Source organism: Pimephales promelas, chromosome 21, assembly GCF_988280905.1.
Source record: "Pimephales promelas chromosome 21, fPimPro1.hap1.1, whole genome shotgun sequence".
NCBI classification, from domain to species: Eukaryota; Metazoa; Chordata; class Actinopteri; order Cypriniformes; family Leuciscidae; genus Pimephales; species Pimephales promelas.
The window spans coordinates 8,042,088-8,114,176 of NC_142789.1; the positions used below are offsets into that span (position 1 = coordinate 8,042,088).

The 72,089-nt window shown below is 39.7% G+C and overlaps 2 protein-coding genes, 1 long non-coding RNA gene and 1 pseudogene across 5 annotated transcripts; 2 read left to right on the forward strand and 2 right to left on the reverse strand.

Annotated features, from left to right (window-relative positions):
• Nucleotides 1-15,108: 15,108 nt before the first annotated feature.
• LOC148970110 (uncharacterized) lies at nt 15,109-27,777 on the reverse strand. Of its 3 annotated transcripts, none has more exons than XR_016148502.1 (7): nt 27,671-27,777; nt 25,308-25,375; nt 25,129-25,197; nt 21,666-21,732; nt 19,746-19,843; nt 16,970-17,014; nt 15,109-15,125 (listed from the first exon to the last, which is right to left on the reverse strand). It is a non-coding gene; the product is annotated as an uncharacterized LOC148970110 (long non-coding RNA). The 3 variants fall into 3 exon arrangements; XR_016148501.1 differs by lacking the exon at nt 15,109-15,125 and adding an exon at nt 16,173-16,879; XR_016148500.1 differs by lacking the exon at nt 15,109-15,125 and having other exon boundaries at nt 16,173-17,014.
• A 3,889-nt stretch (nt 27,778-31,666) lies between these two features.
• LOC148970111 (uncharacterized) lies at nt 31,667-44,844 on the forward strand. Its single transcript, XM_089125352.1, has 16 exons — nt 31,667-31,772; nt 34,415-34,571; nt 35,489-35,675; nt 36,360-36,455; nt 36,746-36,841; nt 37,458-37,553; nt 38,038-38,133; nt 38,714-38,809; nt 39,242-39,337; nt 40,068-40,163; nt 41,468-41,563; nt 42,281-42,376; nt 43,032-43,127; nt 43,560-43,655; nt 44,524-44,619; nt 44,839-44,844. The coding sequence occupies exons 1-16, from the start codon at nt 31,667-31,669 to the stop codon at nt 44,842-44,844; spliced, it is 1,608 nt and encodes a 535-aa protein (XP_088981478.1).
• Nucleotides 44,845-44,913: 69 nt separating this feature from the next.
• On the forward strand, nt 44,914-56,055 carry LOC148970112 (uncharacterized). Its single transcript, XM_089125156.1, has 7 exons — nt 44,914-45,005; nt 46,802-46,873; nt 47,052-47,216; nt 47,294-49,283; nt 53,994-54,044; nt 55,249-55,332; nt 55,573-56,055. The coding sequence occupies exons 1-7, from the start codon at nt 44,937-44,939 to the stop codon at nt 55,788-55,790; spliced, it is 2,649 nt and encodes an 882-aa protein (XP_088981282.1). The 5' UTR covers nt 44,914-44,936; the 3' UTR covers nt 55,791-56,055.
• A 6,340-nt stretch (nt 56,056-62,395) lies between these two features.
• LOC148970113 (uncharacterized) lies at nt 62,396-65,103 on the reverse strand (annotated as a pseudogene).
• Nucleotides 65,104-72,089: the final 6,986 nt, after the last annotated feature.

Consider the following 72,089-nt stretch of genomic DNA (forward strand, 5'->3'; position numbering starts at 1 on the left):
GGAGTGCTCGTGCACCCAAACACTTGGGTGTTTTTTCTCTTCTCCATAAAAAAATCTTTTAGCAGAGCTTCGGCAAGCGTTTTTTTCTGTGGTGGAAATACATTAGCTACTAAAACTTCTTTGTCATTGTGGAGAGCCCAGTGCATGGTTGTATAGCAACGACAGCCATGGGAAAATCGGTCCGAATTTTACTATTAATAATAAAAGATAAGCTACTGTGCATTATAAATGTCAGGATCTTTATTGTTTTATGTATCTTTATTGACTCATTCTTTTTATAGAGATGATTGAATGCTGAAATATGAGGTATATATTTTTATAAAATCTCTTTTTGTGTTAACCTTTTTTAAGTTTAGTAGGTAAGATAAAAGACACTCCTTTAAAACAAATATTTAATGTTATTAACTTGGTGAATTGATTGTGTATTAGGCTTTTTGTGTATGTGATCATGTTGGTCATGAAATGAAAATAATTTACATAATGATCAACTTTGTGTTTTTACAGTAGCCTATATGCAAAGTACAATTTTCTATTTTCTAACATTCTAACATTTTAAGAGTGACATAGGGCTACAAAAGCTATTTTAGGTCTATAACAGTTTGGATAGTGTTTAATATGAGAGCTGTTCAAAATTATTTAAGAGATAAGAGATAAGTATTGTGTTACTAAATAAGTATCTCTCAGACCCTTTTACTTTTAAAAACTCCATTTCGTGACAAATATTGTTTAACAAGCCATAACTAAAAGTGTGCCATGCATATAATTTAAGGCAATAACCAATGCGCTAATGGTTACTTCCTCTCTTTAAAGTTAGATTAATCTAGCAAAATAACTGGATTCTATTAACTGTGTTTTTCAAATGAACGGTATGTGATTTTAGGGGGTCTCGCCCTGGGTGTAATTCAGAGTAGAACCGCCACTGGCCCTGTACACTACAACGGTGATAGAATGAAGAGAGCGTCCGAATGAAGACGGTGCGCGAGCCGCAAAAGACCATGCAACTGATAGAAAAGAGCGCTCCGCTTGATTTAAAAAAAAAAAAAAACAGAAATTAGCACTAGATCTCTTATTTCTTATCTCGAAATAAATGCATTATCTGCTATTTAACTGGAGATGTTTTATTTATGTTTTGTATTAGCTGTACAACTTTCACCCCAACTTTCATAGATAGCATAAATAATTTGCAAGCTGATAAAATAAAGCATACAAAACATCAGCTAAAATGATCCATAGACTATATGATTATAATCAGAGCATGAGCATGTTTGTCAGTGATTTATTCATATTAGGTTATTACAGCATTTAAAGAGAACAGACCTACACAAAGGAGGTGCATGTGAAACGGCCTGTAAGAAATACTTTCCTTTTGAGGAAAAGTATTGAAAAAGTATCGAAATCGCGATTCTAGACTTCGGTATCGAAACAATAATTTTGGTATCGTGACAACACTAATGATTAGATTTGTTTTCTTAATTTCCATATAATATTTTGTGTGATGGGATCAAATCACCTGGATATTTAGAGTGAGAACATACCTACAAACTTTGGCATACAGTGCTAATTTAGAATGCAATATTTTTTATTTTATTTTTTTTTTACAAGATGGGAAAAGTTGTATTAATTCTTGTTTACTTGTGTTCATTTAATTTATTTTTATTTTAGAGCACTTAAAGTGCTTCTTAATGATATTTTATTTATGACACACAAGTTAATTTATTTATTTTTGTAACCCATCAGCCCTCTGTGTCTAAATAAAAAAGTAAAGTCCCAGAGTTAAAAAAATGTGTAAAACTAGCCTGTGTGCGACTTGGTATGACTTGACCAAGTTGCGACTTGACTTGATTTGACAGAGTATGACTTGACTTTACCCTTACAAAAAAATGACTTGACTTGACTTTGACTTGCAATGTTTAGACTTGGACTTGACTTGAGACTTGCATTTAGTGACTTACTCCCACCTCTACTTTAGTTAGCTACTCACTATAGTATTCTTACATTCTGCTAAGAACCAATCACATGCCATTTACATACGATCCTTGTGTTCTTATTGGCCGTGTTACATTTCAGTAAAATGATGTAAAATAGCTCTGGAGAGATCAGTGTGCATCTTGCTAGTAAAAGAGTTAGCGCTCATGTTTGCATGTATGATCAGAGTTAATAAATCCTCATATTAAAAATAAAACATAATAAAACGAAGTTGGCGTGCACCCAGAGCCTCCTTGAATACTTAATCATATTAAGAGCAAAAGTATAACACTCACAAACAGTGCATTTTTACATTGCTACTGTGATGACGTTATCGGATCCTAACCCTACCCCAGACCTAAACCTACCCCTAAACCTAACCGACGTTAAAGGTAAAGCGTCAGTTGTATGACGGCCCAGGATTGTCATTTAACTGACGTTTACGGTTAAGGTTTGCATATAGCGTTCTATATGACATTAAAGGATGAGAATTCGTTGTAACTTACTACAAGGTTTCATTTGGTTCTTGTCTAGGGTACTAGGCTTTTTCCAATAAAGTCCCTAGGGTCTGAATGTAATCCTCTGCACCTGCTAATGGAAATGATGATGTCTCTCAACGTTGCTAGCTGTGAAGCCTAGTGGTTAAAGATTTGAGGTTCAACTTTGTATCACCATTGTGCCACATTGCTCTATGAGAGTCTGTTCTTCTAATAAGTGCAGTGTAATTCGCTTTTGATAGCTACATTTTATATCAGCTACCAAATTAATGCTAACTTTTTGGTCTGTAAGTTGCTTCTTGTTTATGTTTGGGCATTTTTTTTTTTACCAGTTGGGTCCAGTCTTGCTCCTGGAGGCCAACCTTCCCATAGACATAATAAATATATAGACGCTCTATTGGCTGCTGGAGCGCTCGTCAATGGCGCCGCCATATTGGGGAGAGCAATACCTCTCATACCAGGAATTGAGAAAAATGACTGTTTTGTGCGCTGCTTGGGGCTGTACAAATCACGACACAACTGACAAAAGCGTTCGAGGAAGTACCTTTCACAAGCAAGACTGAACCTTTGTTTTTGGTCGTATTTGGTCATGATTTAATTAGTAATAGTAACGTTTAGAGCAGTGGCGGCTGGTGAAAAATATTGGAGGGGGGGCTGAATAACAGGGGGGTCTGGGGTTCCCCCCTCAGAAAATTTTGAATTTAGTAGATGTGATTTCCTGCATTCTGGTGCATTTTAGGCCTTAGGCCATGCCCTTACCTATACCAATAAAATAACTTAAACCAGTCAATAACAATGGTCAAATAATACAATAATAATAATAACAGTTTGACAGTTAATGATAATGAACAAGTTGCATGTTTATTATGCTCTGTGTGCTGACAGAAAAAGTGCAAACGCTTAATATTGATAAATTATAATATAGGTAATACAAAAAATAATAGGTAATACAACAATCTAGTTTAATCAGTCCCCAGCTGTAGACTACATATTTTTGACAAATTGACAATTGGATAATGGATAACAATGTGTTGATACTAGAGAAAGAGAGAGAGAAAAGGCTCTGAAAGAGAGGGTGGGACAACATTCTTGAGGGTAACACCCAAGTATGAGAAGAAAGTTGATTTTAACTAGTATGAAACACAGTAATCTAACTCAGAACTTAAAAACATCAAAAAACAAAGCAAACACACAGGTATTAATATTCCTATAACTATTTTAATATCAAACGTGTGTGAAACAGTGTTTATGTGCAGACAGGTCAATTCCCACGACTAACTTTACATTATTTCCACTCGACGTCACTGGCGCTGCCATTCTGCTCTCATCTGAGGTAAAAAAATGTCCCGTGGTGCGCGTGCACGGTGCACTCCCCTAATCTGATACTGTGGGCGATATTTTCAGCGCCCCCAAACCATACAATTTGACGACGCTGATTGGCGAAATATAAACTTTTTTGCATAGCAACCGGGGAACCATTGGCTTAAATTCCAGCACTGTGGGGCTGAGCGAACTGGCGCCCTGAGAAGACAGCCTATTGGCTATACTACTACACCAACATGATAAAAGTAACGAAAGTGAACGCAAATATCATTCTGGTGAGTTCAAAACACTTTTCAAAGTAAAACCATTATTAGCATATAATTAACACAGATTATTTTTCAAAATGATAAATTATAATATATATTAAAAAAACAGACAGACAAGTCGGAGGGAGGGCGGCGCCCCAGCGCCCTCTATGGGCGAGCCGCCCCTGGTTTAGAGGTTAAATACTACTGTTATTGTGTCACAAAATGTAGTTTTAATAGTTTTTCAGTTGACAATGTAGTTGTTTAAAGCTCAAATATGTGGTCTGTTTATAAAGATAGCGCCTATTTAAAAATTTGATCTGAAGTTTTCGGACTTGTAAGCTGCGCCCAGCGCTCGTCTACCCCGCCTGGAACAGCCGTACCTCGGCCAGCTTCTGACAGTTGCCGCTGGCTCAGATGTCAAGTCAAGTCAAGTCACATTTATTTATATAGCGCTTTTCACAATACAGATTGTATCAAAGCAGCTTCACAGTGATAACATGTAAGTAGCACAACACAGATCAACAACATTGCTAAACACTAAATAAATAACCCCAACTGAGCAAGCTCAAAGCAAGCCAAAAGCAAGGCGACAGTGGCAAGGAACCAAACTCCATCAGATTGGATGGAGAAAAAACCTTGGGAGAACCCAGGCTCAGTCGGGGGCCAGTTCTCCTCTGGCTTACATTCATATTGTTTAAATATAAATATTAAATATAAATATTGTTTATGATTCAAACGGCGCCATAACATATCGCAGGCGTTGAGTCGTCTCATCACAGGCGTTGAGTCGTCTCATCACAGGCGTTGGGGCATCCGAAATCCCCGTGAGAGGCTGGACACAAAACTGGACCTGACGAACGCCATTTTTCTCGGGACAAGCGTCCCGAGATAACAGCAGAAAGGCAGATGGGAAATAATTAGCATAGCTGATGTTCATAATAATTTCCGTTATAACTCACAAACTCTCCGTAACCCGAACTCTCCGCAACCCAACCATACGCGCCGACCCGTTTGTCTAAGAGGCTGTCGAGCCCCACTGGTGCGTTAAGCAGTTTCAGTGGCAAACGGTTCCGTATGGCATAACAGAGGACTAGAAGGTAAGCATTATGTGAATGCTTGACTAAAGAGATGCGTCTTTAATCTAGTTTTAAACTGTGTCAGCGAGTCAGAGGCTCGGACCGTATCGGGAAGGCCATTCCAGAGTTTTGGAGCTAAATGCGAGAACGCCCTCCCTCCTTTACTGGACTTCGATATCCTAGGAATGACCAGAAGCCTTGAATTTAGTGATCTTAAGGAACGCGGTGGATTGTAGGGCGAAAGAAGGTCCGTTAAGTACATAGGTGCTAAACCATTTAGGGCTTTATAGGTCAGTAGTAGTATTTTGTAGTTGATGCGGAACTTAATAGGTAACCAGTGTAGAGATGATAAAATCGGTGTTATATGATCATATTTTCTTGACCTAGTAAGAACTCTAGCAGCTGCATTTTGTACTAACTGTAGCTTGTTTATTGAGGATGCAGGACAACCGGCTAATAAAGCATTACAGTAATCTAGTCTCGAGGTCATGAATGCGTGAACTAATTTTTCTGCATCAGAAATAGATAGCATGTTACGTAGCTTAGCAATGTTTCTAAGGTGGAAAAAGGCTGTTCTTGTAACATATGAAATATGATTTTCGAACGACAAGTTGCGGTCTAGTATAACACCCAGGTCTTTTACTGTTGTGGATAAAGTAACAGGACATCCGTCTATATTAAAGTTGTATTGTGAGAGGTTTTGTGAGTAGTTTTTTGGACCAATAAGTAATACCTCCGTTTTATCTGAATTTAATAGCAGGAAATTACGCGTCATCCAGCATTTTATATCTTTGAGACACTCTGTCATTTTAGATGAGTTAGTGTTTTCATCTGGTCGTGATGAAATATATAATTGAGTGTCGTCAGCGTAACAGTGGAAATTAATTCCATGTTTTCTTATAATATTACCAAGTGGCAGCATATATATTGAGAATAGCAGAGGGCCTAAAACTGATCCTTGCGGTACTCCATAGTCTACTGACGTTATCTTTGATTTTTTCCCATTTAAACAGACAAAATGAGAACGGTCCGATAAGTACGATCTAAACCAGCTTAATGCCTGTCCCTGGACACCGGTGAAGTTTTGTAGTCGATCCAAGAGTATTATATGATCTATAGTGTCGAACGCAGCGCTAAGATCAAGTAGGACTAGTATTGAGATACAGCCTTGGTCAGAAGCTAAAAGTAAATCATTTGTAATTTTAACTAGCGCAGTTTCTGTACTATGATGCGGTCTGAATCCTGACTGGAATTTTTCATAGATATCATTTTCTTGCAAAAAAGAGCACAATTGAGCGGACACTACTTTTTCAAGTATTTTGGACATAAATGGAAGATTTGAAATGGGTCTGTAATTTGCCAAGTTATTTGGATCTAATTGCGGTTTCTTAATGAGCGGTTTTATTACAGCCAGCTTGTATATTTTTGGGACATGACCTAAAGATAAAGACGAGTTAATAATATTGAGGAGAGGCTCTTCCACTACAGGTAATAGTTCTTTCAGTAGTTTAGTGGGTATTGGATCTAATAAACAAGTTGTTGGTTTAGATGCAATGATAAGTTTATTTAGCTCCTCCTGTCCTATCGTTGTAAAGCGGTTTAGTTGTTCTAGAGGGTCCATAATTGAAGCTGAATCATAAGACACCATAGCGGATTGTACATTTATAATTTTGTTTCGGATGCTTTCTATTTTCGCATTGAAGTAATTCATAAAATCATTACTACTAAACTGTAAAGGTATATTTTGCTCTGGTGATGTCTGTTTATTTGTTAGCCTAGCCACGGTGTTAAATAAAAACCTTGGATTATTTTGGTTATTTTCGATTAGTTTGCGGAGATGCTCAGCCCTGGCTGTTTTTAGTGTCTTTTTATAACGTGACATACTGTCTTTCCACGCGATTCTAAAGACCTCTAAATTAGTTTGTTTCCATTTACGCTCTAAGTTGCGAGTTTCTCTCTTGATAGCATGCGTAGCACTGTTGTACCACGGTGCTTTAATTTTCTCTCGAACCTTTTTTAATTTAATTGGCGCAACAATATCTAATGTACTAGTAAGAATGGTGCTTAAACTGCTAGTCATTTCCTCTAATTCATCTGTTTGTTTGGGTTCACTTAGCAGCTTAGATAGATCAGGTAAGCTATTTGAAAATCCATCTATAGTGGTTGGAAGGATTGTTCTGCCTGGTCTATAACGTGGCGCAACATGACATATTTCAGCAGTACGTATTATGCAAGTCACCATGTAATGATCAGTGACATCATCGCTTTGCGGTATAATATCTATATCAGTTGGATCGGTTCCATATGATATAATTAAATCTAGTGTATGATTTAGACGATGAGTGGGACCACTGACGTTTTGTTTGACCCCAAAGGAGTTTAATAAATCTGTAAACGCAGCCCCTAAAGCATCATTTGTATTATCTACGTGTATGTTAAAATCTCCAGCAATTATTGCTTTATCGACATTTACCAATAGATCCGAGAGAAAGTCTGCGAACTCTTTTAGGAATTCAGCATATGGGCCTGGAGGTCTATATACAGTAGCCAGGGCTAGAGATAATATAGATTTCCTTTTTACATCTAAGAGCGTAACATTTAGCACAAGTACTTCAAATGAATTAAACCTGTGACCTGTTTTCTGAGTAATATTAAAAATATCTTTATAGATTGTTGCAACACCGCCGCCACGACCGATCAGACGAGGCTCATGTTTATAACAGTATCCTGGCGGAGTAGATTCGTTTAGACCGAAATACTCATTTGGTTTAAGCCAGGTTTCAGTAAGGCACAGAACATCGAAGTTATTGTCTGTGACCATTTCATTTACGATAACCGCCTTAGGTGTGAGCGATCTAATGTTTAGGAGACCTAGCTTTAGAAATTGTTTTTGTTGACTGATATTTAGATTTTCTGGTTTAATTACAATAAGATTTTTGCTAGATCCTACACTAGATTTATTGTTTGGCTTCACTAAACGAGGAATAGACACAGTTTCTATATAATGTTCCACACTATGCTTATTAGTTAAGTTTGGACCGCAAAGGCTGTAATTTGGACTTTGACTCATTAGTCATCTGGTGCGTAATGTCTTGGAAATGTTGTCCGATAGCACAGCCGCTCCGATTCGGCTGGGATGGAGACCATCTGTGCTGTACAGTCTCGGTCTTTCCCAAAACAGATGCCAGTTATTTACAAAGTGCAGCCCCTGTTCATTACACAATGACATTAACCATTCATTTAATGCAAAAAGTCTACTGAACCTTTCCTGTCCTTGTCTGTACGTGGGAAGCGGTCCAGACACGATGATCGCTGCTTTAGGCGCTGTGCTGCGTACCGTCTCGATCAGGCTCCTGTAGTCCTTCTTCAGAACCTCCGTCTGCCGCAGCCTGATGTCGTTCGCTCCCGCGTGCAGCACAACAGCTCCGACGCGCTCGTCCCCGTTCAGGATCTCGGGAACCTGTGCAGCAACATCAAGAACACGAGCACCAGGAAAGCAGTGAGTGCGCACTTTACCTTTATCCGAATTAGCGCGGACATGGCGGACTATGGATGTGCCGATGATCACGGCGTCATCGCGTTCCGGCTCGCGAAGAGGGGAGAAGCGGTTCCGGGTGGAGATCTCGAAGACCGGGAGGGGCGGAGAGGCAGCTCTGGTCCTGGCTCGAGTCTTCCGCTGTGTGATCCATGGTCCATGTTGTTTCGGTGCCGGAGTGAATGAAGCCTTAGATGATCGCATCTTCCTCGGCAGAGTAACGTACGGCGTAGATGAACTCGGAGTCAAAGAGTGATTTGATTTGTTAGCGTCGGCGCGTGATGCTTCAAGCGTTGAGCGCCGATCCAGCAGCTCGGCTTGCTTCACCAGCAGACCGCGGATCTGTTTCTCGACGTATTCCAGCTCCTGCTTCACCGTGAAGAGCTCGAATGTGTCTTCATCTGCACTCAAAGGTAATGTTAGACACGCATCTGATATGTTCGCCATTATAACGGATGATCAGTAAATTAGTAGTGATACTACAACTATCACTACTAATTTAGGATTGAAATGTCGGAAATAACCAGGATTCAGTGAAACGGGTGTAAAATGAGACGATCAAATAGGCGAGAGGGCACGCGTGGAATGCTAGCGGGCTAAAGGCTAGTAGCCAGGATTTAGGGAGGTTGGATATAAGTAGCGATATCAAAGCAATCCAATTGTTTTTTATAAGGAATACTATCGAGGATAAGTTCACATAATATAAAAATAGAAAGTGCTTGTTTATAAATAAGTGGTAAAGAAGAAAATCAAGGATTTGTGAAGAAATTCTCCGGAGCTACAAACACAAACAACCGATCGCTCGCGCAGATGTCTCTAGTCTAGAGGTTAAACATGAGATATAATTCGTATAATTTGTGTTTTTCTTTGGTCTCATTAATCTATAAATGGTTCCCTGGTAAATAGTTTTGGCTGAGGGCAATGTAAAGTTTCATAACTTTATATTTAGGCTACTTTAACGTTGTATCCTTCTGTGTGTTTGACTGAAGCTACTTCTGTTATAATGGCTAGCCTATTGCTGATCAATAAAACTGAAACTTAACAAAAATAGCTAAATATTAAATATGTCACTGTTTAACGTATTTTTTGTGTGTATATTCTGTAGTTGAAATGTCTCATTCTATTATCAATATTTTTATATAATTATACTAGTATTCATTACCATTTTACTTGCTGTATACTATTTGTTTATTTTATTGACTAAACTATTTACTATTACTTCTCACTTTATGTTATAATTACTATTTGCATTGCACTGTATGCCCAGTTGTACCATAACATGTATTATCATAAAGGATCCACCAGTTATCAATGTTATTGCTAAAATCTGGTCAATCACATAAAATGCTTGTTCCACAATGAGCAAACTTAAATATCTCAGTGTAGGGGTCTTCACCATTCTTATACAAGAATGTTTTTATCCAGAAAAAAAAAAAAAACGCAGCTCACCCGTTTACTTACATTTAATTACAGTGCAGTCCTGACCTCCGCAAAATGGCGGACCCGTTGACGTATCGCAGCAACGCTCCAAAGCGGCCAATATGGCGTCTATCCCTGCGTCCCATTTCGCTTACTTATACTACGCCCTAAATGTATGTACTCTTTTTGTGAGGAAAAAGTACATACTTTTGAGTGTGTAGCAAAAGAGTAGGCAAGCTTTGGGACATACTATCACGTCATCTTTAACGGACAGCTCTGTCGCGTGCTGTGCGCATCCTGCGGCATCCTGTCACCGTAAACTGCCCTGTCAATCATCTTGTCACAGTTAAAATCCATCATTCTATCTAATTTTATTTCCTACCGTTTCGGAGAGCACGTTCATCTGCCAGTTGTGGGTCTTTCATGCTCTCCTTGTGTTTGCAATTTGAATATAATGATGCATTTAAAATGTAATGGCTAAACGTGTCTTTACAAAAGTTCACAATGCTGCTGCAAATGCAATATAATGTGGACAACATTGAATAAATTCATTTTCGTCAGGTTAGATACTGATAATCAATCACTCAAAGCTCTTTATCTAAACCTCTCTACACAACCGCGGGGACTCGCGAGTCCTCCGTATCGACTACGTGTCTGTAGTTTTTTAACACTTTTTACTCGTGTTTGTAGTTCTAACCGAATCCTCGTCCAGCGCGCAATGGTTTGTGGGCAATATCAGCCGTTAGAGTGTGCATCAAGCTACACTTTGGAAAAAAGTAACACACCGGAAAAAGTAGATCATCCGGGTATCTTTGAAACACTCATTTCAATATACTACGATTTGGGATGTACTAATTCTATTTTCGAATACTATTTAGGACGGATAGTATGCGACTTGGGACGCAGCATATGTATATATTATGTCTTTGAACCTTCCTGTAGAGTCTAGCTCCAGTCTGCTCCACACCTGCTACTTTTGAAGCCCTTGATTAGCAGGTTCAGCTGTGTATAATTAGGGTTGCAGCAAAACTCTCCAGGAAGGTGGCTTGCCAGGAGCAGGATTTTACACCCTGTATATAGACTTTAAATGGCCTCTCCTGGGTACTTCTTTCCTACTCTGTTCCTGGAGTTCCCCCAACACTACACATTTAGTATGTCTCCCGACTCAAATACACCAGGTTCAACTCATCAGTTCATTAGTAGAGACTCCAAGCCATGAAGTAGATGTGTCAGATAAGGCAGACATCCAAAATGTGTATTATTGAGACTCATCCAGGACAAGGGTTACAAATAATTGCTCCAGGGAATAGGTATTAGTAAAGATTGTACCTGAACATTTTTTACAGATCTCTTTAAAGCTTCTCACATGCTTTCATCTTTGAGAAGCCAGGTTACTATGACAAGAATATCAAATCTCTGTACCATCATACATCTCTGGTCGTTTTTTTTTTGTTTGTTTTGTTTTGTTGTTTTTTTTTAGACCTTGATGACCAGATGACCTGACGTTAACTGAGGCAGCTGATGTTGAACAATGACCTTGAGAATCTTCTAAGATAGACATGCACTATTTAGTATAGTACACATCAGGTTATAGTGGGCGCTCTGGGGCGTTCAATGTGAGGTGATCGTCAGTTTTAGGAAGAAGTGCATTCAGAATATTGACTGTAGTGGAGGTCACAAATACTGTGCAACTGTCTTGAATTGATTCTAGAGGATTACCGAGCTGAACAAATCTTTCTTTGAGCCCGCCGACTATTCAGTCTATGGCATTGCAAATGGCTCATTCTCAAAATATTTCCTCTCAAAAAAATTTCTTTTAAAACTTAGGTCATGAAACAGATTTCAAAATAAACTGCTTGAGACTATAATTATGACAGAAGTTTCATCTATTTGAATAAATAACTAAAACATTTTAAATAATTATTGCCCTGACAGTGTAATTATTTTCCATCAGTTTTATAAAGTGATTAAAAAATGGAACTGACACCACAGATCCTCATCTTTGCATTATTTCTGTCTGTGGTATTATGTGCCAGGTTGTATATTTACTGCAGTAGAGAGCTGATGGATGGGTGATGATGAATGTTCTGGGGTGAGCAGAATAAGTTGGTTCATCACCAGCTCTGGGCATATCTGCACTCCTGCAGGCTGAAACCAGCTGCACAGCTAGCTTCTAATGTGGACTCATTAGCAGTAGCACTAAGTGCCCTTCACAAATTAGAGCTCAATTCCATTTGCTCTTCCGTAGCATCCCATTTGTGCCATTCTAGTGCAACAATACCAAAAGCTCAGTGGTGAATTCTTCACTTGAATTTACTCTTAATGTCTGAGCCAGTCTGCCAGCAAGAACATGAAATGTGCATTTGTTAACCAGATCATGATGAAAGGTTGTCTGTAGTGAAAAGTGAATGGTTCTTTGATTTTCAGATGAAATTTGTAACAGTTTCGCATCAAATTGATGTTTTTTTTTCCCTGTGTGTGTGTGTATGAATGCACAGGCAAATCCCGTCAGTACATTCAGTCTTTTCGTTTTAAATTAGCTTTCAAAGATGGTGCCAAGAAATCTCCACAAACTCAAAAGTCTTTCAAAATAGCCTTTTCAAATATTGGTAAAGTCTGTTGAATAGCATTTCTACTACAAAATGGCAGCTATTAAAGGCTGTACATATCAAGCTGTGGGTTCAGGGCTTTTGCTTGTGTGCTTTATTCTTGTCAAACCAAATTCGCTGACCTGCAATTCACAGGGGTACAGCTTTCCAAATGTCTCACAGAATGCCATCGTGAATGAGGTAGAAAATATTTAAACGTTTCATCAAATTAATTTTAGACATTTCAGAATTCATTTAAGCTTTCGCTTACATTGAAATTTCAACGTTAAAATCAAAATGTGACACTGGAAAACAGAACAAGAGAGGTCTGTCAAAACAAACTAGCAGGCATCAGCACAAAATTTAAAGCCTGCCTCTAGAAATTTGGTAGTTTTTAAACTCGGTATAAATGATGTCTCCATATATCCACATAGACACAACCCTCTTCTAAATTCTCCGTCAATGTTTGTGGCTCAGTCCCATTGCTTGCTGATTTTAGGATTCTTCCATAATGATGTTAAGAGTAATTTATTTATCGATTGATTGTACATGTTTTATTGTTTGTTTTGTCCTATTTCCTTTGTCATCTTGACTCAATATAACCGAGCTATTACTGCTATATCATTGTTGTCTTTTTTTAAGAGGTATCGCTCAGCTTAACAGTGTCAGTTATTTTTTTCACCCTTTTGTTTCACTAATACAAACATTATCACAACCATCTCATAACAACAATGCTAGAGATATCTGCCTGCCAGACAGCGGCCTACATGCGGAGCTGCTTTCTAAAGACTCAATAATCATGGGATTTGATTGCCTGTCCCTCAACCTCAATAATTGATGACTCCAATATTTACCCCATTACCTGTGTGTTGTAAACATTCATTATGGTAGTGTGTTTGAGAGAGGTGTGTGGCAGCGAGCACAAGGGAGCCTGGCCTGAGGGGAACTCCTGTCAGTTTGACTAATGACAGAAATGAAAAAATATCTCCTAATTACTTTAGAAAAAGGTACTGTACTGCGTTCCTTATCTGCGCAATATGCATTTTAAAACTTTGTGCAGGTTTATTACATTTAGCTCTTTCCACCATGGCACTGGCATTAGAGACAAAGCAAGTTCTCAAATTTCAAATCAAATTTTAACTCCATGAAGGGCTAATACCATTTACAACATTATTGTATTTCTATTGACATTAGCATTTTTTACATCCTACTGAATCTTACAGGGTTTTCTATATTCATTATTTTAAGTAGGTTTAATTTTTTTCTCCATTTTTATTCACCATTAACCTTTACCTATTTTAACTGTCTTGCAAATACTTTGCCATGTCTTCAGTGTGTGCATCTTCTGTTTATCAAATGATTTTTAAGTATAGTTTTCATAGTTTTACCCTTACAATATGAACATGTATTATAAAAATATTAAATATTTAAATATTAAATGTATTATAAAAATATTTTATAAAAATATTATAAAATATATAACTAGGTTAACAAAGTGACATCAGTCCTTAATGAACATGTGTTGTGAAGAGTGTGCTTGATATGTAATATGAGACATTTGATTTGTGAAGACAATAATGGAAAATCAAGGTAATATTGCTGGTGAACAACAGAATGAATTATTGTATGCCATTTCCAATCAAGTTGCAGTTTTACTCAGAAGTGTGAAAATAATACTTGTGTTTATTTAGGAATCATAAAATGCTAGTTACACTGTAAAAAGTGGTAATTTATACCCTATTTAATGCATAAAGATTACCTTTGTTATTATAAATAAATGCTTTTAAGATGGGTTCAGTTATGTTGAGTAAAATTTTGGGGTTAAATAAAATCACTTATTTTGATGTTTTTCTCTTTGCATTAATAAGTCATAGCAAGACAAAAGAGTCATCCAATCCACAAATGACATAAAAAAGTTAGTAATTACGTTCAACATTTATTTAATGTATATAAATATTATTAAATAATCTAGCGAAACTGTGAGGAAAATGATTTTTTTGAAAGTCCACAATGCTAAAGCCTATAGTTTTAGAAATTCATTCCATCTCAGTAATTTGATTTTAGAACACACATGAGAGTAAAGACTAAATCATATTACAAGCTCTCTTCACCCAGTGTAACAGGCCTAGAATACTGCAGAGTATTGTTATTCTCCTTACAACAGAGGAAAAGTTGATGCATCTTTTTCTGTTCCTGAGCTTTAGAACGATTCCACGTGATTAGTGCAATCAAATCCCTGATGTCTTTTGCTCATTGAGTTTGCGGCAAAAAATATTATGGGATATTTGTGTTTTATAGAAGGAGACCGTTTATCACGGCCATTTTTCATGCTGTCAAGTTAATTACCAGAGAGCGGAATACGATTACACACACACACACACACACACACACACACACACACATACTTGTTTTTGTGGTATAGAAGGTCGCACCGGTGTGGTGGTGGTATATAGGGACACACCTTTCCCAATGCCCTACAGTGATGATACAACTATCAAAAATTTTGTTTTGATCTGCAGATCACAAATCTGACTTTAAATGTTCTATACACACAACAGAACAGAAAATATAAAAATGGTGGTATACAAGGACATTCCCGCCCCCTCCTAAAATGTTCCCGCCTATGACATAATTGTGATTTATGGGGCCCGACCTGATTATGAGGACACTCATTTTACAATACACAAAATATGTCATTTGGGTGGATTACAGGGACCTATGTGTTTTACTGGTACATGCCCACACACACACACAAACCTGACGAGATGGTGTATTACCAAGACTAAGGTGATTTAAGAGTACTGGATCTTAAACACAATACACAACTGCACAATCCAACATTATAAGGACGAGTGTGTTTACTGGTACATGGCCACACACACACACACACACCTGATAACATAGTGTATTACCAAGACTAGAGTGATTTAAGAGTACTGGATCTTAAACACAATACACAACTGCACAATCCAACATTATACGGACGAGTGTGTTTTACTGGTACATGCCCACACACACACACAAACCTGACGAGATGGTGTATTACCAAGACTAGGGTGATTTAAGAGTACTGGATCTCCAATACAATACACAAAAAAACTTGCAACATTACAGGGACAGAAGTGTTTTACAAGTGCTTTAATTATGACTTCAATAATATCATCATAAACATTGAGGTTTTTTTTCAGTTTTACCATGTAATTCCATCATGTCATGCCATTTTAAGTGTAAAGTCACATCCACAAACTTAAAAACATGGTCAATGATTGACAAAACAGCCCTTTGAAGCAGACACATTTTAAAGATGTCATTAAACAGGCTTTGAAATGTATAAAATTAACTCACTCAACATACAATAGATGCTGCTTAGTGCTGCACAGTATTGAAGAAAAAAGCGATATGCGTTAACTCATTAAATAATGCGATATTCGATACAGTAATGTTTAAAGTGTGTAAAACAAACTTAAATTATCTATTATTTAACCTTACATACATGTTTCACATTCTTTTTGTGACAAGAAAACATCAGCTTCTGAAAGTGAACATCAGTGTTTTACTGTACACTGATATTAAAATAACACTTCTTATGCTAAAGCACAGGGTTCAGATTATCCTACATTAGGATTATTTAACAACAGAAACTGAATAATCAAATGTGAAAATAAAACACTGCTTAGTTTTCACTGTATTATTTACATATATACAGTTATTCAGCAAACAGCAGTGAGTGATTTTCTTTTGTTCATGACCCCAGCTATTGCAAGCCGTCGCGATATGCATATCGCGATATATACATTTGCAAAACAAACCAAATTACAACGGACGGTTTACCTCTGTTATTTCCAGAAAATATAAACAGAATTGTCAAGTCAAGTTTCAAAGCAGATTTACAGGAAAATTATTTAACAAAGTTTGCTTGGGTTGTACATCAGCTCTAGAAGCGTCTAGTGTTAATATAACTATCATTGTAAGTACATGAGCTCCCGTGTGTTTAGAGCTTACTAAAGCATGTATTCTTCTGCGCTGAGAATGAGAGTGAGGTAGAGATTGAAACTCCACGGAAAGGGTCTTCAGTGGTCTTACACTTCTGCCATTCAGTCAGTGTGGCCAGTTTTCCTTTGGTTATATGTGCCTTAACATGTTTAATTGCAGCTGTAACTTCAGCATTTGATCAGCACACTTTTTGTCCTTTCCACAAGGTTTTCAATTTCTTCCTCACTGTCATTCTCTGTACAGAATACAACATGCTTTGTAAGTACATGAGCTCTCATAGATAAAGCTTACTAGATGGTCATATTCTGATTTAAACCTCGGGTACCTTGAGGCACGTCAGTGGTTTTCTCGATGGGCATCTTCTGAACACCTGGAAGAAATCAGTTATATACTGATCAGAAACTCAGATGTAACTCAAACCTGTATCTAGAGCTTAAAACTGGTTTTACATCTGATATCTAAAAAATACATTTCAAATGATATTCAGATGAAATGTTGTGTTAAACAGATGCTTTTAAAGTTTTAGACCAACATGAACATCATCAACGTATTGGTATCGGCCAGAATTACAATGTTGGTGCAACACTGACTCCATTAATGTTCTTCTAGAAAAGGTGCACACTATAGTGCAAATATCTGATTATTGATAACTGATTATTGACTGATTATTACAATTAATGACAAAAGAAATGTTAAGAAATGTAATCTGATATTACCTACTGAAACACTATAGCATTATATATATATACACACACACACACTGAACAATTGTAAACGCAACACATTTGTTTTTGCCCCCATTTTTCATGAGCTGAACTCAAAGATTTAAGACTTTTTCTATGTACACAAAAGGCCATTTCTCTCAAATATTGTTCACATATCGTTTAAATCAGTGTTAGTGAGCACTTCTCCTTTGCCGAGATAATCCATCCACCTCACAGGTGTGGCGTATCAAGATGCTGATTAGACTATGTGATTATTGCACAGGTGTGCCTCAGGCTGGCCACATTAAAATGTGCAGTTCTACTGTATTGGGGGGTCAAAAAACCCTCAGTCAGTCTCTGGTGTGAGCACCATTTGCCTCACGCAGTGCAACACATCTCTTTCGCATAGAGTTGATCAGGTTGTTGATTGTGGAGTGTGTAATGTTGGTCCAGTGTTGGTCCACTTGCTGGATATTGGCAGAACCTGGAACACACCGTCTTAAACGCCGATCCAGAGCATCCCAAACATGCTCAATGGGTCACATATCCGGTGAGTATGCAACATGATATTGTTGCATACTATATATGCAACTATATATGCTGCAACATGACACAACAATGGGCCTCAGGATCTCGTCACGGTCTCTCTGTGCATTCAAAATGCCATCAATAAAATGCACCTGTGTTCATTGTCCATAACATACGCCTGCCCATTCCATAACCCTCCCGCCACCATGGGCCACTCGATCCACAACGTTGACATCAGCAAACCGCTCATCCACACGACGGCATACACGGTGTCTGCCATCTGTCCTGTACAGTGAAAACCGGGATTCATCCGTGGAGAGAACAGCTCTCTAAAGTGCCAGACGGCATCGAATGTGAGAATTAGTCCACTCAAGTCGGTTACAAGGATGAACTGTAGTCCAGCCGAGACCCCGATGAGGAGGACGAGCATGCGGATGAGCTTCCCTGAGACACTTTCTGACAGCTATGCAAACTGGTTGTTGCAGCAGCAGTCTGGTTGGCTGGTCTCAGTCTTGTAGGAGAAGAGGCTGGATGTGGAGGTCCTGGGCTGATGTGGTTACACGTGGTGTGCGGTTGTGAGGCCGGCTGGATGTGCTGGAAAATTCTCTGAAACACCTTTGGAAACGGCTAATGGTAGAGAAATTAACATTCAATTCATGGGCAACAGCTCTGGTGGACATTCCTGCAGTCGGCATGCCAATCGCACGCTCCCTCAAAACTTCGACATCTGAGGCATTGTGCTGTGTGATAAAACTGCACATTATAGAGCGGCCTTTTATTGTGGCCAGCCTAAAACACACCTGTGAGGTGGATGGATTATCTCGGCAAAGAAGAAGTGCTCACTAACACATATTTATGAACAATATTTGAGAGAAATGGCCTTTTGTGTACATAGAAAAAGTCTCAGATCTTTGAGTTCAGCTCATGAAAAATGGGGGCAAAAACAAAAGTGTTGCGTTTATAATTGTTTTCAGTCTATACAACTGGCTTAAAACAATTAAGCCAGTTATATACGCAACACAGTATAATTTTAATTTGACCATTGGGTGCGGATACTTAAGTCAGAGAGCATTATTAGGGCGTGTGGATGATGTGTGTTTGGCTGTGGATTCGGGTGACATTGGAGCTCATCTTACTCTAAAGCAGTGAATCTGCACGCAATAACAGCTCGGGTGCACACGGCTAACACGGTTTATCAAGTTAGTGGTATTACATCCTGCATAATCTGTGTGCGTGACATGAGCGCACACAGCGCGTGTCTTCTCCAGGTCTTACCGGGTTGTTCATAAAAGCCAAATGTGGCCAGATGTAGGCTTTTAAAGTAGTTGGAGCATTTTTATTGACTCGCACTCGGGGGGACTCGCCTCCCTCTGCCAGTGTATGCTACCGCAACAAAGCACATACGTGATAAATGACGTCAGAAAAAAGCGTCAGTGCATTATAACCGGTTATGGTCTATTACTGAACCGATACCAAATCGTCCTCGTCCGCATCACAATGCATCGTAGAAACGATTCATTTTGACACCCATAACAAACGCAGTCATGGCGCAGCACAAAGTGAAATTGTTGTGGACAGCAGAGATGGAGGATCAGCTAGATTTGTGGCAACAGCACGAATGTTTATACAACGTGTTATGTAAAACCTTTCCAAAAACTATTCTGTATTCTGTATTCTGAACTCTTGCGAGATTTTGTGCTCACAGTCGAGACTCTGGTTAAAAACCTGTTCGTGTGTGGAGCAAAACTATAGGAGCAAAATGGTTAAATCTAGGATTTTTGGCCTCATGTTTGTGGTCTATCACATTTTGAAAATCTTATAAGATGTAAAAATTATTTTGGTGTGTACCCAGCATTAGTTGACACATACCAACATAACTAGAGACGCTGCAGCTCCATCAGCAACATCTCCTCCAGAACCGCTTCCATCAGGATCACTGGCAGCAGAATCCGTCACACTGATCTCATCTAAGAGAAAAAGAGACATTTAAAACAAGAACATCTTCAGTTTAACCTGTATTCAGATGTCATTTATGAAACATGAAAAATTACGCCGTTTAATAATAATAATATTAATAAAAACTATAATACTTCACTAAGATGCCTATTATTCGAATTATCGCTAAGACCGTAATATTCTAAAACTGTCAATGAAAAATTAATATTTTATGCGTATATTATTTTACAATAGGAGGTTATAATACTTTCTTAATTTCGTCACATAAGCTGTTATACTGGCAGAAACCTGCAGTTTCAGTGAAAACAGGTTTATAAACGCATCTTATTACAAAATCTTATTACCACAAAAAATGTGGATATAATGCGAATGTGAAAATAATGTAACTGGTGCTGGTTGCGTGCCAAATGCATGTTAAACTCAGAGATGGAGTTCACTGCATTCATTCCCTGAGAAACGGGGCGTGGAAAAAGGCAGATCATGAGCTGATCGAGCGAGTAAAGTGTGCTCTTCAGCACTTGCTTAATTATCGACTTTTGCCATTTGATAAGGGCGCTATAAACCATGTTGTACTTTTGATTTTAGTTTGTTTGAGAGATGCTTTGCCAAAAATAAATAATATTTAAAAAAAAGAATTATGATATAATATAAAATAAACAAAGACAAATATTTTTGGTTCATTTGGATCAAACTGTGGTGGGTCACTAGAGTAAAGGTAATAAATGGTAACACTGTATAAATTTGACTCCGAAAAAATGCCAAATAATAAACAGTTAAGAGGCTATAATGACATGTTATAGTGAGATATGACAGTGCTTCTGCAACACGCATCACTACAGATGAGTAGCTGAGTATCTCTTCAGCATTCTGATGCGCAAAATACCAATTGAAAACTAAAGTCACAGATGATCAACAGAGTCATCTTGATGATTTTACCAGTGCAGATGTTACTCTCTCTCTATTGATCTTAAAATTAGCTGACGATACATAAAATGTGGCTCATAGTGGTTGCTTTCAATGACGTGAACACCTTTAAATCTGATATAGCGTGGGATTTGAAGATTCGGATTTATATCCGTTTTGTGAACACATTTATGTGGCCAGGTGTAAATGGAATTGTTTTGACAATGAAATGACCCGGGGCCTTTACCATGAAGCTGGTTTAGGTGGCTAGCCAGCTATGTTTCAGTTTACTTTGCGCCAACCCTGGGTTTAAGGCACCATGAAAGTCTTTTAGTAATTTTTAGTAATGTTTATTTAGAATAATAAATTTGTATGATTTAGAAATTATTATTCCCTTAATCTATCACACATGTACAATTTTAGTTCATCAACTACAATGCAGATTTTAAATGAATAAATAAATATATAAAAGGTAACATAAATATACTTTAGAATCAATAGATAAAGCTATAAAATGCTATAGCTATAAAAATATGAAGCTATAAAACTTCACAACTTTTACTTGCACTGATATACAGTGACAAGCCTTTTTCTTTTAGTTGTCCTCTTTCATAGACAGATATTTTCTTCTTGTTGTGTAAATTTGTTTAAATTCTTAATATTTTAATATTTCTATTTAATAAGTGAATTGTGCTGCTTTTCTCTTGCGAGAAATGAATTTCAGTTTTGAATGAGTTTCTCTTTCTCAGCATGTGATTGGCTGTTGGCTACTGATGTCACACCTAAACTCAGGATCAAAGCCTGAGTTGACAGAGAAAGTTGATGATCAGCATCATGGTACAGGCCTCAGGTGTAAAAAAAAAAATATGATGTGATAAAGATCTTACTAGACTAGCAATTTCTAAAATGATGCAATGCTCTTTTTATTACCATGTCAACACAGTCTTGACTCTTGACCCTCCAATGATGATCTGATATGGTCCTTCTCAGGGCTCATCTGAAAGCAAGGTAAAGAAAGAAAAAATTAACATTCTACTAAAGACAAAGGACTCAGAGATTCTCCAAATGAAGCAGCACAGATACTTGACTCCATCAACACTGACTGATCACGGTCATAAAACATAAGATTAAAACAATTTCACATTATCAATGATATACTTGAGCAAAAGAAGGCTGATCATGCCAAAACAAATTCAGGCATGATGGTACATTTCAAACCACTTAGTATTAATAGTGATCAAATTAATGAGATGAATAGGGACTTCAGTTTTAAAACAGGGTGACATACGCAAGTTGTGATCATGTATATAGTTAAAACCCTATAGATATATGGTCATAACCACTCAGAGATGTATGATATATAGGGCTCCATATCAGTATTGGAAAATAAATTTTTAATGTTATCGTTGTCAATTCGATAGGAAAATTAGGTTGATTAACACTGATGAATAATGGATTATGTCCTTCAGCTTCAGATGTGCGCTGTTCCCCATGATGGTTGTGAACAGTTTGAATCACAAATCTGTGATCTCTTTTATTTTGTTATATGTATATGTATATATATATATATATATATATACTTTATCTCATATAGAAATCATTTGGCTGAGTAAATGATCGCTGCAGTAAAGCGCTTCACTGTAGGCCTAGCGGTGATCATCTCCTTTAGCACATGCGCTCAAACAGCAAAGCAGAACAATAATAACTATGATTGGGACTGTCATATACATAACATTATAATGAGCAAACTACTGCATTAAAAACTTTGTGAATTCTTTGGGTTTAGCTGCTGTTTCATCCACAACAGGAGTTTCACTATATAACTTTTCTCAAGTTAATGTCTGCATGATTTTGTATAAATATCTAATCAATCATATATAGGCTGTGTTCCGTTGAGCTAAAACCATCTAATAAAGCTTCAGTTTATGGGTGTTCCTTCAGCTCTTAAGCTTTAGCACAGCTCAAACACAACGCTATTTGAAACAGAAATATTAAAGATGTTTACTGTAATATTCAAATGTTTTATATTAAAAAGTTCTACATGTTTAAAAAACACTGATGCGTTATTATTCATAACTAGTACTTTTTTTTGTTCTTGTATCATTTATCAACAATATGGTTTGAGTAAAATCATTCCCTTATTGTGTGTGCGGAGTGGACTTGGCAAACCCAGACAACTTCCGGCAAATTTAGATTTACTCTGCAAGTAAGTCTGGCATAGACCTCATTCAAGCCCATTTCTAATCCGTCAAAATCGAGGAACTTATCAGAAACGTTGGCTTCCATTGACTCCCAATCATTTTGGTGACAGCGAATAACTTTACATCGAAGATGTCCAAAGACTCCATTTGTCCATTATTTATTTCTAAAGAAAAGGGTTGGGTAGTAACCAAAGTCTATGGCGTGAGGCGCACACACGCAGTCTCTCGCTGTCTCCCTCTCCCTCTCCAACGTGCGCGTACTATACGGTTTATTGAAGCACTGTCTGATCTGTCTCGCACGCGCTTTTGCTCGCTCGCTCTAGATTCCGGGAGATTTGAACTAATTTGCGATTATCCAGGAGCCGTTATCAATATGCGGGAGACTCCCGGAACGTCTGCCGATAGCGAGGATATTATTGAAGATGCCGAAGACAAAACGCTGCAAGGTTTGGCTGCATTTCACGTGTAAAATTACGCGTCAGAACGATTGTCTGAACTTAAGCCCATATAGAATCACCATTCGCACCGCCTTGACGCTCACGTCGTCATATTATATTAGTGCGCGCATGCTCTGCTCCTCAGATTTCTCTGTTGAAAAAGGAAGCTTGTCAGCAGCGCGAGGAGTTTGGCAGCGAACGGAGCATCTCGTTCCCTATTCAGAGAACATGGTTTACACAGAGACGTTCTCTTTCATATGTTCATATGCAGTGGGAACGAAATATAAAACTGGATAAGAGCTTAACTAGTAAATGACCAGATAACTTACATGACTAGTTAAAGCAGACAAAACATGGGAACCTGTAGCCATGTCGATATTATATTACCCTGGTAGTAATCTCTATTAATCTCCAGTATAATTATATTGTTTGATATAATATTGTTTTATTTGATATTATGTAAATATGATTTTTTATTTTATATTTGGTTTATTTATTATTAACATATGTTACTTGTTTATATTGTAAGTTAATATTGTGTCCAGTTTGGCCCTGTAAATAAAGGGATATTATTTTTTTGACAAAGTGTGTGCGGTTTCCTTTTCTTGAGTACCGTTTCAAGAACCATTTAGGCACCGGAACCGTTTAAAAAATACCTAGTAGGTACTGGTATCGGATAAAACCCAAACGATACCAAACCCTACTAAAGAAACATGACAATGTATAAAAGGCCCCATTACTTTGTATCTTACGTTACGGCCGATTTAGAAGATGTTTTTGTAAAAATAGGCTAACGATTGCGTCACGAGACTCTGTCGCACACTAGAGCAATTACCATATAGAGTGGAGGAGAAGCTCAGCATTCGGGGGGACGTGGAGGCATAAAGTCAAGGGAGAAGCCCATAGAGAGCTGTAGAGTTGCTCCTGCTGCGAGCTCATGGACAGCTCTTACTCGCGCTCTCCGGCTCTGCAAGATTTGGAAGGGAATGATTCAGATTTCTCTTTGCACCGCTACTAGGTTACTCAAGTCTCATCTCCGTCGTCAAGCTCAGTTTGAGCCTGCGCAGTCGTTCAGCCATTTCTTTTACAGTCTATGGTTTTAAGCGATTTGAACGTTTCCTTTTTGTTAAAACCCGAGCAAAGAACAACACTCGGAGATGTTTCTCCGTCATCAACGCACTAACACCGCACTGCCACGATGAAGATTTTAAAACTGGAAGACGAAAAAAGCGGAAAAATACCCCTTAAATTTAACCATTTTAACCATACTATTAAATCTAACAGATGCTAACATTGTCTTCAATGGTGTTCAACACACATACCTCTGTTAAAATCTCAGAAAATTTGGTTTGGGGTTTAATGGCTCTTTAAGAAAGATTAATAAATCCTGTAGAACTATTGTTCATTGTTAGTTAATGTTAACTAATACTAACAAGACACTAACATTTTTTTCAAAAAAGTGAATGGAAATATGAATGTAAAATAAATTTTAAAGTTAATTAATTCCTCACTGGTTCAAACTAGGCTACTGTACTGTATTTGTTTGTTTCATGTTGAAGTGTTTGGGAGATTGGCTTTTAATGATGATCGTTTCGTTTTTGTAATTAGGCCTTTCAAAGTATATACAATTTGCCAATATATCAGATCTCGGCTTTCAAATATAAAGAATGATCAGTTATTGAACTCGGCCCAAATGTTCATATCTGTGTATCCCTAATTTGATTTCCCAAAAAAAAAAAAAAAAAAAAACAATACCTTCTGTTCATCTCCGACTTGATTTCGAGTGTTGATTTCGAGAGTGGAGCGATCAACCTCACTGGGAGTCTACAAAACATAAAAGTAGACATGAAACACTGGTGTAAATATGTGAACACTAGATCTCACAATGTGTCTGCTTCGTTTGCTCATTCTCTTCCAGCACAACTCTCACTTACCTCGTGCAGTCCCAGAGTCAGAGCACATAATCATCACTGCCTGAGGACAACTGGGTCTTATGGCTCATCTGAAAATATGAAATAAAGCGTTACATACAGAACACTTCACCTAAGAGTTTAAAAAAATCATAAATAATATATAAGGACAATGTAGTCAGCCAGTTATTAATAATCAGGGTCCCGATACACAGCTACCTATCAATACTTATTTCCACATGAAATATTGATTTGAGATAATATACAAGATTACAAAACATTTCAATATTTAAATGTTAGCCAAGGTAATTTTAATGGATTTTATGCATCACATTACAAGTGTTTTCATTAAAGAATGTCACGTGTCTTACACCATTTTTTTATGAGGACATCATAAGATGAGATGAGATGTTCCTGATGTTTGACTTGACTGGAGAATCTCAGTGTGTTGTGTAAGTTTGACAGAAGTCTGGTCTATGAGGACAGTAGTTTTACCAGGACACTGGTAACTAGAAACATTTGGATGGCACCCTGAGTTTAAGTATGTTTATGTATGAGAGTGATATAATACGAGACATTGCGCCTGTGCTAGAAATACAGTACGTGATCATGACTCACTTCTTATACACACAATCATAATTCAGTGACTGATAACAATCTGTTTCTGAGGAACTGAAATCTGTTCTATTCTTTAAGGAATAACTCAATTATTACATTAACATGGTCTTATCAGTTATCATCTGAAAAAAAGAAAGAAGAGCAAATAATATATATATATATATATATATATAAAGACAAACAAGTACAAATTTTATTATTACTTATTGAAAGCCAATTTCAACAGAGGTTACTATTTTTTAACTTCTTCAATGATTACATTTAATCTAACAAGCACAAATAGTTTTTGATATTGGTATTCGCCAAAATGAGCTGTGAATTATGGGTCAGTATATCAGTATCAATCCTACTATTCCATATGTGTGTCCTGGTAAAACTGTGTCCTCATAGACCAGGATTCTGTCAAACTTACACAACACACACAGATTCTCCAGTCAAGTCAAACATCAGGAACATGTTCTTATGATGTCCTCATAAAACGGTGTCCTCATAAACCAGGTGTAAAGCTACACACAACCTGACATACTGTAATGAACACGCATGTAATGTGATGCACTAAAGCCCTGAACATTAATCTGTAGGGCTGCACAATATATTGCTTTATCATTCATACCTATCTGTGGTAGTGAGTCTAGTGACACTGCAGTATTAGGCATATGTGAAGTCAGGCTATACATGCATAACCTAAAGATGATGCAGTGTTATTTTACAGTTATTTACTCAATTTCAGTACCTAAATGTTGCTAGACTTACCTGGAAAATATGAGCCACTGATTATTTCACATCCTTGTTACATTTTTTTTATCTATGCTTATTTTTTTCTATACAGATACAAACCCCAACAAAATCACGCCAATCATTCTAGAATGATTCATTATTGCCAAATAGAGCTATTTAAGTCATTTGTAGAAATTGCTTTTTATATGTTGCATTATGTATTGTAGAAAAAAACAACAACAAATATTGCAATATCAGTTTTTTGCAATATCGTGCCTGTCTATTACATTGGGTCATTTTTAACCTTTAATAATAAAACAAGTAACTGTAAATAACATATCATGTACCTGACACAGCTTTATTAAACAGTGTCACTTAAGCATGGAAACACTGAATTCAGCTTTATAATGATGGCTGAATCTGCCCTGGAGTAATCCTGACCTATTGACATATTATTCAACAAGTTTGTTTTAAATAAATCGATAAATTATGGTAAACGGCATTCAAGTTATTTGAATACTTTATTATATGATATTTAAGGAATATGTTAATTGAACATAACTATTCATTTAATAAATTGCATTCACAATTGATAAATTACAGGCAATAGTAACAGTATTAATAAGACTTAATCAGACTGACAGTTATATTAATATTCAGAGTATATTGAATTATAGTCAGGAGTGATAAGAGCACATGTTTCTTAATGTAAGCATAACTGTAGTAATATACTGTACTGGGTAAAAAACACAGACTGTAGTCATGACAACGCGTTATTATGAAGGCTAGACTATTTTATGTGATCATTAAAGGTAGCAGTTACAATTAAAGTTCAATCTAAAACGAGTTTAAAATGACACAAGCATCGCTGATTCCCTCATGTCAGTCTGTAAACAGAATCACTAACTTAAAAGTCCGCTAGCTCCGTTAGCATCACGCGCTAGCTGCTTTCTAACTGTAAAACGAGCAGCAAAGAGCCTACAGGACATCACAAACAAGCCAAACAGACCCAGGTGCTATTAGAGAAGCAATTAAACAACATTATAACTTACCTAACACATAACAGTTGCTTTCATCGGGTCCAGATATGTCCTTTCGGTCCTTTCGGGTCCAGAGTTTGTCTCTCGTTCAAACAGGAAGTGACCGTGACGACCGTGACCTGATTAAGTTACGTCTAACTTATCATGATATAAACAGGGTTTTATTCATTTATTTATCATACAATTAATCCACAATTAATAAATTACAGGCAAAAATACTTAAATAATAATTATTTTGCATTAAGTTGCTTGTTATAAAGACTATGCTGACGCTGAATGAAGCTCCGCCCACCGGCGCCATTGTGTTTTCGCAATTTCCCGCCTACCGGTACCGATCTGTCCAATCACAGGCCTCGAAGCATACACTTGTGTAAAACATGCAAATTTTTGATGACGCGGGTGTAATACCGGGACCTGGCTACAGGGGCGACACTCGCGAAATCAGGGATACACTGTGTATGGTAAAATTTCAGGGTTTTGTGGTATATAAAGACATGGCGCCAAACTTTGAGAGGGAGCATCTGGGACATCGTAGATGGCGTTTACACTGTCGGAATTATGAGGACATGGCCTCTGTCCTCGTAAACCCAAATGTCCCCATAGTGCCGGTGCGTATTCAGGTCAAATGTCCTCGTAAACCACAAAAACAAACACACACACACACACACACACACACACACACACACACACACACACACACACTCCTTTGCACACAGAGGAATACAAACACACCCTTTCACACACACTCGCACAAATACACCTAATCCCACCCCCATGGACACCCAAACTAAATTGTTAGCCTGGAGCAGCAAGTTGCCTCTGTCACTTTTAGAAGCAGCTGAATATCTGTCCATCCTGCTTGGAATAACAATCACTATTACAAGGTCAGAGCAGTTTTAATGTATTTATTTCATTTCTCAGGGGTTCTTTGAGAGGCGGAAATGAATCATGGCTCTATTCAGTGGTAGATGCTGGTTATCTGTTCTAAGGTTACATCACGTCTGTTTTTGCTAACATATTATAGAGCTGTTGTATAGTTTCTCAACGCTTCATCTAAATGGCTGCAAATAACAACTTCAATGAAATTAATATAGAGCTTATGAGTATCAAAGAATCAGTTAAAAGAAAAACTCTGCATAACCAAATTTTTTGGGGGAAAAAAATGTGCTTGCAAAGTGGTGCTTGTCCATGTGGTACTTGTCCTTTGTCCATATCCAAGTCGTTGATGGCATGGTGTTGTGGGTGGTTGCCGGTGGGTTGCAGCTGCAAAGGTGCTCGGAGTGTTTTTTAACACATTGTTATATGGTTGCTAGGCTGTTTTGGGTGGTTCTACAGGCCCAAGTCACAGCCAATTCTTATATTATTATTACTCTCCATTTAAGGGCCAATGTTGAACTAAGGATGTTTTTCAGTCTGATTACAAAAAATCTGTCTGAATACTGGTTAAAAAAGAGGTGGTACACACAAAATAACATTATTTATCTGAGCTGTAAAATGAAAAGTGGTCAGTCATAATGACTGAAATGAGATGAGAAATTAGAACTCTCTACTCTTTTCTCCAGATGGTTTCTTTTGGTTTTGAATATCATTTACAAGAGGAATTGAAACAAGATGTGTATGTTGCCATATAAAAGCAAAAAAAAAAAAAAATGGCGGCCATGGGGTGACTGTGGTCACATGAAGTTACTGATAGAGATAGAGCTTTATATAAAAACAGCTCAGTGCATGAAAGAAGCTCTGTCTCTCAGGAATGAGCGCAAAGCATTTTTATTGGTAAGTAGGGATTTGTTTGTGTGTGTGTGTGTTTGTGTGTTAACTAACACTGTCTCAGAGACTGATTTAGGCAGTTTTGCTGTTGTTTCTGTTTGCTGCGGTCAATAAGGAAAATAAAAAGGCAACTCAAATGTTTCCTATATTTACATCATTAAAACAGAACATTACAAATAATTTATTTTCTCTTGTTTCTTATATATATATATATATATATATATATATATATATATATATAGTGAATTGAATAACACAAGAACACAGCTTAAGGTTTATTTGATTTAAGAAAGACCTTGACATTTTATTTTACCTTCATACATGAAGACCAATTATATTCAGTGGTCATACTACTAGACATCATATAAATAACCACAGCAGCACAGCCATACATAATTCAAGAGTTTCTCAGTTTGTGACAACACTAACCTTCACTTGGGTTAATTAAGTATCTGCTCCACATTCATGTTCTAATGCTGTAGGTGACATTTTTCCAATAAAGAAAAGGAAAAATTACACTGTTGTTCTTTCACTTAGAGCTAAATGTCGTCTGCGGGGTGGGGGGGGTGTGGGGGTGTGGGGGGGAGCAGGTATTGTTGTTTTGTCACTTTTTTTAAAAAATCTTGAAGCTAAAAGGCCAAAAGCACCATGATTTAGCGGAACCTGTGCCTCTATAAAACTGTCACTGTCAATTAAAGGCAGAAAATCATTTTCGCTTGTACCTCAGTCTTTGATGAAAATGAAGTCCATAACTTGTAATGTTTTCAAGCAAATGTCAATGGTTATTTGGGGTCAGAATCAGTCCAGAGTAAAAATGGAACCAATGATTCCATATTTAATTCTTAGTGCTATTACATAAAAAAAAAAAAAAAAAACATGTCAGGGAATTGAGTCCTTAAATGTAAAAAATTTAAAACCTGATTAGTTTTCCTGCAAATACTTTTTAAACTATATTCATTCTCATTAAAACTGGATTCTTTCTTTTTATTTTTATTTTTATTTATTTATTTATTTATTTTTGTAAACCAATACAATTAATATTGATGTATGGTAAACTCCATAACTGTAAACACATTTATGTATGTAAAACTTCAAAGGCATTCACATGTTTACAAAAGCCAAATGGAATTCATAGAGGTTGAATTAATTGGTCATATTGAATTAATGGAATGTAAAGATATTATAAAGATAAAGATAAGATACAGTATATATATATATATATATATATATATACAATAAATTAAATAAATGCATTTTTAAATCAAAAGCTTAATTTGACATTTTAACGTCATTCTATTACAGTGTGTATTATTTCTTAGTTAAAGATGTGTACATATCATAAAATTTGACATACATAAAAGTTTGGATGCTACCAATATGCAGATTTTGTATGTTTTCAAAGCCTATACGTTACTGTGTGTGTGTGTGTGTGTGTGTGTGTGTGTGTGTGTGTGTGTGTGTGTGTGTGTGTGTGTGTGTGTGTGTGTGTGTGTGTGTGTGTGTTTGTGTGTGTGTGTGTGTGTGTGTGTGTGTTTTTATCACATGGTGGGGTCCTCAGCATGTTAGCACACTCACAAAGTGGGGACCAAAAACATGGTGGGGACCAATTCCACGGTCCCCACAATGATTTGCTTGTAATAGTCTCAGCAGGTGTTGCTGATATGCCTAGTGCAGTTTTTTTCTAAATCCCCACCATGAACATATACCTGATCTCAGAGTGTAAGTGTGTATGGCAGCGCTGCTCTTTAGCGCTTCTGCAGTATGTTCGCGGTACTGCATCGGCAAGCACACCTGTGACGTAAGAAACACATTTCACCAACTGCTCATGCGCAAAACAATCGCGCTTAATCAAACGAGTCACGACGAGGTAATTGGTGGTCAATCAACGAAATCAATACATTTTTTCAGGTAATTAGCTTATTTTTATTGTTATTTTCGATAATTAAATAAAAAATACATCACAAGTTCAAATAATTCCGAAAGATTGTTAAATTACATGATCGAATGGAGTTTTCTAATGAGGTGTAACTTAACTTAATTGATGTTACTCGTTGACTCTAGCAAAAATACTATTGATAAACTTAAATTGCATGTCGGTATATAATTTAAAGTGTATATAACGCGTGGTGTAGTGAGTCCTAATTAGTTAACGGCTGGAGATATAAGCGAGCGGAGCGGAGCGGCCTGCGGCCTTCGTGAACCCCGGGGTGACGCTGAGACGTGCCCGAGTTCAACATCGACATGAGACGGAGGAGAATCAGACCAGCAAAAGATGCTGAGGAACATGTTATCAATGCCATCGACAAGACTGATGCACTGGAGGCTAGATACATAAATGATCATAAAGGTAGGTTTGTAGAGAGTTTATAGATGTGAGTTGATTGTAAAGAAATGGTTTTATTATCTTACTACGGAGCTCCGCACATGACCGCACATGTAAAATGTATATCATGGCGGCCATTAATCAGTAACACGTTCACACAAGTTTGATTAAACTAACACCACCAGGCAACAGATTAGTAAATCGTGGTTATGTATAAAGGAGTCGTCGAATTAATTATATCTTATATGTAATGTTATAGCCCGCATTAATGAGTATGGCTCCTTAATGTAACTGTTAACTATCTATGGTAAGGTAAATTATTTTCCACAGCTTCTTAACGATGATATTTTATGTCATAAATGACCCAATAGTATAGTAACTATGATTCTTTTCAAACGAATGGGTTCTGGGGTCATTTAAAACCTAGAAATATGAGGGATATTTTAAAATTGTGATTTATTTTATGTTGAAAAAAAATCTGATTACATATAATTATTTACTCCTTTACAATTTCTTTAAAAACAACAACAAAAACAACATTTGAGCAGTTTTGCAGTAAATTGTCTAAAGTAGTTAGTATATTTTTAATATGTATTGAATGTATATGCTAAGTGTTTTCATGTGAGTCACCATGTGAGTTCAAACTATTTGCCCCATGGGGATTAATACGCTTTAAACTTAAACATTTATTTGAAAAAGCCTTTAAAGGGATCTTACCTCAAGGTCATCCAAGATGTAGGTGTCTTTGTTTCCACAGTATTTTCAATTTTGACATTTTTTGGTCAAACCGTTCTTGTCTGTCAGTCATATACTGGAGGTGAAGGGGGTCCTCAATCGATTCACCTCAAAGAGCATGCACAGAGAAGTCCAAATTAAACATGATTTAATGACTCGTAATTGTAAGTACACATTGATGGCCTAAGACACGAAACGAGCGGTTTGTGTGAGAAAACCAACAGTATTTATATAGTTTTTACCTCTTGTTAACAGCCGTCGAACTGATCTGAATCAGATGTCCAACTGAACCAAACTGAACCGTCTCCAGAGGTTACGCCGGAAGTGATCTCTCGCGCGTCTACGTCACGCATTGTTTACACAGAGATTTCGGAAGTTTTACCTTTCACTAAACATATTTAGATATATCGAAATCGTCTTCCATTGCGATTTCCGGTATTTCTAAATATGTTCAGTTGGACATCTGATTTAGATCAGTTCGACGGCTGTTAACAAGAAGTAAAAACTATATAAATACTGTTCGTTTTCTCACACAAACCGCTCGTTTCATGTCTTATGCCATCAATGTGTACTTACATTTACGAGTCATTAAATCATGTTTAATTTTGACTTCTCTGTGCATGCTCTTTGAGGTGAACCGATTGTGGACCCCCTTAGCCTCCAGTGTATGACAGACAGACAACAACAGTTTGACCAAAAAATGTCAAAATTGAAACTACTGTGGAAACAAAGACATCTTGGATGCCCTTGAGGTAAGCTAAAACATATCAAAAATTAATTTCAAAGTGAACTATCCCTTTAAATGTGTGTCTTGACAGTGTTCTCTGCGATTCTTTGTCAAAAGTTGTAGAAACCCTGGTTAAACTATTACAGAAGTTATTTATAATGGGCTAACCATTAGTGTATTATTAAAGGATTAGTTCACTTTTAAATAATATAAATTTTAAATAATAACAAATCACTTTTAAAATAGTTCACTTTTGCTGATAATTTACTCACCCCCATGTCATCCAGGATGTCCTTGTCTTTCTTTCTTCAGTCGAAAATAAATTAAAATTTTGATGACAGGATTTTCTCCATATAATGGACTTCAATGGGAACCAAACGGTTCAAGGTCCAAAAGAGAGTTTCAGTGCAGCTTCAAAGGGCTTTAAACGACACCAGATGATGAATAAGGGTCTTGTCTAGCGAAACCATCGGTCATTTAAAAAAAATGACCGATCATTTCGCTAGGCTGCACGAAACGATCTGAATCTAGTATCTTATTAATAGGCAAAAGTACCTATCAGACAGTGGTTAAAAAATAGTCTCGATAAGTCGATCCCTGAACGCCGTTCATACAGTTCAGAAGTTCGTTGAACTTCATAGAGTTCAGATCACTCAGCACGACGTTCATGGTTTGACTTATCGAGACTAGTTTTTAAGATGGCTCCTGTCTGTATACACTAAGTGAACTGTCTTTATAAAGTATCTTCTTATTAAACAGTCTGTACACTTACAAACTTCTCAATGCTTCGTTTTGCATGTATGGAGCCTCATTATATTACTGCGTTAGTGTGGGGCTATTTTGAGCCTTGTTAGTGGTATAAACTAGCGATTTCTCTTTACTTAGTCAATGCCCCCATTGCTAGAATTATATGCTAAACAGTTTTTAGAGATAAAACTCTTTACATTCGATTATCATGAAAACACACCTCAGAGAACGATTGACTAGGTACCGATGTTTTATTAGACCAAAAGGTTCATTGTTCACCGGAGTTCTCCTTTAATTTCTTTTTCGACTGAAGAAAGAAAGACAAGGCCATCTTGGATGGCATGGGGGTGAGTAAATTATCAGCTAAAGTTTTTTTTTTTTTTTTTTTTTTTAAAGTGAACTAGTTCTTTAAATGTATAGAATGGATTGTATTAACATTTTTTTACCCTTTTTTCAGGTCGTGGAGTGTTTGCATTGGCCCCTTTTAATAAAGGAGATTTTATTGTTGAATATAGGGGGGAAATGATTGCTTTAATCGAATCTGAACGCAGAAGAGAGGTCAATCAGAATACTGTGTATATGTTTGACTTCATCTGGCAAAACAAGAAGTGGTGGTAGGTTTTTAAAATAGTTTAATTTTTTGATAACACTTTACTTGAAGGGGTGTGCATAAGACTGACATGACACTGTCATAAACATGACATAACACCTGTCATGAACATGAAGGAGTCTTTATGAATGTTTATGACTGTCATTAAGTGTCATTCGGTACATTGACGCTTTTAATGCAAAGTTGACATTGTTTAAAATGTCTTTGTTATGACAACTTGACATTAACAGCGACAAAAAATGTCTTGATTATGACAACTTGACATTAACCAAGAAATCATAACCTGTCACATATGTCATAACAGGTCTAATTATCAAACTTAAAGAAGTTATTTAGCTTTGCGTTTACATTACCCTGTCATATGTGGTTGGTTTTGACTTTGGCCGTCATGACACCATTATAACTGTCATGAATATTTTACTTGTCCTCAAGTAAAGTGAAACACACTGTACTAGTTATAAAGATGTCATTAAGGGTTATTACACTGTCAAATGCTGTCAAACAACAGTGTCATTAATATTTCCCCTTACCTCAAGTAAAGTGGAACACGTTGGACTAGTTATAAAGATGTCAGATTGACAGGTCATGATTTCTTGGTTATTTTTAAGTTGTCATAACAAAGACAATTTAAACAAGGTCAACTTTGCATTAAAAGTGTCATAATTTACCGAATGACACCTAATGGCAAAAGTCATAAACATTCATAAAGACTCCTTCATGTTCATGACAGGTGTTATGTCATGTTTATGACAGTGTCATGTCAGTCTTATGCACACCCTTTCAAATAAAGTGTTACCAATTTTTTTAATTTACATGAATAAAAAAAAATGTTTTTTTCTTTGTTATAATGTCCTAATTTGGGTCTTGTTATGGTTTGTTAGGTTAGGCTAAACCTTCATATTTCATGTTTTTTTTTCTAAGCATTGATGCAACTCATGAGAACACCACTCTAGGCCGGCTCGTGAATGATGATGTGAACCCAAACTGCATGATGAAAAAGGTTATTGTCGAGGGAACGCCACATTTGTGCCTTTTTGCAGCAAAAGACATAATTCCTGGAGAAGAAATCTCATATGACTATGGAGGAAGTGACTGGCCTTGGAGAAAGGTTTGACAAAATTTGGCTACTTTTCTTCTTTGTACAGTTATTTGTCTGTCTCTGTCTATCCATCCATCTATCTATTAGTAGGGCTGTGCTAAAATATCGATACAGCTAACTAACGTTATATTTTTCCACAATAGTTTATCAATATTTCAACCACTTGTATCGATACTTAAAAAAAGATATATGAAGAGTTCAGATGCAAAAGCCTCTAAATGCCGTTTGAAATTTTCTTCTTTAATGATGATTTTTATCAAACTTGTATATTTAAGTTCAGTAATTTCACTTAAATAACAATTAATAGGTAATTATCATTGCCATTTAAGTGAAATTACTGAATTTAAATATACAAGCTTGATTAAAAATGATCATTCTTGAAGAAAATTTCAAATGGCACTTAGAGGCTTTTGCATCTGAACTCTTCATATATATATATATATAGTATATAAAACGTTCAGTCTGTCCTTCTCTCTATCAGTCTGTCCGTCTCATCTCTCTATCAGTCTATTATATTTGGTCTCGACTCTTACACACTGTTTCTAATGTATTGTACGTAGTGGGGACCTGTAGTGTGTCAGGAATGCTATATAACCCCCATAAATACACACACTTCCTACAGGTTTAGCGTAGTGGGGACCTTGTCTTGTAAGTAATCAATTATAACTAATTTTTGTAACTCTTTTGTTATAGGCTACATGCAGCAATGATGATGAAGACATGGTGACCATAAAGAACTGCTCTGGGGATTCTGGAACAACTGTTGGCGTTTCACGACACACTGTTGAGGTACATATATTCAATATCTCTCTATCTAACTCTCTCTCTCTGTCTCTCTATCAGTCTGTCCGTCTCTCTCTCTATCCGTCTGTCCGTCTCATCTCTCTGTCAGTCTATTATATTTGGTCTCGACTCTTACACACTGTTTCTAATGTATTGTACGTAGTGGGGACCTGTAGTGTGTCAGGAATGCCATATAACCCCCATAAATACACACACTTCCTACAGGTTTAGCGTAGTGGGGACCTTGTCTTGTAAGTAATCAATTATAACTAATTTTTGTAACTCTTTTGTTATAGGCTACATGCAGCAATGATGATGAAGACATGGTGACCATAAAGAACTGCTCTGGGGATTCTGGAACAACTGTTGGCGTTTCACGACACACTGTTGAGGTACATATATTCAATATCTCTCTATCTAACTCTCTCTCTCTCTCTATCAGTCTGTCCGTCTCTCTCTATCAGTCTGTCCGTCTCTCTCTATCAGTCTGTCCGTCTCTCTCTATCAGTCTGTCCGTCTCTCTATCAGTCTGTCCGTCTCTCTCTATCAGTCTGTCCGTCTCTCTCTCTATCAGTCTGTCCGTCTCTCTCTATCAGTCTGTCCGTCTCTCTCTCTATCAGTCTGTCCGTCTCTCTCTATCAGTCTGTCCGTCTCTCTCTCTATCAGTCTGTCCGTCTCTCTCTCTATCAGTCTGTCCGTCTCTCTCTCTATCAGTCTGTCCGTCTCTATCAGTCTGTCCGTCTCTCTATCAGTCTGTCCGTCTCTCTATCAGTCTGTCCGTCTCTCTCTCTATCAGTCTGTCCGTCTCATCTCTCTGTCAGTCTATTATATTTGGTCTCGACTCTTACACACTGTTTCTAATGTATTGTACGTAGTGGGGACCTGTAGTGTGTCAGGAATGCTATATAACCCCCATAAATACACACACTTCCTACAGGTTTAGCGTAGTGGGGACCTTGTCTTGTAAGTAATCAATTATAACTAATTTTTGTAACTCTTTTATTATAGGCTACATGCAGCAATGATGATGAAGACATGGTGACCATAAAGAACTGCTCTGGGGATTCTGGAACAACTGTTGGCGTTTCACGACACACTGTTGAGGTACATATATTCAATATCTCTCTATCTAACTCTCTCTCTCTGTCTCTCTCTATCAGTCTGTCCGTCTCTCTATCAGTCTGTCCGTCTCTCTATCAGTCTGTCCGTCTCTCTCTCTATCAGTCTGTCCGTCTCTCTCTCTATCAGTCTGTCCGTCTCTCTATCAGTCTGTCCGTCTCTCTCTATCAGTCTGTCCGTCTCTCTCTCTATCAGTCTGTCCGTCTCTCTATCAGTCTGTCCGTCTCTATCAGTCTGTCCGTCTCTCTCTCTATCAGTCTGTCCGTCTCATCTCTCTATCAGTCTATTATATTTGGTCTCGACTCTTACACACTGTTTCTAATGTATTGTACGTAGTGGGGACCTGTAGTGTGTCAGGAATGCTATATAACCCCCATAAATACACACACTTCCTACAGGTTTAGCGTAGTGGGGACCTTGTCTTGTAAGTAATCAATTATAACTAATTTTTGTAACTCTTTTGTTATAGGCTACATGCAGCAATGATGATGAAGACATGGTGACCATAAAGAACTGCTCTGGGGATTCTGGAACAACTGTTGGCGTTTCACGACACACTGTTGAGGTACATATATTCAATATCTCTCTATCTAACTCTCTCTCTCTCTCTATCAGTCTGTCCGTCTCTCTCTATCAGTCTGTCCGTCTCTCTCTATCAGTCTGTCCGTCTCTCTCTATCAGTCTGTCCGTCTCTCTCTATCAGTCTGTCCGTCTCTATCAGTCTGTCCGTCTCTATCAGTCTGTCCGTCTCTCTCTCTATCAGTCTGTCCGTCTCTCTCTCTATCAGTCTGTCCGTCTCTCTCTCTATCAGTCTGTCCGTCTCTATCAGTCTGTCCGTCTCTCTATCAGTCTGTCCGTCTCTCTATCAGTCTGTCCGTCTCTCTATCAGTCTGTCCGTCTCTCTATCAGTCTGTCCGTCTCTCTCTCTATCCGTCTGTCCGTCTCATCTCTCTATCAGTCTATTATATTTGGTCTCGACTCTTACACACTGTTTCTAATGTATTGTACGTAGTGGGGACCTGTAGTGTGTCAGGAATGCTATATAACCCCCATAAATACACACACTTCCTACAGGTTTAGCGTAGTGGGGACCTTGTCTTGTAAGTAATCAATTATAACTAATTTTTGTAACTCTTTTATTATAGGCTACATGCAGCAATGATGATGAAGACATGGTGACCATAAAGAACTGCTCTGGGGATTCTGGAACAACTGTTGGCGCTTCACGACACACTGTTGAGGTACATATATTCAATATCTCTCTATCTAACTCTCTCTCTCTGTCTCTCTCTATCAGTCTGTCCGTCTCTCTCTCTATCAGTCTGTCCGTCTCTCTCTCTATCAGTCTGTCCGTCTCTCTCTCTATCAGTCTGTCCGTCTCTCTCTCCATCAGTCTGTCCGTCTCTCTCTCCATCAGTCTGTCCGTCTCTCTATCAGTCTGTCCGTCTCTCTCTCTATCAGTCTGTCCGTCTCATCTCTCTGTCAGTCTATTATATTTGGTCTCGACTCTTACACACTGTTTCTAATGTATTGTACGTAGTGGGGACCTGTAGTGTGTCAGGAATGCTATATAACCCCCAAAAATACACACACTTCCTACAGGTTTAGCGTAGTGGGGACCTTGTCTTGTAAGTAATCAATTATAACTAATTTTTGTAACTCTTTTGTTATAGGCTACAAGCAGCAATGATGATGAAGACATGGTGACCATAAAGAACTGCTCTGGGGATTCTGGAACAACTGTTGGCGTTTCACGACACACTGTTGAGGTACATATATTCAATATCTCTCTATCTAACTCTCTCTCTCTCTCTATCAGTCTGTCCGTCTCTCTCTCTCTATCAGTCTGTCCGTCTCTCTATCAGTCTGTCCGTCTCTCTATCAGTCTGTCCGTCTCTCTCTCTCTATCAGTCTGTCTCTCTCTCTCTATCAGTCTGTCCGTCTCTATCAGTCTGTCCGTCTCTCTCTCTATCAGTCTGTCTCTCTCTCTATCAGTCTGTCCGTCTCTCTATCAGTCTGTCCGTCTCTCTCTATCAGTCTGTCTCTCTCTCTCTATCAGTCTGTCCGTCTCTATCAGTCTGTCCGTCTCTCTCTCTATCAGTCTGTCTCTCTCTCTATCAGTCTGTCCGTCTCTCTATCAGTCTGTCCGTCTCTCTATCAGTCTGTCCGTCTCTCTATCAGTCTGTCCGTCTCTCTCTCTATCAGTCTGTCCGTCTCTCTATCAGTCTGTCCGTCTCTATCAGTCTGTCCGTCTCTCTCTCTATCCGTCTGTCCTTCTCTCTATCAGTCTGTCCGTCTCATCTCTCTATCAGTCTATTATATTTGGTCTCGACTCTTACACACTGTTTCTAATGTATTGTACGTAGTGGGGACCTGTAGTGTGTCAGGAATGCCATATAACCCCCATAAATACACACACTTCCTACAGGTTTAGCGTAGTGGGGACCTTGTCTTGTAAGTAATTAATTATAACTAATTTTTGTAACTCTTTTATTATAGGCTACATGCAGCAATGATGATGAAGACATGGTGACCATAAAGAACTGCTCTGGGGATTCTGGAACAACTGTTGGCGTTTCACGACACACTGTTGAGGTACATATATTCAATATCTCTCTATCTAACTCTCTCTCTCTCTCTCTATCAGTCTGTCCGTCTCTCAAGATTCAAGATTCAAATAGCTTTATTGGCATGGTTAAAGAAATCTTTACATTGCCAAAGCATTCAGAACACTATAGAATATAAATAAGTAAATAGTTAAATAAAAAATAGTAAAAATAAAGTAAAGTTTTTTTTTTTTTTTTTCTTCGTGGAGATAAACATTGCAATAAAAAGTTCAATCTACTAATATTTACACAGTGTCTCTAGGTGTGTAGTTTGTAGTCTCTATCCTCTCTATCAGTCTGTCTCTCTCTCTCTATCAGTCTGTCTCTCTCTCTCTATCAGTCTGTCCGTCTCTATCAGTCTGTCCGTCTCTCTCTCTATCAGTCTGTCTCTCTCTCTCTATCAGTCTGTCCGTCTCTCTCTATCAGTCTGTCTCTCTCTCTCTATCAGTCTGTCCGTCTCTATCAGTCTGTCCGTCTCTCTCTCTATCAGTCTGTCTCTCTCTCTCTATCAGTCTGTCCGTCTCTATCAGTCTGTCCGTCAGTCTGTCCGTCTCTCTCTCTATCAGTCTGTCCGTCTCTCTCTCTATCAGTCTGTCCGTCTCTCTATCAGTCTGTCCGTCAGTCTGTCCGTCTCTCTCTCTATCAGTCTGTCCGTCTCTCTCTCTATCAGTCTGTCCGTCTCTCTCTCTATCAGTCTGTCTCTCTCTCTATCAGTCTGTCCGTCTCTCTCTCTATCAGTCTGTCCGTCTCTCTATCAGTCTGTCCGTCAGTCTGTCCGTCTCTCTCTCTATCAGTCTGTCCGTCTCTCTCTCTATCAGTCTGTCCGTCTCTCTCTCTATCAGTCTGTCCGTCTCTCTATCAGTCTGTCCGTCTCTCTATCAGTCTGTCCGTCTCTCTCTATCAGTCTGTCCGTCTCTCTCTCTATCAGTCTGTCCGTCTCTCTATCAGTCTGTCCGTCTCTATCAGTCTGTCCGTCTCTATCTCTATCAGTCTGTCCGTCTCTATCAGTCTGTCCGTCTCTCTCTCTATCAGTCTGTCCGTCTCATCTCTCTATCAGTCTGTCCGTCTCTCTCTCTATCCGTCTGTCCGTCTCATCTCTCTGTCAGTCTATTATATTTGGTCTCGACTCTTACACACTGTTTCTAATGTATTGTACGTAGTGGGGACCTGTAGTGTGTCAGGAATGCTATATAACCCCCATAAATACACACACTTCCTACAGGTTTAGCGTAGTGGGGACCTTGTCTTGTAAGTAATCAATTATAACTAATTTTTGTAACTCTTTTATTATAGGCTACATGCAGCAATGATGATGAAGACATGGTGACCATAAAGAACTGCTCTGGGGATTCTGGAACAACTGTTGGCGTTTCACGACACACTGTTGAGGTACATATATTCAATATCTCTCTATCTAACTCTCTCTCTCTGTCTCTCTCTATCAGTCTGTCCGTCTCTCTCTCTATCAGTCTGTCCGTCTCTATCTATCAGTCTGTCCGTCTCTCTCTCTATCAGTCTGTCCGTCTCTCTCTCTATCAGTCTGTCCGTCTCTCTCTATCAGTCTGTCCGTCTCTATCAGTCTGTCCGTCTCTCTCTCTATCAGTCTGTCTCTCTCTCTATCAGTCTGTCCGTCTCTCTCTCTATCAGTCTGTCTCTCTCTCTATCAGTCTGTCCGTCTCTCTCTCCATCAGTCTGTCCGTCTCTCTCTCTATCAGTCTGTCCGTCTCTCTCTCTATCAGTCTGTCCGTCTCTCTCTCTATCAGTCTGTCTCTCTCTCTATCAGTCTGTCCGTCTCTCTCTATCAGTCTGTCCGTCTCTCTATCAGTCTGTCCGTCTCTCTCTATCAGTCTGTCCGTCTCTCTCTATCAGTCTGTCCGTCTCTATCAGTCTGTCCGTCTCTCTCTCTATCAGTCTGTCCGTCTATTATATTTGGTCTCGACTCTTACACACTGTTTCTAATGTATTGTACGTAGTGGGGACCTGTAGTGTGTCAGGAATGCCATATAACCCCCATAAATACACACACTTCCTACAGGTTTAGCGTAGTGGGGACCTTGTCTTGTAAGTAATCAATTATAACTAATTTTTGTAACTCTTTTGTTATAGGCTACATGCAGCAATGATGATGAAGACATGGTGACCATAAAGAACTGCTCTGGGGATTCTGGAACAACTGTTGGCGTTTCACGACACACTGTTGAGGTACATATATTCAATATCTCTCTATCTAACTCTCTCTCTCTCTCTCTATCAGTCTGTCCGTCTCTCTATCAGTCTGTCCGTCTCTCTCTATCAGTCTGTCCGTCTCTCTATCAGTCTGTCCGTCTCTCTCTCTCTATCAGTCTGTCCGTCTCTATCAGTCTGTCCGTCTCTCTCTATCAGTCTGTCCGTCTCTCTCTCTATCAGTCTGTCCGTCTCTCTCTATCAGTCTGTCCGTCTCTCTCTCTATCAGTCTGTCCGTCTCTCTATCAGTCTGTCCGTCTCTCTATCAGTCTGTCCGTCTCTCTCTCTATCCGTCTGTCCGTCTCATCTCTCTATCAGTCTGTCCGTCTCTCTATCAGTCTGTCCGTCTCTATCAGTCTGTCCGTCTCTCTCTCTATCAGTCTGTCCGTCTCTATCAGTCTGTCCGTCTCTCTCTCTATCAGTCTGTCCGTCTCATCTCTCTATCAGTCTATTATATTTGGTCTCGACTCTTACACACTGTTTCTAATGTATTGTACGTAGTGGGGACCTGTAGTGTGTCAGGAATGCCATATAACCCCCATAAATACACACACTTCCTACAGGTTTAGCGTAGTGGGGACCTTGTCTTGTAAGTAATTAATTATAACTAATTTTTGTAACTCTTTTATTATAGGCTACATGCAGCAATGATGATGAAGACATGGTGACCATAAAGAACTGCTCTGGGGATTCTGGAACAACTGTTGGCGCTTCACGACACACTGTTGAGGTACATATATTCAATATCTCTCTATCTAACTCTCTCTCTCTCTCTCTCTCTCTCTATCAGTCTGTCCGTCTCTCTCTCTATCAGTCTGTCCGTCTCTCTCTCTATCAGTCTGTCCGTCTCTCTCTCTATCAGTCTGTCCGTCTCTCTCTCTATCAGTCTGTCCGTCTCTCTATCAGTCTGTCCGTCTCTCTATCAGTCTGTCCGTCTCTCTCTCTATCAGTCTGTCCGTCTCATCTCTCTGTCAGTCTATTATATTTGGTCTCGACTCTTACACACTGTTTCTAATGTATTGTACGTAGTGGGGACCTGTAGTGTGTCAGGAATGCTATATAACCCCCATAAATACACACACTTCCTACAGGTTTAGCGTAGTGGGGACCTTGTCTTGTAAGTAATCAATTATAACTAATTTTTGTAACTCTTTTGTTATAGGCTACATGCAGCAATGATGATGAAGACATGGTGACCATAAAGAACTGCTCTGGGGATTCTGGAACAACTGTTGGCGTTTCACGACACACTGTTGAGGTACATATATTCAATATCTCTCTATCTAACTCTCTCTCTCTCTCTCTCTCTCTCTATCAGTCTGTCCGTCTCTCAAGATTCAAGATTCAAATAGCTTTATTGGCATGGTTAAAGAAATCTTTACATTGCCAAAGCATTCAGAACACTATAGAATATAAATAAGTAAATAGTTAAATAAAAAATAGTAAAAATAAAGTAAAGTTTTTTTTTTTTTTTTTTTTTTTTCTTTGTGGAGATAAACATTGCAATAAAAAGTTCAATCTACTAATATTTACACAGTGTCTCTAGGTGTGTAGTTTGTAGTCTCTATCCTCTCTATCAGTCTGTCTCTCTCTCTCTATCAGTCTGTCCGTCTCTCTCTATCAGTCTGTCTCTCTCTCTCTATCAGTCTGTCCGTCTCTATCAGTCTGTCCGTCTCTCTCTCTATCAGTCTGTCTCTCTCTCTATCAGTCTGTCCGTCTCTCTCTCTATCAGTCTGTCCGTCTCTCTATCAGTCTGTCCGTCAGTCTGTCCGTCTCTCTATCAGTCTGTCCGTCTCTCTATCAGTCTGTCCGTCTCTCTCTCTATCAGTCTGTCCGTCTCTCTCTATCAGTCTGTCCGTCTCTCTATCAGTCTGTCCGTCTCTCTATCAGTCTGTCCGTCTCTCTCTCTATCAGTCTGTCCGTCTCATCTCTCTGTCAGTCTATTATATTTGGTCTCGACTCTTACACACTGTTTCTAATGTATTGTACGTAGTGGGGACCTGTAGTGTGTCAGGAATGCCATATAACCCCCATAAATACACACACTTCCTACAGGTTTAGCGTAGTGGGGACCTTGTCTTGTAAGTAATTAATTATAACTAATTTTTGTAACTCTTTTGTTATAGGCTACATGCAGCAATGATGATGAAGACATGGTGACCATAAAGAACTGCTCTGGGGATTCTGGAACAACTGTTGGCGTTTCACGACACACTGTTGAGGTACATATATTCAATATCTCTCTATCTAACTCTCTCTCTCTGTCTCTCTATCAGTCTGTCCGTCTCTCTCTCTATCCGTCTGTCCGTCTCATCTCTCTGTCAGTCTATTATATTTGGTCTCGACTCTTACACACTGTTTCTAATGTATTGTACGTAGTGGGGACCTGTAGTGTGTCAGGAATGCTATATAACCCCCATAAATACACACACTTCCTACAGGTTTAGCGTAGTGGGGACCTTGTCTTGTAAGTAATCAATTATAACTAATTTTTGTAACTCTTTTGTTATAGGCTACATGCAGCAATGATGATGAAGACATGGTGACCATAAAGAACTGCTCTGGGGATTCTGGAACAACTGTTGGCGTTTCACGACACACTGTTGAGGTACATATTTAACTGTGGCATTTTAGTAAGCATAATGTAAAGTAAGTTTGTCATTGTTGGTAAATAAACCATGACATGATGATCAGGACCCTAAACTGGAGGGTCCTGTTAGCTACTTATGTCAGTGGTTCTCAAAGTGGGGTCCGCGGACCCCTGGTGGTCCGCGAGCTAAAGCCAGGGGGTCCGCGAAATAATTTACAACCTAACGTTTTTTTCCATGCTATGAGTCATGTTTTCTTTATCATCTGAAAACATGCTGTTTATTCCTAAGTAACTTATATAAAGCATTTAACATAAAACAATACAAAGTAGACACTTAAAGTTTTCTATAGATAGATAATATCTATAGATATGTCTTTGCGTCAAGTAGATTCGCTGCTGTTGATTTTGCGGGACGTGCGCCAGAAAGGAGACAGAGACAGAGAGACGGCATGAACCCGCATCCGGTTCTTTTCTGTATTTTTAAAAGGCATGACATTTTGTAGTCATTTATAATGTAGCCTATACACAAATAAAAAAATGGACACTTTACCGTTTCGGATGATGCACTCTTGTCTTATCTATGACCATAAATAAGAGTATTCCTGTTTCCACTGCTGAGGAAAAATTCCCATTTAATTGCGCGCCGGTGTCTCGCGTGCGCGCACAATAGTCAGTTCTAGCACTGCTACAGATTTGACATTAGAAGTCTGATCATTATCAAAATAAAAGTGCATAGTGACAGGGCCGTACCCACAACTGAGGTTGCAAGGATGCACATCGCGATGATACTGACCTTCTCGTCTGAGGTGCTTCAGCAGACTAACAACGATAGCTCGTCAATGTCAAAATGTTTGAGTCGGAGTGAACTCAAAGTTCCCCGCACGACGTTTCAGTCAACGGTCATAAAGTGCGAGATAAGATGTAAGCCTAAATTAACATAAACTAAACAGCTGTTTTAGATAAAAGATTTAAAAAACGACTGAAACAATCAGTTTGCAAAGTATTAATCAAGCTCAACTTTAACAAAGGAAAAAGCAGGTCAATAGAAACATACTGTGCCCATGAGATTAACATTATGGTTATGGATTCATATATTTAACATATACTGTATGTTTTTTTAGCTAATTACAGTAGCTCAAATTAACAACGCACGCACCTATTAAACATAATGCCATTATCATTGTATTTATAGGCTTATGGGCTTTATTTGTGTGCAGAATAGGCCTAATTATTGAAACATTTCTCTTTTAAAGCCATTCCTGATTGGAATATGTGATTGTGTTTCGTGACATCTTGACAAAAAAAAAAAAAAATATGCCACTGACTGACATGTTTCTACTAAATCTATAGTTATCCAATTGTGGGGCCTTAAAACACCTTAAAATGCACATGTGTAGATCAAGAACATCAAAAAATCCTAAGTGAGGGATCCTAAGTGATTCCTAGCAAGATCACTTTCGTTACCTCAGTAGGCTATTTAGAAATTCCTGCATAGTACCCTGGGTGGAGACCATTCATTTTGTGCAAAAATATTTCATTTGCCGCTCACACATTAACTTTGTGCTCAATAACTGTTATAAATATGAGGGGGGTCCTTGGAATTTTTTTTTCTTCTGAAAGGGGTCCCTGGCACCAAAATGTTTGAGAACCCCTGACTTATGTTATCCTAAGTTAGCTACTTGTCAAATACATGACCATGATTTATTTTTGAAATTGTTTAATAATAGTTTATTTTGCTTCAAGAAAGTCTTCAACATTTTGCCCTAAACTGTAAGGACAAGTTTTCACTTTATTTCTTTTTTTTTTCTTAACAGTCTTTGGTTGATTACTCAGACAGTGAAGACGACATTTTGTGTTCTAAAATGATGATGACATCTTATAAACGGGTATTTATTTTTCATTGCTACTACCATTTCTCTTTAATTGCCTCATACTTCAAAAGCATTTTTTTTTTGTAAAGCTGCATATTTTTTTCATTGTGATAAACAGTCCTATAAGCATATATTTTATCTCGTTTATTTGAAGACTTGTCATTCTGACGTTTGCCTGTTTTGTCTTTCTTAGATGAGACCTGCAACTCATGAGGACTCTGATAATTACTCTGATAATTCCAGTGTAGATGAGAGTACAGACATTCAAGATGACATCAGACTGAAACATACACCGTTTGCAACGAGTGAACAACGTTCCACTTGTACCACAACAATCAAAAGAGCAAAAAACACCATAGTAAGTGTTTATTTTATTATTTCTTTATTATTCTATGACAGAGGATTAACTGAACTGGATGGTTATTGTCTTTCAAGGCTAGAAGGAAGATTGCTGAGCACTCAGATGTTTTTGATTCGAGCGAAGATTTATCTGAAGTCAGTGAGGAAGAGTACATTCCGGACACATCACAAGAGAGTAGCGATACAGATAGTAGCGCAAGCCTTACTGTTTCACTGAAAGGTAAAAGAAAGCTCCACACTTTGCCAGTCCAGTGCACTTCAGCTGAGAACGGAAGCACCAACTACAATACTCAAAGCAGCTGTGACTTAGGGAGCCTCCAGAGCCATGGTGCAACCTCAGTTCCTGACAGTACAAGTTCAGTGTTTATTCCAGCTATCCTTAAAAAGAGGGATGGACTGAGAATGTATAGTAAGAGACAACATTGCTTTTTTTGTGACCGTCCTTTTACGAAAATTGCTAGACACCTAGAGCGCAAGCATATGAATGAAATAGAGGTAGCAAAGGCTCTAAGTCATCCAAAGGGCTCCAAAGAAAGGCGAATGCAGCTTGAGTATTTGCGCAACAAAGGCAACTTTGCTTACAATTCTACTGTTATTAACACAGGCTCAGGACAGATGATTCCACGGAAACTGCCTAAAAAGACTTTGGATGGAGAGAAATTTTTGCATTGCATTTACTGCCAAGGACTGTTCTTAAAGAAAACCCTGTGGCGACATTTTAAAATTTGCAAATTCAAGCCTTCTGAGGTGAAACCAAAACCTGGTAAAACCCGTGTGCAGGCTCTTTGCAGCTTTGCACAGCCTCCCCCACCAGGAGTAAATCATGGTGTTTGGAAGCTGCTAAATGCCATGAATCAAGACCAAGTGGCACTTGAAGCTAGGAATGATTGGTGCATATTAGAGCTGGGGAAGCATCTTTACAATAAATACGGTTCAAGAGTTAAAATGCATGAATACATCCGTCAAAAGATGAGAGAGCTTGGAAGACTCCTTATATGTACTAGAGAGGTAACACCCCTTACATCTATCAAAGAGCTCATCCATCCCACAAACTTTATGCATGCCGTTAGTGCAGTAAAAAGAACAGCTGGATACATTGAAGAGACCAATATATATGAGAAGGCAAGTGTTGCTGTGAAACTTGGGCATAGTCTGAACAAAATCGCAATGCTTATTGAGAGCCATTCTACCATCAATGGAGACAAAGAAAGTGCAGAATTTGCAAATAGCTTCCAACAACTGTATCGAACCCGATGGCCTGAGTACATCTCTTCAACAGCGCGGCGAACAATGGAAGAAGCCAAGTGGAACTGCCCACATTTGCTCCCATTCACTGAAGATGTTAAACGTCTCCATGTTTATCTTGATGAGCAAGAGAAAATTTACCACAAACTTTTGTCTACACAGCCATCATCTCAGCATTGGTCAAAATTGGCCAAGGTTATATTGACTCAGGTTATGCTTTTTAATCGTAGGCGAGAAGGGGAAGTGTCACAGATGCCATTGTCCGCATACACCTCCAGCAACCAATCAGAAGCTCATCCGGATATTAGCATGGCCCTCACAGAGTTGGAAAATAAACTGTGTCAATACTTCAAGCGTATAGAGATCAGAGGCAAAAGAGGAAGAAAGGTTCCAGTACTTGTTACTCCTTCAATGCAAGAGTCAATCAGCCTGCTAATTAAAAACCGGAGCAAGTGTGGAGTACTGAATGAGAACCCTTTTCTCTTCGCACGTCCGTCTGCAATGACCTTTTTCAGAGGCTCTGACTGCATCCGTGAATTTGCAGGTGCATGCAATGCTAAGAATCCTCAAACTCTAACTTCCACCAAGTTGAGGAAACAGATTGGTACCCTCTCTGAAGTTTTAAATTTGAGTAACACTGAGCTCGATCAGCTGGCTGACTTCTTAGGCCATGATATTAGGATACATCGTCAGTTTTACCGCTTACCTGAGGGGACACTTCAGCTGGCCAAAATGAGCAAAATTCTTCTGGCCCTCGAAAAAGGACGCTTGGCAGACTTTAAAGGGAAAAATCTTGATGAAATCATCATTGATCCAGAAGGTACTATACACTGTTACATTACTTTTTATCCTTTATCTGAACTTATTAATTTAAAGATATTGGTTTTGTTTTTTATAATTCTGTAATGGTTTACACAAATTGTTAGAGGGTTTTGGGTAGGGTTGCACATTTATGGCCAAAATGATAATCACGATTATTACGATTATTTGCTGATTTTAACCAAAAAAAAATAGTATTTTCACAAAGGCTAATTATATCTGCTTTTACATTCATGTTGTGCTACATTCCTGCTAATATACACATCACCTACTCAGGCTAGTTAGACATTTTACGATCGATTTGCATTTTCTACGAAGGCATTCTTTGCAGATATAGCCTCTCCTCTCGTTACGCACTCGGGCTCTCCTTCCTCTCGTTACGCACTCGGTCTCTCCTCTCCTCTCGTTACGCACTCGGTCTCTCCTCTCCTCTCGTTACGCACTCGGTCTCTCCTCTCCTCTCGTTACGCACTCGGGCTCTCCTCTCCTCTCGTTACGCACTCGGTCTCTCCTCTCCTCTCGTTACGCACTCGGGCTCTCCTCTCCTCTCGTTACGCACTCGGTCTCTCCTCTCCTCTCGTTACGCACTCGGGCTCTCCTCTCCTCTCGTTACGCACTCGGGCTCTCCTCTCCTCTCGTTACGCACTCGGTCTCTCCTCTCCTCTCGTTACGCACTCGGGCTCTCCTCTCCTCTCGTTACGCACTCGGGCTCTCCTCTCCTCTCGTTACACACTCGGTCTCTCCTCTCGTTACGCACTCGGGCTCTCCTCTCGTTACGCACTCGGGCTCTCCTCTCCTCTCGTTACGCACTCGGTCTCTCCTCTCGTTACGCACTCGGTCTCTCCTCTCCTCTCGTTACGCACTCGGTCTCTCCTCTCGTTACGCACTCGGGCTCTCCTCTCCTCTCGTTACGCACTCGGTCTCTCCTCTCGTTACGCACTCGGTCTCTCCTCTCCTCTCGTTACGCACTCGGTCTCTCCTCTCGTTACGCACTCGGGCTCTCCTCTCCTCTCGTTACGCACTCGGGCTCTCCTCTCCTCTCGTTACGCACTCGGTCTCTCCTCTCCTCTCGTTACGCACTCGGGCTCTCCTCTCGTTACGCACTCGGGCTCTCCTCTCCTCTCGTTACGCACTCGGGCTCTCCTCTCCTCTCGTTACGCACTCGGTCTCTCCTCTCGTTACGCACTCGGGCTCTCCTCTCGTTACGCACTCGGGCTCTCCTCTCCTCTCGTTACGCACTCGGTCTCTCCTCTCGTTACGCACTCGGTCTCTCCTCTCCTCTCGTTACGCACTCGGTCTCTCCTCTCGTTACGCACTCGGTCTCTCCTCTCCTCTCGTTACGCACTCGGTCTCTCCTCTCGTTACGCACTCGGTCTCTCCTCTCCTCTCGTTACGCACTCGGTCTCTCCTCTCCTCTCGTTACGCACTCGGGCTCTCCTCTCCTCTCGTTACGCACTCGGGCTCTCCTCTCGTTACGCACTCGGTCTCTCCTCTCCTCTCGTTACGCACTCTGGCTCTCCTCTCCTCTCGTTACGCCCTCGGTTTCTCCTCTCCTCTCGTTACGCACTCGGGCTCTCCTCTCGTTACGCACTCGGGCTCTCCTCTCCTCTCGTTACGCACTCGGTCTCTCCTCTCGTTACGCACTCGGTCTCTCCTCTCGTTACGCACTCGGTCTCTCCTCTCGTTACGCACTCGGTCTCTCCTCTCCTCTCGTTACGCACTCGGTCTCTCCTCTCGTTACGCACTCGGGCTCTCCTCTCCTCTCGTTACGCACTCGGGCTCTCCTCTCCTCTCGTTACGCACTCGGTCTCTCCTCTCCTCTCGTTACGCACTCGGGCTCTCCTCTCGTTACGCACTCGGTCTCTCCTCTCCTCTCGTTACGCACTCGGTCTCTCCTCTCGTTACGCACTCGGTCTCTCCTCTCCTCTCGTTACGCACTCGGGCTCTCCTCTCCTCTCGTTACGCACTCGGTCTCTCCTCTCCTCTCGTTACGCACTCGGTCTCTCCTCTCCTCTCGTTACGCACTCTGGCTCTCCTCTCCTCTCGTTACGCCCTCGGTCTCTCCTCTCCTCTCGTTACGCACTCGGTCTCTCCTCTCCTCTCGTTACGCACTCTGGCTCTCCTCTCCTCTCGTTACGCCCTCGGTTTCTCCTCTCCTCTCGTTACGCACTCGGGCTCTCCTCTCGTTACGCACTCGGGCTCTCCTCTCCTCTCGTTACGCACTCGGGCTCTCCTCTCCTCTCGTTACGCACTCGGGCTCTCCTCTCGTTACGCACTCGGGCTCTCCTCTCGTTACGCACTCGGGCTCTCCTCTCCTCTCGTTACGCACTCGGGCTCTCCTCTCCTCTCGTTACGCACTCGGGCTCTCCTCTCGTTACGCACTCGGGCTCTCCTCTCCTCTCGTTACGCACTCGGTCTCTCCTCTCGTTACGCACTCGGTCTCTCCTCTCGTTACGCACTCGGTCTCTCCTCTCCTCTCGTTACGCACTCGGTCTCTCCTCTCGTTACGCACTCGGTCTCTCCTCTCCTCTCGTTACGCACTCGGGCTCTCCTCTCCTCTCGTTACGCACTCGGTCTCTCCTCTCCTCTCGTTACGCACTCGGTCTCTCCTCTCGTTACGCACTCGGTCTCTCCTCTCCTCTCGTTACGCACTCGGGCTCTCCTCTCCTCTCGTTACGCACTCGGTCTCTCCTCTCCTCTCGTTACGCACTCGGTCTCTCCTCTCGTTACGCACTCGGTCTCTCCTCTCGTTACGCACTCGGTCTCTCCTCTCCTCTCGTTACGCACTCGGGCTCTCCTCTCCTCTCGTTACGCACTCGGTCTCTCCTCTCCTCTCGTTACGCACTCGGTCTCTCCTCTCCTCTCGTTACGCACTCTGGCTCTCCTCTCCTCTCGTTACGCCCTCGGTCTCTCCTCTCCTCTCGTTACGCACTCGGTCTCTCCTCTCCTCTCGTTACGCACTCTGGCTCTCCTCTCCTCTCGTTACGCCCTCGGTTTCTCCTCTCCTCTCGTTACGCACTCGGGCTCTCCTCTCGTTACGCACTCGGGCTCTCCTCTCCTCTCGTTACGCACTCGGGCTCTCCTCTCCTCTCGTTACGCACTCGGGCTCTCCTCTCGTTACGCACTCGGTCTCTCCTCTCCTCTCGTTACGCACTCTGGCTCTCCTCTCCTCTCGTTACGCCCTCGGTTTCTCCTCTCCTCTCGTTACGCACTCGGGCTCTCCTCTCGTTACGCACTCGGTCTCTCCTCTCCTCTCGTTACGCACTCGGGCTCTCCTCTCGTTACGCACTCGGGCTCTCCTCTCGTTACGCACTCGGGCTCTCCTCTACTCTCGTTACGCCCTCGGTCTCTCCTCTCCTCTCGTTACGCTCTCGGGCTCTCCTCTCGTTACGCACTCGGGCTCTCCTCTCGTTACGCACTCGGGCTCTCCTCTCCTCTCGTTACGCACTCGGTCTCTCCTCTCCTCTCGTTACACACTCGGGCTCTCCTCTCGTTACGCACTCGGTCTCTCCTCTCGTTACGCACTCGGGCTCTCCTCTCCTCTCGTTACGCACTCGGGCTCTCCTCTACTCTCGTTACGCTCTCGGGCTCTCCTCTCGTTACGCACTCGGGCTCTCCTCTCCTCTCGTTACGCACTCGGGCTCTCCTCTCCTCTCGTTACGCACTCGGTCTCTCCTCTCCTCTCGTTACACACTCGGGCTCTCCTCTCGTTACGCACTCGGTCTCTCCTCTCGTTACGCACTCGGGCTCTCCTCTCCTCTCGTTACGCACTCGGGCTCTCCTCTACTCTCGTTACGCACTCGGGCTCTCCTCTCCTCTCGTTACGCACTCGGGCTCTCCTCTACTCTCGTTACGCACTCGGTCTCTCCTCTCCTCTCGTTACGCACTCGGGCTCTCCTCTCCTCTCGTTACGCACTCGGGCTCTCCTCTCCTCTCGTTACGCACTCGGGCTCTCCTCTCCTCTCGTTACGCACTCGGGCTCTCCTCTCCTCTCGTTACACACTCGGGCTCTCCTCTCGTTACGCACTCGGTCTCTCCTCTCGTTACGCACTCGGGCTCTCCTCTCCTCTCGTTACGCACTCGGGCTCTCCTCTACTCTCGTTACGCTCTCGGGCTCTCCTCTCGTTACGCACTCGGGCTCTCCTCTCCTCTCGTTACGCACTCGGGCTCTCCTCTCCTCTCGTTACGCACTCGGTCTCTCCTCTCCTCTCGTTACGCACTCGGGCTCTCCTCTCCTCTCGTTACGCACTCGGTCTCTCCTCTCGTTACGCACTCGGGCTCTCCTCTCCTCTCGTTACGCACTCGGGCTCTCGGTCTCTCCTCTCCTCTCGTTACGCACTCGGGCTCTCCTCTCCTCTCGTTACGCACTCGGGCTCTCCTCTCCTCTCGTTACGCACTCGGGCTCTCGGTCTCTCCTCTCCTCTCGTTACGCACTCGGGCTCTCCTCTCCTCTCGGACGCACTCGGGCTCTCCTCTCGTTACGCACTCGGGCTCTCCTCTCCTCTCGGACGCACTCGGGCTCTCCTCTCCTCTCGTTACGCACTCGGGCTCTCCTCTCCTCTCGTTACGCACTCGGGCTCTCCTCTCGTTACGCACTCGGGCTCTCCTCTCGGACGCACTCGGTCTCTCCTTTATTTTTAAAATAATTTTTTTATTTTAAATGAAAGTTAAATGATTGATTTTTTTTTTTCTCTGTGTTTTCTACCTTTAGAGAATGTTACAGTGGACAGTGATTTAGAGGAGTCTACTTCCAATCCAAAAGGTAACAATTTTATTTAGCCAGTTTGTTCAAATTTATGTCCAGTTAAATTCTAAATTATGTTGTTTCTAGGGATGGCAAATTGGTTTGAAATGTGTGGTTCATCTTTAGATTCTTTTTCTCACTTTCTACTCTGGAAAGTGCATGTAGTCAGTTTAGTCTTTTCCCTCGTGATTTGCGCATGAGCCCGCACTCACCTCAAAACACTGTTGCCAACTTCTAAAGCCTGCTCAAAGTTGATATATGTTGCTTAATGGGGTCATAAGCTAATTAGCATAATCATTGCATAATTCATGTAGTAATATTTGTCAAAAAAAACACCAGTTGAGATTGAGAGAGCGGCTTTATTCGCTAGACTTAAACCTAAAAAATACTCCTGTATATATGGTGTATTTGGAAAATGCAGTGTTTTAAAATGATCTTTCTGCTCAAAATACAGATTTGTGTTATCAACCAGTTTAGCTATTTTCCTTAACACGCCCATCTTGGTTTTGGTACTGGAATGCAGTCAAAATGCAGTATGACGTAATTCTGAGGTCCCAAATCCAATTTTCGAAGTAAAAACACAGTGTTACAGTTGTTTCGGTCACCTTTTGTCCCGACAAAATTAAAGTTATGGCTATATTTTCCAACCGCTGAATATGTAGACTTTTCCAGATTCTGACTAAGCTAGCTGCTGCAATAGTGACGTCACATGCATGCAATGATTACAAATGTGAATAGGGATCATTGGATTGTAAAATTTGTAGCAATTGTGCCTCTTTAAGATGGCAACTAATATTACGGAAATTTTATTAGTAATTAGTTACACTACTAGTTACCAGAGAAAGTAATTGTATTACTGTGCATTGCAAGTACTTGGTATAAGTATGATCCCCCATGGGTTAGAAGTAATTTTAAAAAACTGATTAAAAAAGATTACAAAATCCTCTTTTTATTCCAGTCCTCAGGACACACCTCCCAGAATATTTTAGATGACTCCCTAATTAAACACTAAGAAGCTGATAAGTTGAATCAGGTGTTTTAAATGGTCTAAGACGTCTCAATTCTTGTAGGTGAAGTTGAGAAACATTGCACTTTGTGTTCTTGAGTTATGTTGGTTGCACTTTAAACAGCACTGATAAAAATAACAGATGAGGGGTAGGGTAGCTTTATTAATTTAATTAAGATGTGTTAATGCTCAGACTTGCATCATTTTTACTTCCAGAATGCACTACAGTAACATCACCACAGCACACTGAATGTGAAGACGGCACACTTCCAGTAGACCCAGTGTCCAAAAAAAAGAGAGGTATGTTGATTTCGACTGATTGATGGTTCAAATGTTCTGCATTTGCATCAGGTTTCTATTTACATCATGATTTCTTTTAAGCATTTCAATATTAAAACTACAGAAGATTGAGATTATTTGTAACAATGAATGTCTAGAGCTGATCTCAAGGATCTGCATCTTGGACCGATTAAGAATTTAAGAAACAATTTCTTACTAGTGAAATAAGATATGATGTAGGCCTACTTGTTCCCCCTACAGGTCACATCAAGAGGACACCCTGGAACAAAAATGAAATCCATGCGGTAGAGAAACACATGATGAGATTCATAAAGAACCGCAAAGTTCCAGGGAAGGCAGACTGCGTAAGGTGTTTGGAAGCTGAACCATCTGCTCTAAAACATAGAGAATGGTCAGGTCTGAAGTTTTATATCAAAAATCGAATCTCCGCTCTGCAAAGAAAAGATGTAGCACACTAATATTGACACCATGTTGAGTATTGGTCACCGGGTAATATCTTTATCTTGCCTAAGTGGATTTGTTGATTGTTCTTTTACAAATGTTTTTTAAGGGTTTCAAATAACTTTTATACTGCAGTTAATGATTTGTTTTTAGCCAGTTTTCATCAACTTTTTTAAATGCCAAATGTTTACTATAAACGCAGGCATGCAAAAGTTTCATGCTCAAGTTTCTTTACTTATTGATGATGCGGTAACACTTTACGGTAAGGGTACATGAATTATCATAAATTCATGTATAAATTAATGCATGAATTATGCATTCATTCATGCATTAATATCTCATGAATCATCAGGAACCAACACAAGTTCAACCTTTTTCATTCATGACTTCATGAATGAACAACACCTTTATTAAAACATTAACTAAGATATGCACATCACCATGAATTATGATTTATTACGCATGATCATGATGTTTTCTTTGTTCTTAGTCTAGGTCAGTGACCTAGTCACCACTTTAGTTAAGGGGCCACACACATGATGAAGTCATTAATAGATTAATGCTTAGTTAATGATGACTATTGGACAGACACCATAATAGACCAATCACAGCTCATAGCACACACATTCTGTAAATCAAATACAGAAGTCATCATTAACTAAGCATTATCTATCAATGACTTCATCATGTGTGTGGCCCCTTAACTAAAGTGGTGACGAGGTCTTTTGAAACATTGATGAAGTGGCATAACTCTGAACAAAGAAAACATCATGATCATGCGTAATAAATCATAATTCATGATGATGTGCATATCTTAGTTAATGTTTTAATTAAGGTGTTGTTCATTCATGAAGTCATGAATGGAAAACGTTAAACTTGTGTTAGTTCCTGATAATTCATGAGATATTAATGCATGAATGAATGCATAATTCATGCATTAACTTATACATGAATTCATGATAATTCATGTACCCTTACTGTAAAGTGTTACCGATGATGCATTTTGATAAACAGTTTAGAAGTGTTTAGGTTTTATGAATAAATATGAACATAAGCATGGAATAGTGTTATCCTGGATCTATTTGTTGACTGACATTTGATGCAAGGTTTAAAAAAAATGTTAACATTACATGTCACATGTATTTATACACACATGTACTATACATACAAACAATGTTTGTGTGAATGTAGGTTGTACTTTTAGAAGTAAAAACATTTAATGTTGATTTGTAGGAAATATAACCCTGATATAATCAATAAATAAATTGAGTCAGAGTTAAAAAAAAAAGTAGATTCTCTTTTTACACTGTGTTCATTTTTAAAAGGCACTTTTTAAAAAGCAGTCTTCTCAAAATGAATTGATACAAGGATAAAAGTAGCTATGTCCATTCGATCCCCACAATGTCTAAAAACTAGTTAAGTGTGTGTCCATTCGATCCCCACAATGTCTAAAAACTATTTAGGAGTGTGTCCATTCGATCCCCACAATGTCTAAAAACTAGTTAAGTGTGTGTACATTCGATCCCCACAATGTCTAAAAACTAGTTAAGTGTGTGTCCATTCGATCCCCACAATGTCTAAAAACTAGTTAAGTGTGTGTACATTCGATCCCCACAATGTCTAAAAACTAGTTAAGTGTGTGTACATTCGATCCCCACAATGTCTAAAAACTAGTTAAGTGTGTGGCCATTCGATCCCCACAATGTCTAAAAACTATTTAGGAGTGTGTCCATTCGATCACCACAATGTCTAAAAACTAGTTAGGAGTGTGTCCATTCGATCCCCACAATGTCTAAAAACTAATTAAGTGTGTGTACATTTTGATCCCCACAATGTCTAAAAACCAGTTGCGTGTGTGAGCGGACCTCAGATTTACACAAAACCTGAAATGACCCCACAAGTAGCCAAAGTGTCATGTTTAAAAATTTTATAGCGAAATATTTGTAATCTGAAAGGACATTTACTAAACTGATATGGTATTAGTTGTCACAATATTTTTTTTAGGTCTTAAAGTTCATTAGAAAGGGTGGTCCTCATTATGTAGCATTTCTGACAGGTGACCCCCACAATGCATAAAAACAAGTATGTGTGTGTGTGTGTGTGTGTGTGTGCGTGTGTCTGTATGCATGTATGTTTTTTGCTCTATATTGGCAAAAGGATTAACCAAAGATTGGCTTTAAAGGTGCCATCTGGAACTAAAAATCAAAAAATATTCCATATTCCATAACAGATGGGGGCAGTATACCTCCAGAAAATGTGTTGTGCCGCGACCACGCGCACTCACGTCTTCAAACAACACAAACGAGCGCTGTTTTGCCCTCTTTCTCCGCATATTATTCAAATCATTTGACACGATAGTAAAAGGTCAGAAGACCGCAGTTTCACGTGGAGCATTTGGAGATTTTTAGAGATTAGAGACTCAATGAACAACATCTCAACACTAAATGATGAAGACCGTCTCATAGATGCCTGTCTCAAAAACAAGCTGGTGCATTTCGACGATATGGGAAAATAAAAGCCTGCGGGCTATTATTTTATTCGTTTTGTTCATATTACACTTTTATTGTTAGTTTGAATTAATTTGACAGACAGCATTCACTGATGTTGATCAACCTAGCGCCAATCAGAGCTGCCAACTCTCACGAATTCACCGTGAGACACATGCAATTAACACTTAGCAAGCAGGTTAGTTAAGCTCTCAGATTCTGTCAATTTTATTATGCAATTCAAACAATAAATACCGTTTTGGCGCTTGTACATGTTACACGACAGATCCCTAGCACACGTGAACCGATCATCTCTACTAGCTAATGGAAAAAGAACACGAACACTGTTGAAAGATACAGTACGCTACAACTTAACAAAATGTATTCCTCATGCATAATGTCGACCAATCATTTTTTGAACTCTTCCCTGAACTGAAATGTAGTAGTGGGCTGTATTTCCACACGACTGACATCAGGTTCAAGTACACACATAAGCCGGCGCGAGCGCGACTCACTCGTGTACTGCAGTTTGGCTGGTGGTAACGTTGCCTGCCCGCATACCGCCTCCCATGGCCGGAACTGGTATAACGACACCTGCCGGGCCGGGGCTAGTAATTTAGCATGCTAATTTAGGTTTATATCTCGGCAGCACTATAACTTGTCAGTTTTTTAATTACATCATTGCACTTATTTCTTCTCATTCTTTTGATGCTTGTAGCTCATTTTTTGGATATTTTTACCTCAATTATTACATATGGCACCTTTAAGGAATTGGTCCTTACTAACAGCAACCACTCCTCTGGGAAGGGTTCTCATACATCCATTAATCAATCCATCTGATTTATCAGTTGGGATTATAGGTCACCAAAAAAAAAAAAAAAAATGTCTAATTGGATCATTACAAATTTTAGGGATCATGTATGTCAGCAACTGTCTTATTACTTTAATTAACTGTCTTATAACATATACAGTAACTGTCTAATAACAAATGAGGACATGACCATTAAAACAAAAATCCATACAACACAACATGAGGTACAAACCCATGAGAATGATGTTCAAAACACATCAGCAGGCCTGCAGGCACAACCATGCTTGATTTACAGAGAACATCATATGAGACCTGTTTCATGTGTTGAAAGCGCAATGACATGCTGCTCGCACAACGTCTTTATTCTCTTTAAAGTTTGGCATTGTCACCCGATTTGATTATCATCAATCGCCACTGTAGAATCGAATTGGTTGACCTTACATAAATAAAACATTCTTTTAAACATAAAAGGTATAACATAATCATTTCTGTCAAGTAAGTAGACTAGGAAATGCAGGTCTTTCTCATTGGCAGTATGTGTCATCCCGTTCACCTAATGTTTCTTTTTCAAAGAGTGAATTTAATCAAGTCAAGTTTACTACTTGCGAGAATATAAAACAATAGGTGTAATTGCTTTTGATTAATTATTAAACCTTATATTATTATAGCATGGGTATAAGAGATATTATTACTTGACTCTGGATCAGTCAAGTTGCTTTGACTAAGCATAAATACATTATTCACGTGCAAGGGCTTTTTTTTCAAGTTTAGGTATTTTTCTTTGAGTTTCATTTTGATTGAAGTAGTGTCTATACAGAATCACTTTTTATTTAATTTTACATAACAGCTTTAGGGTTTGTTGTACTTTAAGAATAGCAAAAAAAGCTTAAATTCAGCAAATTTGATTCATTCAAGAAAGTTATTATTTACAGTGTAAGGCTGTTAGGCATTGACTTCATCAGTCATTTGAGTTGATTGAAACACACAACATAATTGAATCTGCTAGTTGTGTTCCTATCACACCTCAGCTAAACAGCTAGTCTCTTTTAATTATCATTCCTGTTTTTAATAAGTGGACCAATTTAAACCATTTACATTGAGCCACATAAACCAACCTGCTGCGAACGTGTGACAGGAAGGATAGACAGAAGTTCAGAACAGAAGTACAGTATATCAATGAAAACTCCAATGGTGCATTATTAACACACTTTGCTTTGCAATGTCAGATTGACGCTGTCCATCTCTAACTTTCCTCGGAGAATCAATTAGGAGTGTTTATGAGATGTATGAGGTCTTTGGTTGTATGAGACTGCTGTCCATCCGTTTTTCCTGGGGCAAGGAAAATGGACAACAGAGTGGCGTCCATTAGGAATTGAAACAAGTAAAAGTGTTTGTTTGTGTAGTGGTTTGGTGGGGGAGGGTTTGAGGCTAAAAGCGTTGCAGGGTAGTGAGTGCAAGTGATGCTGACATGCATTAAGTCTGCTGATGTGGGTTTTTGTAAAAGTATCAATGACAATTTCTGCAAAACTCTTCATTTGCACATCAAATAATCAAACAAATTAGACTGAATAAATGTACCATGGTTGAGAAAGCCTAATTCATTGTAAATTGATGATAAACACCTGTGACATTCTATATTAATGTGCCAAGTTGCTACATTGCTTGCCAGCTGTAAACTGCCTACAGTTGGAATAATAAGCTTACTTGCCAACAGGCAGAAATGGGCATAAATACATAAAAAAATTGTTTAAAATAAAAATGCAAAATACCTCAGTTGAAATGCATCAAAATAAAATACAAATACTGTGTGTAATGTTTTATTATTATTATTATTATTATTATTATTTATGTTTATTTTATTATTATTATTTAAGCTCAAATACAGTATTTTGTATTTTGAAAAATTGTAAAATTGGGCAGGTCGTATCATATTGTATTGACATATCACTATTAGGCTGAAATCTATATGATCTGGTCCTATTCTGAATGTACAGACCACTTTGGTGTGTACAGCTGCATGTATTGGTATTGGTGTATTGGTCTCATGGGTCCTAATGCCACAGGGGTTCATTTCCCGAAGTCAAATGTGGTTGCAAGTTCCATCTTACCAACAAAATTCAACAGAACTAGCGACTATAGTTGGCTAACAATGCTTTTGGGAAACACACCCCATTATACAGTAGTATACTGTCAAAAAGCCCTATCCTTCGGATGAGACATTAAACTGAGATCCTAACTCTTTGTGGTTATACAAAACTCCCAGGATGCCCTTTGAAAAAGAGTAGGGATGTGTAATAGCCAAATTTGCCCAATGGCCTCTGTCCATCATCATGATCTCCTAATCATCCCTGTAAATACTTTATCACTTTGTGTACAGTTAAAAGAGCTATTTTAATGTAACAAAATATAATTATTTAAGTACAAATTACATTTTATTTTTCCCAACGGCTAAAAATACCAAATTGTATTTTGTATATCAAATAAGTATTTTAAATAAATGTGTCTGAATATACTGCCCATCCCTGGCAATAAGATTGTTATTATTTATTGAACATTGGTGTCTTCCATGATGTTGTTTTATAAAAGCAATAAGCCATTTTAATATGCTTATGGCTTATTCATAAGGGCTTGTTGTTACAATGAGGTTGAAGCAAGGAGGCAGCAGGATCCAAATGCAACACGCTTTATTCAATACATTCGAAACTATACAAAGACTAGGGAACAGGACTCAGGAACAGCACAATCAACATCAATGTAACAGTGACAAGAACTCACAAGGACTGAACTTAAACACAGGGTTTAAATAAAAGGGAAAACAAGCTAAACAAGATAACAAGGGGGAGTTGGCCAGGGGCCAACACTCATCAAATATGGGCTATTTTTCAATGGCCAATAAAGATATCTCATTGTGGCCATTTAATGCCTATATGTATGCAATAAAAACTATTGACATAAAATGTAATTAAATGTGCACTTATTGTTTTTAAACAATACGTCAATTAAATAATTTAAATGAACATTGTGATATATTAACTTTTCACATGTAATTGTAATTGCAGTTATAAAACAATGTAATTGTTACAATGTCTGGTTGTGTTCCCTTGTTTGTCACTAGAGGTCCTCGTTATCACTGTGATCTTCACTATTGACTGTTCTTTCCCCGTCATCATTGTTCCCAGCTGTTCATTGTTAGTCTAGTTAGATCCAGCAGTATGTTTTTTTTTTTAATATCTCTTCCCCACCCACCGAGTGGGAGAGAAGGGAATTTTTTAAGGGGACCCGTTTGGTAAAGTTTCGCGTGACCCGTGGAGGTCACAGAGGAGGATGTAGTCGGGAGATGATCCCTGTTCTGGTGGTCCCGGTTCTGGTGGTCCCGAGTCCGGGGGTCCGGAGAAGAAGGAAGAGACACAGCCCAGTCACATCCCGTCTGCTTAGCCAGAGACTGTTCACATCCCGTCTGCCCAGTCAGAGACTGTTCACGTTCCGTCTACCCAGTCAGAGAATGGTCACGTTCCGTCTGCCTTCATGGACCTGGACTATCTGGAGCGTCTGGCTCGGATCCTGGACATGCCCGTGTCTACTTTTCCAGAGCCGGAGGCAGAGCCAGTGCCCGTTCCAGGTCTGGAGGCAGAGCCAGTGCCCGTTCCAGAGCCGGGGGCAGAGCCAGTGCCCGTTCCAGAGCCAGAGGCAGAGCCAGTGCCCGTTCCAGAGCCGGAGGCAGAACCAGTGCCCGTTCCAGAGCCGGAGGCAGAGCCAGTGCCCGTTCCAGTGCCAGAGCCAGTGTTTGTTTCTGTGTTTGTGTCTGTCTTTGTGACCATTACTGTTCTCGTGGCTGTTCCTGAGCCGGTGTCTGCAGTTCCTGAGTCGGTGTCTGCAGTTCCTGAGCTGGTGCCTGCTGTTCCTGAGCCGGTGCCTGCTGTTCCAGGGCCGGAGGCAGAGCCAGTGCCTGTTCCAGAGCAGGAGGCAGAGCCAATGCCTGTTCCAGAGCCAGAGGCAGAGCCAATGTCTGTTCCAGAGCCAGTACCTGTTCCTGAGCCATTGTTTGTTTCTGTGTTTGTTCTTGTGGCTGTTACAGTTTTGGTGTCTGTTCCTGAGCCGTTGTCTGGTCCTGAGAGGGCTTCACCGCCCTGGCCGCCCGAGGGGTCTTAACCGCCCTGACCGCCCAAGGGGTCTTCACCCGATGGACTCTGTGTTTCACCCTGGCCACCCGATGGACTCTGTGTTTCGCCCTGGCCACCCGATGAACTCTCTGTTTCGCCCTGGATGCCCAATAGACTCTCTGTTTTGCCCTGGTCCCCGGTTAAGCCCTCACCCCTTGTTCCTGTCTCCCTTCATAGACCTGGCCCACCATCCCTCCCCCTGATCGTCCACCGTTCCACCTCCCTCCTGAACTCTTGTGTGGTGTTTTAGTGTTGTCGTGGAGCGTCTAGTAGCTGCTCCATAGAGGGGGGGTTATGTCACAGTGTCTGGTTGTGTTCCCTTGTTTGTCACTAGAGGTCCTCGTTATCAAAGTGTTCTTCACTATTGACTATTCACTATTCATTTCCCAGCATTCTCTCTGTCACTCACTCATCAGTTCATTGCACTCAGCTGTTCCTCGTCATCATTGTTCCCAGCTGTTCATTGTTAGTCTTGTTAAATCTGTGTATATATTCCCTGTCTGTGTTAGTATGTCTGTGATAGTATGTGTATGGATTTGTTGTTAGATGTCACCACTTCCTTGGTTGGTTTTCTTGTTGGTTTGTTTTGTTTTCATGTTTGGTTTGATTATTTGTATTTTGACCCCTGCCTTGAGACTACGATTTGGATTACCCTTATATTAATAAACTGCTGCAAATTGGATCTTCTGTCCCGTGTGTGTCATGACAGAAATACTGACCTATTCATGTTTACAAAGAGTTATTCATTAAAACAAATCAAATCGATGAAATTTAGGTGTAATTATAAGGTGTATAAGACAACAGATTTTTTTTACTGGTTTGGATTGTAACTATTCTGCCCTCGCAGTCTGACGTCTACTTTGTACGGCGCTAGACAGATAGTTAACAGCAATGAAGAAGAGAAACTCCAGAAGTCTTGTTGAGGATTGATGTTCTCTTTTCTTCCTCAGTGTTATTTCTTAAGTTTTTCTCCAAGTCTATACGACTGAAAGAATAAACAGAAAATAAACATTACAAAAGTGTCTAAGTCTGTTGTGTCTTTCCACAATAAAATATAAAGTTACTCAGTAACTCAGTAAGATTACACAATAATTTTACACAATAAACTACAGATGTTCATAATGTATAGAAACTAATCAAACATCCACAGTATCACCAAACTCACTGCTACAATGTTACACGCATTATCCATATGAATCAACAGATGTAAACAAACCCACTAATTAACCTGAGGCGAAGCACCGAGGCTCCTTGCTGGGCAGATAAGACAGTGCGTCAGAAAAAAAAAAGTTTTCAACCTCGATCCCTGGATCGAGAAAACCGATCCAGTCATGAACGTAATAAAATGCATTACTGAAAGTAAACATGTACATCACACAATAAACCACAATGCTGACGTGTAATTACACACAGAAAAAGATCTGACCAAGCTCTGTAATGAAGCAGATTCATGAATCATTTCGCACTGTTGCCATAGACAGTAAAATAAATGGACACAGTGACCCCATTGATTTTAACAGAGAAAATGGAAGTCCGTAGACATAAGAAAAACAAGCTCTGAGATGGGTCTGATGTAGGTTTTTGTGCCTTGCCTCACAACTTTAACTTCAACCTCGCATACTTTGTTGTCTTTGCTAGGCAATGTCTTTACCACAATTCCAACTGGCCAGTTGTGCCGTTTAGCCTGAGTGTCTTTCATCAGAACTACATCATCCACTTGTATGGTTGGCTTGTCATCAGTCCACTTGTGACGTTTCTGGAGAGTGACCAGATACTCCTGTCTCCATCGTTTCCAGAAGCTCTCTGTCAGACACTGCACTTGTTTCCACTGATTTTTGTGAAGATCCTTATGATCAAAGTCACCTGGAGTCATCTTTTGAGTGAGAATCATTGCAGCTGTCAATACTGAAGGATTGTCCGGGTCAGTTGACACTGGAATCAGTGGCCTCAGTGGCAATCAGTGGCAACATCCCTTTCAAAATCCGACGTGCTACTCCTATCAGTCTTTCCCAACAACCTCCCATATGGGATGAATGGGGGGTGTTGAAAGTCCACGTGCATCCCTGCTTGTCAAGGTAACTTGTCAATTCCATCATACCATTGATTAGCTCTACCAAACTTGATTGTCTTTTTTTTTCTTCCATGAATAAACAAACACTGTTAAGTTGTCTTGATTGATACTGTGAAGCAGCTTTGATACAATCTGTATTGTGAAAAGCGCTATATAAATATATTTGACTTGACTTGACTCAATTCTGGATCACTGGTGTTGAATATTAACTCTTTGCACGCTCCAATAAAGTTTGTGCCTCTATCACATTGAAGCTGTTTGGATTGCCCACGGATTGCAAAGAATTGTTGTAAAGCATTTATAAAACTTGAAGTGGACATGAATTCTAACACTTCGATGTGGGTCGCTCTCATGCTCATCTCATGCAATTTCAATAACAATGCTCATCGCTTACTTTCAGCTCTACCTCCACAAGTGTGATGAGTGACAATGGCAACATGGTTCGAAGACGCCCAGTCTGACATGTGTAAAAGGGGGTTCTGTGGTGAGTCTGTCAGGCGGCAGTGGTGCCATTTTCTGTTCCATTAACCTCCCTCTCAGTTTTTTGCAGGTCACACAGTTACAGAGGACACTAGACACCAGCAGCTAGACACCAGCCGTTTACCTCCCACTATCCACACTCTTGCTGACCGGACGGCACCTTCAGCAAAATGACGACCTTGATGTAAAACGTCCGGTGGGTCTGGTGGCGTTATCCGCCGGATTCTGTTTGGTGGCAACATACTGCCACTGTTGTGGATGACTTGATTTACTGATGCGATTGACTCGGTTGGCAACATACACATGAAATCTGGAGGTGTTATGGATGTACCCGAGAACAATCCTGTATCACACTCAGTGAAAAATCTCACGGCATGCATCTCAATGTCCATCTCACAGCAGATTGCATCCGCCATCTCAGCTGCCAGTAAAGCGTCACATAGCACTGGTTTTCATCATTGGTGACATGCAGGTAGGCTACTACAGCCTTCTCGAATTTTAGATTAGTCAAGATAAATAGGCACATACCTTCTTTTATGTGTGTGTTCTCTAGTTCAAGGGGAAACTCTTTCCACAACTTTCAGGACACTCGCTTGTCTGATGGGAGAGGATCATCCCAATCATATTCTTTGGATGACAGTTCTCTGACGAGAGCTTTTCCTTGAACTGTGACGGGAGCCACGAAGCCCAGTGGATAATAGAGGCTCTGAACTGTTAATAAGATGCCTCTTTTGTAAACGTTTTCTCTTCTTGGGATACTTGGAAGCCGAAATTATCACTCTCCAGATTCCAAATCAGTCCAAGGCTCCGCTAAAGTGGGAAAGGATCTGCACCGAAGTCGAGGTCTTTTAAATATTTTGCAAGGTCCTCGGGGGCAAATGGTGTCATGACCTTGCTGCAATTGGAAGTGATTTTTTAAGTTTGATGCTCCTAACATTTAGAGTCCTCTTTAGAAAATTGATAGCTTCCTCTTCTGTCAGAACTGACACCAATCCATTGTCCACGTAGAAGTTCCTTATGACAAACTCCTTACTGTCTGTGCCATATTCATCCTGATGTTCTTGTGCAGCTCTTCTTGGACCATAAATGGCAACTGATGGTAGGGGCTGTTGCCAAATATGTGCACCTTCATTCTGTGCTCTGTAATGTTATTGTTTAAGTTGTTATTCTTATACCAAAGGAGCAGTAAATAATCACGATTATCATCTGGAACAAGAAACGCATGGAACATCTGCTAAATATCAGCGGTGACTGCAATGTTCTCTTTCCAGAATCGAATTAAGACACCCAGCAGGGCATTGCTTAAGTCTGGCCCACTGAGCAGCACGTCATTCAGTGGCACACCCTCATGTTTGGCATTTGAATCAAAAAACACTCTAATTTGATTTGGTTTTTTTAAGGATGATAGACACAGAATAGAGGTAAGTAGCACCTTTCCTGATGTTCCTCAAGTTCTGATGCTAGTTCTGCTTGGTCATTCTCAAATACCTTTTTCATGAACTCCAGGAAGTGTTCTTTCATGTCTGTGCACCTGTCTAGTGTACGTCGGAGAGATAAAAGTCGTTGCAGAGCCATCTCTCTGTTGCTTGGAAGACAGCAGTGGGGTTTGCAGAACGGCAGCGGTGCTACCCAGCTGTTTGCTTGAGACATAAAAACCTCTTTGTCCATAATGCCCAGGAATGTTTGATCATCAACCGACAGAGCTACTTTTTCATTTCATTTCATCTTGTGGCTCCAAGCTTGTCTCTTCACCATGGAATGCGCAGTCCACAATTCTTGGTCGGTGAGTGTTTTTACTCTTAAGTGTCTCTTTCACTTTAATTTTGTTAGGACAGGTACTTAACATGAATGTCTGTCCATTAGGCAGTGTATGTGTCTTGTAACTCTAAAACTGTGTGGTATGGGAGCCCGGTCCGGACAAACGTCTCCTACGATAACCCACCCGAGATCAAGATGTTGGGCGTAGGGGTCTTTATGGTCTCCATTATACTGTTACCTCACTTTATGCATTTGCAAAATGTCACTTCCTAGCAGGATGAAAATGTTCTTCTGCTTGAGGTAGGTTTTACGTTCCTCTATAGGCCTTCAGCGGAAGGTGCGGCATTTTCTGAGTGCATGAGGCTTGTTATGCAAGGGGCATAGTTGGTCTGAATCCATATTTTCCTTTTTCAACAGAGCCTGTAGGAGTTGCTTTAGCTTCAGAAAACACACCAGTCCTCCTCACAGACACAGGTATTTTGTTGTTGTATTTAGTGGGTCGTTCTGTCTTGTTTTGGACCTGAGTAGTGAGCTTGAGATATCATAAAGCTCTGGTCGTTTCTGAGTGCATGAGGCTTGTTATGCAAGAGGCATAGTTGGTCTGGATCCATAGCACACTTCTCTTCACATTACATACTGTATTTTGTGACATCTGGCGTGGCTGCTGTATGCTTTACAGAGTTGTCAGGGTCACACCTCTGCTGTGCGGATTGTCTCTGGTAAGTTGAATCTATATGTGGATCTAAACGTCTCTTTTTCTGTGTTTGCACAGGAGAAACGTTTCAATTTTTGCTTTCAATGTTGCCTCTTCGACCATCATCTCCGCTTCTTAGCGAATGAAACCTGCATGCGGGCAGCTTTGGCTCTGGCTCGAGCTCTGAGTGTCTTGCAACTCTAAAACTGTGTGGTACTATGTGGTACTCTAAAACAGAGCTTGCTGTTGATGTTTTGCTACATGATTGGGCGATAGATATCTAGTCACCAAGGACTGATGTGTTTCTTCTGTTATTCCGTTCATCCATCTTGGTTGCTTAGATGACGATGGTTCAGCAACAATCAGTGTTGAACTGCTATTTGATGAACTTGGTGTACTTCTGTCTTCTTACTATTCTGCCCTCGCAGTACGACCTCTGTTGTACGGCTAGACAAATAGTCAACTGCAATGAAGAAGATAAACTCCAGAAGTCTCTTTGAGGATGGATTTTTTACCTTTTGTTCCCTTTTCTTCCTCATTTTTTCTTTCTCCAAGTCTGTAAGACTGAAAGAATAAATAAACATTATAAAAGTGTAATGTCTATTGTGTCTTTACACAATAAAATATAAAGTTACCGAGTTACTCAGTAAAATTACATAGTATTCTCTGTAAGGGTTAATGCCCTCCGAGGTGTCCATAGTCAGGTTTTAATGGACGACGGCGAGGCGTGAACCGGCCGACGCGCAGCGGAGGACGGTTGCCTCCGCCGAAGTCCATTAAAACCTGACAATGGACACCTCGGAGGGCATTAAAGGGTTAGTTCACCCAAAAATGAAAATTAAGTCATTAATTACTCACCCCCATGCTGTACCAACCCCGTAAGACCTTCGTTCGTCTTCGGAACACAAATGAAGATATTTTTGATTAAATTTGAGATCTGTATAACTACCACATTGGCTCCTAAGGGACTGCCTCTTGACGGCCCAAAAAGTCAATGAAGAAAATGTTTAAATATCCCAAGTGACTACCGTGGCTCAACTATATGTTTACCAAGCGACGCGAATACTTTTTGTGCGAAAAAACAAACAAAAATAACGAGTTTATTCGACTATTTTTTTCTTCCTTGTAGGCCAGAACGAGACTTCCTTATAGATTTCCACGACGCATGCGCGAGAATTGCGATCTGAAGTAGTGTAAGCTGTGTACGCAGATCGCAAATCTCGCGCATGCGTCGTGGAAATCTATAAGGAAGTCTCGTTCTGGCCTACAAGGAAGAAAAAAATAGTCGAATAAACTCGTTATTTTTGTTTGTTTTTTCGCACAAAAAGTATTCGCGTCGCTTGATAAACATATAGTTGAGCCACGGTAGTCACTTGGGATATTTAAACATTTTCTTCATTGACTTTTTGGGCCGTCAAGAGGCAGTCCCTTAGGAGCCAATGTGGTAGTTATACAGCTCTCAAATTTAATCAAAAATATCTTCCTTTGTGTTCCGAAGACGAACGAAGGTCTTACGGGGTTGGTACAGCATGGGGGTGAGTAATTAATGACTTAATTTTCATTTTTGGGTGAACTAACCCTTTAACCCGCTTATACCATGGTCACTTGCCAAATAAACGATTTTTTAAAACATTAGTTTATATTTTAATTGGGCTAAATATAGTTTTTTACAAATAATAACTTGCCTGACGGTTTATTTAGCAACCGGAGATATTTATAGTCCGCTCAGCTTGTAGAACCCTTCAGGTTCAAAAATGCATTTTTTTTTCATGAAACACAAAGGTAGGCATAGTTTTTTTTTTTATTACACATAAAACAATTAATCAAAAAAAAAAATTAGTTCTGAGCACCAGTGGTTTGCGCTTATAGAGGGCAATAAATTATTCAGATCAAAGAGAGGGTCATTTGCCTACATGCTAGCTTTTTTTTTTACAATTAATTTCAACGTTTCCATTTATAGTGCAATTTGAAAAAGTCGGCCAGTCAGGAGGATCCTCAAAAGCTGGGTAACGTTACTGCTGCCCATGATGGGCACTTGATGCAGACAGTACATTGCTCCAGCTTCGTCTCTCACGGACTGTCACTGACATTATTTGACGGCTCTCCAGTCCAGCATCGGAGAGTCGACCTACAGCATACCAGTCGTCAAAGTTCTCCATAAGAAATAACGAAGTCGCTCATTGTTGTATTAGGCTGTTTGTTTTGATAGAGCGTTTGACTGCCTGTTGCTATGGTTAATCACAGCTGATGTAGGCAGCGCATTTATTTATAAATTTCAAATGGTAAACAGGCAGTTTCACCAGAACTACTTTACTAGGTGTCCTCTATCACTTTTTAACGGACACCCTGCAGCCAATCAGAATCGAGTATTCACCCAGACCATGGTATAAATATCAATAATTTTACGCTATAAACTACAGATGTTCTTAATGTATAGAAATTAAACAAACATCCACAGTATCACCAAACTCACTGCTACACTGTTACATGTATTATCCAAACGAATCAATAGATTTAAACAAACCAACTAATTGACGCACAGAGGTTCCTTGCTAGGCAGATAAAACAGTGCATCAGCAAAACCAATACAGTCACTAACGTAATAAAATACATTACTGAAAGTAAACATGTACATCACACAATAAACCACAATGCTGATGTGTAATTACTTACAGACAAAGATCTGACCAAGCTCTGTAATGAAGCAGACTCATGAATGATTTCCACGCTGTTGCACGAACAGGGGTGCGTTTTCCGAAAGCATCGTTAGCCAGCTATGGTCGCAAGTTCCGTCGTTACCAATATGTTCAATGGAAATTGCGACCAACTTGCGACCATAGTTGGCTAGAGATGCTTTCGGGAAACGCACCCCAGGTCGTCCCTGAAATGGGTCCGACTAGAAAATATGACTCAACGCCGCAGGGTTGAACAACACACAAATTACTTGTGTAAAGAAAATACAATACTAAATGTAAATAATTATTAAAACAGAAGCTGTCAAAAGAAACACCTTAATGAATTTTTGATTAATTCATTTTTTTTTTCAAAATAAAAACTTTTACCAATTTTGAAATTCAATTCTGACATTTTATCCAGGACTCGTATGAGGTCAGTTGTACTAAATTAATGTATTAATTAGCTATAACACTTTAAGAACATTTTTATAATATAATAGACATACAGCCATCTTAGAATGTCAAATAATCCTTTCTTCTACGTATTGTTTAAAGAAAAAAATTCATATTTTACACTCTTTTTTTAAATGGCGGGAGTCCAATTTCAATCGAACACGATGCCTCTCTGTGTTTCTTTCATCATTGTCCTCTCTAATGACTCAACGACTGCTCAACAATCACTTTTGTACAGCTCTGTTCAAGTTTTAATAGATGAAAAATGAATTTGAGTCTGTGTGACTTTTAATGAGCATTGGCCTGTTATTCCCCTTGTTATCTGATAATTAGCATATATTAATGTTCAGAGCCACATACCCTGCTAAGTACGTATATATTTGATCAGAGCTTTAAATAACTGCCAATCAAAAATACAGAAATATGAGCGCTAAAGAAGAAAAGGCACATGAGAAACAATTTAATAGTCACAGGAGAAAAACTAATTTACAATGGTAATAAGCATCTTCATCTCCCCTTTTAAATCAAGTTAACTGCTCTCTCAATAAAATAAAGTTATATGAGTAAATGACACATAGGGCTTACACATAGGGCTTACACATAGACACATAGGGCTCTATCTTGCACCCGGCGCAAATGACTTTATACATTAACGCATGTCTCATTCCTATTTTACACCCGCGCAAAATGGGCATTTTCCCTCCACATACATACGTCGGTAAACTAGG

Excerpts from the sequence above, each read along its gene's own strand:
- LOC148970111 (XM_089125352.1), top strand. The coding sequence starts at position 31,667 with ATGAGACGGAGGAGAATCAGACCAGCAAAAGATGCTGAGGAACATGTT. Across the intron at positions 31,773-34,414 it reads ATACATAAATGATCATAAAG|GTCGTGGAGTGTTTGCATTG; the intron begins GTAGGTTTGTAG and ends CCCTTTTTTCAG. Across the intron at positions 43,128-43,559 it reads CTTCACGACACACTGTTGAG|GCTACATGCAGCAATGATGA; the intron begins GTACATATATTC and ends CTTTTGTTATAG.
- LOC148970112 (XM_089125156.1), top strand. The coding sequence starts at position 44,937 with ATGGTGACCATAAAGAACTGCTCTGGGGATTCTGGAACAACTGTTGGC. Across the intron at positions 45,006-46,801 it reads TTTCACGACACACTGTTGAG|TCTTTGGTTGATTACTCAGA; the intron begins GTACATATTTAA and ends TTTTCTTAACAG. Across the intron at positions 55,333-55,572 it reads AGTGTCCAAAAAAAAGAGAG|GTCACATCAAGAGGACACCC; the intron begins GTATGTTGATTT and ends TTCCCCCTACAG.